The following is a 70,796-nucleotide window of genomic DNA, read 5'->3' as shown; positions in this document are numbered from 1 at the left end:
TCAAGGATGAAGTACTGGCCGATGCTCCCCTTCCAGTACTTTGTGATGTTGAAATGGCACATGACCTTGAGCGGGATCTCCACGATTGCCCTGTGCCATGACTCCTTCCGCACGTAGCGGCACATCATCTTCACCTTGTGCCAGTCGGAGAAGATGAACAAGGAAAGGAATTGGTACGACTCAAGAAATATGTACCACACGATGACCAAACGAGTGACCAGAAGATCAAGATTGAAGCCTTGGACGAATATGTTTGTACCCCCCATAGTCGGCCGGTACTTGAGGAGGTCCGGGCAGAAGAGAGTAAATATGCTGGTTGCAAGGATCATAGCATACACGACGGAATCGGGGGCTAGGGTGTCTTTGATCGACGGGTACCGAGCATAGAAGAAATCAAAGAGGAACCCAAGCTCTGCCTCAACTACCCGAAATGCTCTGTCGAGATCATCATCATCGGAGAGGAGCCCTTTGATAACGAAATCTCGACACTTTGTTTCCTTTTTTTTTCCAACTGGGCTTCTCACCCCTTTCCATTTCATCATAAAACGGAAATACATTGTTCGACACACACACACCACACATCAGGAAAGGGGGAATGAGGAAGAGAAGCGAGCTGGAGCACTAACAGGAAACCCACTGTGATATCCTTGCAAAGCAAAGATAACACCATGGGACAAAAACCTGTTACCACTTTAGCCTACATCCTAACCAAGTTTGATCAAAGAACCCTTACAACCATATGACAACTAGTTCCAGGAGGCAAAACCAACAACAAAAGCTGCCAGGAAGAACACAGAATAGCTTCCAGGGGTCCTTTTTGTGCATCATATCTGACATCAAATCACTTCATGAGGACCCAAAACATCCATCAGGTATCACAGCGCAGCATCCAGACTCACCCAGGTCACTGTCCATTACCCGCCGTCAGCCGAGCAGACCCAGTCTTGATCTTCTTGGTGAATTCTGCCGCCATCCTCATCAGTTTCTCCGAACCCTGGACCATCTGTTCCTTGATCTCTTCAGGTTGTAAACCTGCCCAATATATCAAAAACGAACAAACAATGAAAATAGCTTCCATAGGAGATTTCATCACATGCCCATCAAAAGTAACTCTGTTTCGAACATTCCAAATGGACCAGCACACCGCAGCAATGCCCACCATATATATTTGATCACCACCGGGGAGAAATGCATAGAACCAATTAATAGCTTGCCATAAGGAACTCGGGCATTGTCTCGCACCAATAATCTTACCCAAAGTTGCCCAGGTAACTCGGGCCACCGAGCATGTAAAGAAAAGGTGCTCAATTGTTTCCAACTGGTTACAAAAAGAGCAAACAGGATTCCCAGGCCACTTTCGTCTTCGCATATTGTCACGCGTAGGAATAGCATTTCGAAAAACTTGCCACATGAAAATCTGAATTTTCAAAGGAATTTTTGCATTCCAAATCAGCCTATTATCAGAGCCAAACAGATTTCTCTCAAGGTAATCATAAACCGATTTAGTTGAAAATCTCTTATTACTAGTAAATCCCCAAGTGATCACATCATCCGTCTCCTCTAGGTTAATGCAATTAACTTTTGCACTAATGATTCCCCATTGAGTAGCTAGGTCACCATGCAAACGCCTACGAAACCTCATATCACCATTTTTTTCAACAAATTCTTTAATAGTGCAACCTTTCATCTGACAAATGTCATAAAGATCAGGATATGTTTCACATAAAGGAAATTCACTATCCCAAGGATCCTCCCAAAGTCTTACCACACCTCCATTTTTTAAGGAAAGTTTCCTCCCAGCCATATATGTTTCTTTCACTTGCATTAAGGATTTCCAACAAGGAGAATCTGAAAACCTAGGAAGCACATTAGCAATAGTTTTATTTCTCAAATATCTCGCTTTAACAATTCTCTGCCACAAACCATCATGTGTATCCAATTTCCACCACCACTTAGTTAACAAGCTGATATTTTGTCTTCTTAAATTTTTAATGCCTAGGCCCCCTTTTTTCTTCGATCTACACACCTTGTCCCAACTAACCATGTAATAACTTTTTTTATCTTTCTTTTTTTGCCAAAAGAAACGTTTCCTATGTTTGTCAGCCTTTTCCAAAAAGGTCTTGTTCAACAAAAACATGGACATGGGATAGTACAGAGTGGAAGATAAGCAAGCATCAATAAGCACTTTCTTAGCGCCTGAGGAAGCATTATTACCAATCCAAGCATCAAGTTTCCTAACAAGCTTATCATCGACATAGTCCCAGTCTGAAGTTTTCAAGGCTACCGAAGATATGGGCACCCCCAGATATTTCATAGGAAGAGTACCCACTTGACATCCAAACATATCAGAATATAAGCCAGCAATCTCATTATCCCCTCCGATGATAAAGATTTCACTTTTCAAGAAGTTAATCTTAAGCCCCGACATTAACTCAAAGGAGTAAAGTAACAACTTCAGATTTATCGCTTTATCAGGGTCATGCTGAATACATAACACCGTATCATCGGCATATTGCAAAACCGCCACTCCCTTAGGAATCAAATCATCGGCTAAGCCAACAAGCATATCATTCTCTTGTGCACGCAGCACCATCTTAGTCAGGGCTTCAGCAACCAAGTTAAACAGAGTTGGGGACCAAGGATCACCTTGACGCACCCCTTTAGCACTTTGGAAATAAGAGCCTATTTCATTGTTTAACTTTACACTAACCGTCCCCTCAAACAGGCTTTTTTTAACCCAAGAACACCAGAGTTCATTGAACCCACGAATTCTATGACATTCCAATAAGAAGTTCCAATTAACCTTGTCGTACGCTTTTTCGAAATCCAACTTTAAAACAATCCCACATTGCTTCTTGACATGAGTGTAATTAAGAATCTCGTGTAAGGAAAGGACACCATCCATAATATTCCTCCCTTTAATAAAAGCGTTTTGTTGAATACTAAACAATTTCCGGGAATAGGGTTCCAAACGCAGAGTAAGGGTTTTGGTAATCAACTTGTAGATACATCTAAGTAAACAGATAGGACGATACTGAGTTATACGATCAGCCCCCACCATCTTCGGGAGTAAGGTAATTATCCCGTAATTAAGACGCTTAACATCTAGGGTGCCGTTACAAAAACACTCAAAGAGATACATAATTTCAGGTTTCACCAAATGCCAACAATGTTGGAAGAATTCAATAGGAATATTATCTGGGCCCGGTGCTTTATTAACGTCCATGGAAAAAAGGGCCGACTCAATTTCCTCTACAGTAAAGGGTCGAGTCAAATCAAGATTATCATTTTCATTAAGGTTTTCATCACTCGACCATAAGGACTCATCAAGATGTAACAAGTTACCAGGAGCCGGTCCAAACAATGACTTATAATAGTCAGTAGCATGTTTCAAAAGATTTTTAGTCCCCTCAATATTAACATTTCCATCTTTTAAAACATGAATCAAATTTTTTCTTCTCCGACCATTTGTGACTCTATGAAAATACGCGGTGTTTTGATCACCTTCAAGCAACCATCTCTCATGAGATCTCTGTAGCCAAAAAAGCTCTTCATCTGCATAAATCTTTTGCAACTCGATAAGCACCTCCGTTTTTCTAATAAAATCCTCAGAGGAGAGCGCATCATATTCTTCCTTACTTTCTAAAAAGGCTAGCTCTTCCTTAAGCTCCTTCTTCCTTTTTCTTATATGACCAAAAAGATTCGAGCCCCACCCTTTAAAATGCTTTTTAAACCTTTTCAACTTAATATTCATGATATCAATCGGATCCATAGTATTAACCGGCATCTTCCAAATTTTCTCAACCTGAGGAAGAAAATCCTTATTTTTAAGCCAGGATATATCAAAACGAAATTCTCGATTTCTTTTTAATGAGCCATGATCAGGTGCAAACCTTAGCCTAAGCATCCTGAAGAGAGCAAAGGAGAGACACAGGTCCCTCCGCCTGGAAGCGCCGCCCTGATTGCTACTAGTACATTGCAGCAACTTCCCTTTGCATTTCCATATCCTGCCGACATCCACCGTCTCGATTCCAGCTGGTTCGATTTCCACATCCACCGTTTCTATTCCGGCAACGTTCGCCGCCGTTTCTAGCACGGCTGGCTCGATTCCGGCAACGTCCACCGTCATTTCTGGCATGGCTGGCTTGATTCCAGCGACGTCCACCACCGTTTCAGGCACGGCAGGCTCGATTCCGGCGACGTCCACCGTCGTTTCTAGCACGGATGGCTCGATTCCTTCGACACCTACCGTCGTTTCTGCCACATGGTAGGCCACGTGTATGATCTCTTCCCCACTCTTCACCTTCTTCACTTCCTTGCCGTCCACAAGGTAGATGTACCCCTCCATGGTTGCCGGGTTGTAGATACCATTGATACCTAGGTGGATATTGGGACTGTGCAATGGCTCGTCCCTCATGTACTGGTACACCACCTGGTTTTCTGTGATCAACCCACGGGATCGGCACGTTGAACGGTATGCCTTGCCCCTTAGGCCTAGCCTGACAACACTTAAGACCCAGAGCAAAGACAAACTGATGAGGAAGTTGCTGCGGAGCTGACCTTTGTAGTAGAGTACGTATGAGGAACAGCAGGTAGATGGTGTGCAGGGCCTGGTGCATCATGGATCTCGTCTGCTGGCTGCTGTCATTGAAGCTGAACGCCGTCATGGTGTCGGCGCTGCCGAGGAGGAGGACGAGGAAACACGCCCACACCACGAAGAGCTCGTTCAGGATAGACGACGATTGCATCAGCCCGATGGTGTAGGAGATCACCGGGAAGTTGAACATGAAGGCGGCCCAGACGACGAGCCTGGCCAAGGAACGGCTGTCATGGCGCCGCCTCGAGTTGGCCACCACAAGGATGCCGACGAGGATGCAGCTGACGGCCACCAGGCCCTCGATCCTCGCCAGCCGCCCGGCGGAGCTTGAGGCGAATACCTTTGCTGCCTGGGTCGCATTTCTCACGGAAGCAATCTGTTCCATGGAGAAGCAAAACAATGCAGCAAAGGGATGGGGGCAGATCTGTGGAAAAATGAACAAGGAGAGAAGACCTTGACCTGAAACAAGACTTTATTTAGGTCGTTTTCTAAGGGCATCTCCAACGAGGCGTTTGCGTCGTCTGACGGACGTTTCTGTGCACCCGTCCGTATGCCGTCTGGGGATGCCTCAGCGGATCGACTATTTTTTTTCAACCATTTTTTTCTTTCTCTTTTCCATTTAAACATAGTTCCAAATATTACACAAACTAACACATAATTTGGCACATGATTTTACACAAACTAACACGTAGTTAGGCATATAGTTTTACACAAACTAGTACATAATTTGGAACATGGTTTAGACAAACTAATACATAGTTTGAACCATGGTTTACACAAATTAAAACATTAAAAAATAAAAAAGCCAGTAGTGTTGGTTCCGTATGTTTGTTGCCAAGAAAGAACACTCTCAGGCACACGCAATCACCCAAACTGAAAAATCCAGCTGGTGATGGTACCCCTATTGGTTCTTTCGAGGAAGAACAATCAGAAACCTCCACTAGCGGCTTCAATTGGCTCGTAGTCATACTCGCTGCAAAGAAACAACACTCTAACAGTTTTAACTGTCGGTGCCCGAGCCGGACTCGCCGGTGTGGTAGTGCCTCCGGCAGGCTGTGTCGTCGAACACATTGACGATCATCTCGCCATCCCCTCGTAGAGAAAGGTGAGCTGGCAGCCGGGCTCGAGCACGAGGTCGCGGGCAAACTTGTCCCACCCCGTGTGTAGATACATCTTGCCCTGCCCGTCGAACAAGACCTAGGCAGGCCACTGGCAGAAGTTTTAGCTGGCCTCCCGTAGCTGCAACTCGGCCGGCTCGACGCCATCGACGAACTCGGTGAACTTGTCCGGTAGCCGCTTGATGCCGAGTGGGTCGTCATCGATGCGGATGAGGAACTCGATGCAGCGCTCCCAAAAAATATTATTTTTTTCCCAAAACTTGTGTACGAATATAGAATATCTAGATGTACATGCGGAATTTTATTTTGGATTATTTTGGCATTTGCAAATGTGTTTTTATACAACGGGTTGATATGCACTTGTGAGCCGAATTGGTTTCCTTCTTGCCAAAATATACATTCTTGATTTTTCTTCCAAGTAACACCGTGTAAATTTTGACCAGGTTTACAAAAAAAAGTATAAAAGTTCAGAATAACAAATCGATTATCATGAAGTATATATTTTCATATGGTATAAATTTAATATTGCAGATATAGGTAATTTTCTCAATAGCTGAACCCGGGGTAACTCCCCATTTTTAAAATAAAAGACAATTTTCTCACTACGGCTCAAATTTAGTCAGTTTGGCTTCCGCGAAAACAAATGCACACTTTATTATGACAAATATTGAGGAATTTGATGATTTTCCCATTTTACTTTGCAATTTAATTATTTGTCATTTTCATGTAATACAAATATTATTTTTTCTTAAAAAATGTACTATAAAAAAATCATGTACACTACAGGAATGGGAGGCTATGCCGAGGGCCAGGCTATACGCCGACGGCCAAAAGTCGGGGCCGTCGGCGTATGGCCCGGCCAGGCCAGCCTGCCCTTTCAACACTCGGCGAAACGTGGCCGTCGGCGTAGAGACCTCTACGCCGAGGGCAGCCCTCGGCATATCTTTGGCCCTAGGCGTAGACAGGGCTACGCCGACGGCCACCCTCGGCGTAGGCTATTTTTCAAATTTGTCTAATTTTGTAAAAATCATAACTAATTCATATGATGTCAGAAAAATGCGTATGAGGTATCAAAATGTTCAGAAAAACATCCTCTATCCGTTTATGTCAAAATCATGCATATTTGAATCATGTAGAATAACATGTTAACATAGAAACAATTCAATCACTTTCTTATATGTTCTCAGGTTCCCGTTTTAGCCAGATGGCAATTTAAACGAAGTCAGAAAATCTCGCGGAGCCGCATGGCATCATTTTATGTGTCCTAGTAACCACTCCAAAAGATGGAATTGGGATACGACAATTATTTTGGAAAACCCTTCACGAACAGGGCTATCAAGTCCGGATTTCTATGGCTTTTAGGGCAATGAGTAGGAAACGGCCCGTGATACCGCATAGTTTGTCGGAACGAGACCATATTTGGCATGTGCGTGGTCCCTGGGATGGGAAGCAATGCCCCGGGAGCGCATTTCCAATCCGACCCATGGGCGATGGTTTTTTCATTTTCGGGGTGCCAAAACAGGTTTTTTTTGTGAAGGAACTACATGGGGCGCATTTTAGTATTGCGCGAGACCTCTGCGTAGTGGTAGGACACCGCCTTCGCACCCCATATCACATGCCATATGTGCGCGCTAGCTATCTAGGAATCCATGCGGCTTCCTGCGGTGTCCCGCGGAATCCGCTGGAAAGTGACCGGATTTGAACTAGGGCTACACTTTCCGTCGCTCAATAAATTCCGCAAAAATTGTTTTTAGGTCTATGACATATTAGTTTATGTGCTAATTTTTGTCCGTTTAGCGCGATGGTAAACGGGTGCACCAGCGCGCCCGGTACGGCCATACCGCATCTCCGTGGGGGTCCTTTTGGCCAAATGACAATTTAAACAAAGTCAGAAAATCCCGCGGAGCCGCATGGCGTCATTTTATGTGTCCTAGTAACCACTCCAAAAGTCGGAATTAGGATACGGCAATTATTTTGGAAAACCCTTCACAAACAGGGCTATCACGTCCGGAGTTCTATGGCTTTTAGGGCAAATGAGTAGGAAACGGCCCGTGACACCGCATAGTTTGTCGGAACGAGGCCATATTTGGCACGTGCGTGGTCCCTGGGATGGGAAGCAAGGCCCCGGGAGCGGATTTCCAATCCGACCCATGGGCGATGGTTTTTTCATTTTCGGGGTGCCAAAACGGGTTTTTTTTGTGAAGGAACTACATAAGGCGCATTTTAGTATTGCGCGAGACCTCTGCGTAGTGGTAGGACACCGCCTTCGCACCACATATCACATGCCATATATGCGCGCTAGCTATCTGAGAATCCATGCGGCTTCCTGCGGTGTTCCGCCGAATCCGCTGGAAAGTGACCGGATTTGAACTAGGGCTACACTTTCCGTCGCTCAATAAATTCCGCAAAAAATGTTTTTAGGTCTATGACATATCAATTTATGTGCCAATTTTTGTCTGTTTAGCGTGATGGTAAACGGGTGCACCAGCGCGCCCGGTACGGACATACCGCATCTCCGTGGGGGCCCGTTTTGGCCAAATGACAATTTAAACAAAGTCAGAAAATCCCACGGAGCCGCATGGCGTCATTTTATGTGTTCTAGTAACCACTCCAAAAGTCGTAATTAGGATACGGCAATTATTTTGGAAAACCCTTCACAAACAGGGCTATCACGTCCGGAGTTCTATGGCTTTTAGGGCAAATGAGTAGGAAACGGCCCGTGACACCGCATAGTTTGTCAGAACGAGGCCATATTTGGCATGTGCGTGGTCTCTGGGATGGGAAGCAAGGCCCCGGGAGCGGATTTCCAATCCGACCGATGGGCGATGGTTTTTTCATTTTCGGGGTGCCAAAACGGGTTTATTTTGTGAAGCAGCTACATGGGGCGCATTTTAGTATTGCGCGAGACCTCCGCGTAGTGGTAGGACACCGCCTTCGCACCACATATCACATGCCATATGTGCGCGCTAGCTATCTGGGAATCCATGCGGCTTCCTGCGGTGTCCCGCCGAATCCGCTGGAAACTGACCGGATTTGAACTAGGGGTACACTTTCCGTCGCTCAATAAATTCCGCAAAAAATGTTTTTATGTCTATAACACATCACTTTATGTGCTAATTTTTGTCCGTTTAGCGTGTTGGCGAACGGTGCACCAGCCCGCCCGATACGGCCATTTCGCATCTCGCGAGGGGGCTGTTTTGGCCACATGGCAAATTGGGCGTCATATTTGGATTCCTCTAATTTTTAGGTTCAAATGATGATATGTATGTCATATTTAGATTCCTCTCATTTTTCTGATCGATTTAGACATATTATTTGTGGAATTTTGATTTTCCGATTTAAAGATATTAATTATTCAATATTAAATAGAAAAAAGGCCAAAAAATAAAATCATTTTATTTTTATTTGAATTCAATATTATTATTACTTATATATATTCATTGTTGTCTACTTAAGTAATTGTTTGGGATTCAAAAATAAAGAAGTGTGCATCACGGTTCAAGGGTTAATAGGGTTGATATGCTATTATTATCAGCAAGAGGTGTCAATTCTATAATGGAAGCTCATCCGAATGGAACCAAGAAGTTAAGCATGCTGAGGCTGGAGTAGTGTGAGGATGACTGGGAAGTTTAACCATGATTGTAATTTGACATAAGATTAAGTGTAGTTAGAGTTAAAAGTGTATTGGGTGAAAGATAAACAAGTAAAAAAAAGAAAAAAAAGAAAAAAAAAAGGAAAAAATTGTGTAAAAGAAATTAAAATTTTAAAAATTTTAAAAGTCTATGCCTAGGGTTTTGCCGTCGGCATATAGAAAAAAATATTTTTTTTCGAATTTTTTTTTTTTGAATTTTTTTGGAAACGAGAAATTTGAATTTTTTAAAAGTCTATGCCGAGGGTTTTGCCATCGGCGTAGCGTGCTACGCCGAGGGCCGGGCTACGCCGACGGCGATAGTGCCTTTGCCGAGGGACTTACACGCCGAGGAGCTATGCCGAGGGCGGCCCTCGGCATAGCCTACGCCGAGGGCCAAAGCATGCTACGCCGACGGTTCCCGGCCCTCGGCATATAGCCCCATTCCTGTAGTGGTATTCTAAAGATAAAACAAAAACATTGGTGTACCGCGTCTGCCTTAATGCGCTGCCTGACCGAATGATGCAGGTGAAGTAAATGTTGTGCCAGTCAGCTAGGGTGTGAACGCAGGAGACTATGGAGCTACCATGTAGACGAGGGCCTACACCTAGGAAGGACAATGGCAAAAAAATTAAACGACATTGTTGTAGTGGCACCGTTGCAGCAGTAGTACAATGGTTAGCTCACCTTTATTTGCAAGCCGAATATGAATATCTCGGTATGTATTACTTTTATTGTGGTTCTCTTTCAGGTATGATGTCCACGAGAAGCTTGCGAATTTCATGGCCCATGGCCTTCAAATTGTTTGAGAACCTGTTTGGAGTAGGCAACTGGTTATGATCAGTCACACAAGGGGGGTTATGATCAAAGGCGCGCCAACTTGGAGGGTTATCATCAAATGCCCCATTGCTATGCCTGTGGAAGCAACAAGTTGTGAATTAAGTGCGCCACGAATATCAAGCACAGACGCATGTTCATTTGTTTTCACCTGAAGAAATCAATATAAATACATGTGCAATTTGACAAGCTTTAGAACTGACATTAATTAGAGGTAAGTACTAAGTAGGACTAGCAAAGGGTCATTCTACTGACAAGATATGGTAAGCAAACAACTGTAGAACTGCGCCATAGTGCTGATTAACAAGACCTGCTGACATGCAAGTGTAGAATCATAACAGTTCGAAGCTGAAAAGTTAAACAACAGGGAAACTAAAACTTTGCATAGCTCACTTCAAGTTTGCCACCCAATTGAGGTGCGCCAACACATGGTTTGCCTGTTCTTTCGTCGGGCTACCGGGCCTGGTGCTCCTGGGCCCTTGAGCCCTTCTGATTGGGGAGAGGCCCCGGATGGTTGCCAGGTACGGCGAGGATCACTCCTCTGGAAGAGAGTGGCGATTCTACCCCCCGGCCAGCCATACATAAGTGGCTCAGCATGCGCCCCAGAACCCTAGCACCTTATTTAGGGTTCCCAGCTGCAAACCGAGACCTAGCCAGCTTCAGAGGAAGACCCAAGGTGTTGTTGAACCAATCACCGGCCACAGATCCTTCCACCTCGTCGCCATGGACCGTGACTGGCGTGGAGGGAACATGGGAAATAGGAGCTTTGACGACTTCTCCTAGGCAGCGGGCCATCGCCGGGATCTTGATCTGCGGGATCGCCTTAACAGAGAGTAGGAGGAGCAGCGTCGTCAGCAACTGGAGAGGGCCAACGCCCGCCAGCGGCTCCGCGTGGACGACTGGTATGCTCGCAACCAACCGCTTCCCCCCTCCCCCTCCTCTGAATTCGTGGGGGCGTGAATCAGCTCGAGGGGCAGGGCAGCGCCGCAACAGACCCACCCGCAGTGATTCGCAAGGGGCGGATCCGGCCTCTTCGACGCTGGTTCCTGTCGCGCAAGGGACGGGCGAGTCCTCAGCGGCAGAGGCCGCCCGGATAATCTGCTACAAGTGCGGCAAGGCTGACCACATGCAAGCAGACTGCTTGGACAACCCCTTTTGTGTTAATTGCAAGGAGGGGCACCTCTCGGCGATGTGCTCCATCTTCTCTAAGATGCAGGAACCCTTTTGGGTGGGGTTTGGAGGGGACGGTAAAGGCTTCTACTGTTGTGAAGTTGGGGAAGAAGAGCTGCAGAAGCCGGCCTCCATTGCCGCGGTTGTCTGCATTGAATCAGGATCCTTGTCGGCGGAACAGCTCGAGGCGGAATTCAAAGATCTAGTTGATGATGAGTGGGACTGGCAGGTACAGAAGCTCTCTGAGACTGACTTTGCGTTGGTTTTCCCTTCGAAGGAGAGCATGCGCATGGCGATCCATGGCGGGGGCCTCAAGTTACACACCAGCAAGTGCCATGCCTTGGTGGTGCTCAACACAGGGGACCCAACAGCCACAGAGCATCTGGTGGAAGTCAAGGTGAAGCTATTTGGGGTGCTTGCGTCGTTCCGATACTCAGATAGGTTGCTGGTGGGCACTAGGGAGCTTGGGAGACCCCTTTCCGTAGAGGAAGATTCTCTCGCTGATCCTAACGGCCCGGTCCGCATGACTGTTGCCTGCAGAACTCCGATACAGCTTCCCGATTCGGTGATGTTCTTTGTCAACATAGAGGGCTTCGGTGTCAAGGTCGTCCGCGAGGGGGGAGCGGCTCCGTTGTTCGATGTTCCGCCACCTCCCAAGCCTGCTCTTGATGATGATGACGATGATGCTGCCGACTCGGACGCGGACCGTTGGGACGGCCGCCGAGGCCGACACAACAGTAAGGACCCTAAGAACCAAAGCCTGCAAAAACAAGGGAAGGCAAGCGGACCCAGCAGGAAGTCAGTGGGCATCTCTGAGAAGGAAGTGGCCACGAGCCTCCCTGTTTCTTCCAAGCTTCTCCCCGACACAGCTTTTTCGCAGTATGGCTCTAATCTGACGGAAGGGGGAACATTTTCCAAAAGCTGGCGAAGATTATCTCACCTTTGACCAAGGAACAACCGAGCGATGTTGACTCCATCCAAGAAAGTGATCAGCCACCTATTTCCTTGTCTGTCACAGAGTTTTGCTCGCCAGGGGCGTTAACGAATCCGCCCAGAGCTACATCACCACTGGAAAGGCCAAGAGTTTGAGCGATAAAGAGAAGGAGGAAGTGGGTTGGGAGAGTCCCGAACCATCAAAGGAAGATGCCAACATTTCAATGGACAGGGAGAGAAGGAGCAAGAACAACCAAGACAGACCGTCCAAAGTTCTCTGCGCATCCGTCTCGGCGGTCGCTGCCCACCTGGAATTTTTGGACGAATCTGGCTCGAAGAAGAAGGATCTGGTGGGCGCCGAGCTTTAGGAGGGTCTGGTGGTACCGGAGCTGTCGGCCTCACTGGCAAGGGCACCTCGAAGCAGGGCGTCACCGGTGGAAGCGGCGCGGAAGAGTGCTAGCGGTCATGGGCTCACGGAGGGACCAGTTCTGGAGAGGGCCATGCGGGCTGCTGCTGACAAGGACCCAGGTAACTCCAGCTCTAAATCCATCTCTGATTTTGCTATCTTACAAGTCCCTCTGGTCGATCATCTCCTTTCGGTTGCCAAGGATAGTTGCGTAGTGTTCCCATCTGCCTCTGGTTCCCCACCTGAGGCGATCTCTCTGATCCGTGCTAAGGAGCTTGCTCAAGCGGAGCTTGCGCTTGCCCGCCATAGGATCGAAGAAAACGCCGCCAGAGAGAAGGAAGAGGCAGACCTAAAGAAGACATCGTCCACCTCCTTGGCTTCCTCTATGCCGGATGGGTCTGGCACAGAGGGAGTCAATCCTGCCCCTGCGCCCAAACATCGAAGAGGTGCTAAGGTTGTGCGGCCTCAGGGAAAGAGGCCTCTAACCCGCCAAGCACGGGCTAACAGAATGGGTTCCTAATGCGGTGCCTCTTCTGGAATATCAGGGGGTTCGGACGTCGGGGGCGCCGCACTCTCCTCAAAGACTACCTCCGCTCTCACCACATCGATGTAGTGTGCCTACAAGAAACGGTTAAACAAGATTTCACTGATCAAGAGCTCAGGAGCATGGAAATAGGGTAGAAGTTCATTTGGTGCTCGCTCCCAGCTAATGGTAGGTCGGGTGGCATGCTCATCGGCCTGAGGGAGAGCCGCTTCGATGTTGGATCCATTGACGGCGCCATTGTCGAGGGTAATCATCGGCAATGCCCTCCGTATGGGGCTTAGGGTAGATGGAATCCTATAGGCTGACACGAGACATCGGTTATCAAACAAGCGGGGAGAGCGATTTACCCAGGTTCGGGACCCTCGATGAGGTAAAACTCTTACGTCCTGCATGTCTGATCTTGATTATGAAAATATCGAATTACAATGGGGTGCCGAAGGTTTTGGCTGTGATCTCATCGAGAGACTAAGTTCTGTAATGACCTAGCTCTAGACTTGTTGTGGCTATGATTACTATGGTCGCGTGTGTCCCTCGGCAGCCCCTCTCCTGGCCCTTATATCGGGAGCCAGGTCTTCGAGAGATCTGTCCGGGTACGACTAGGTTACAGAGATCCCTAGATCTAGACTTTCGTTGTATTCTTCATGTTCTTTCCTTGTACTTCAAGAATCCTTCTTCGGAACCAACGCTACGGCCCACCTGGTCATTGAGTATCTTCATGGGCCCCTAGCTGGGCCGTAGGAGGTAGTACAATAATAGTTATCCAAAGGGTAATGTCCACATCAACAGGGGTCAATATTTTCTTAGTATGACGGCCATCTACAGATCCTTGAACTTAAAGCTCGAAATCGTGGGGATTTACGGTCCGGCAGATCACTCCTTCTCTAGAGAATTCCTAGATGAAATCTCTGACAAGATTGCCCGTTCCGAATTCCCAATCACCATGGGAGGGGATTTTAATCTCATTCGTAGTCTCGATGACAAAAACAACGATCATGTGAATTGGGCTAGGATTAACTTATTCAATGAGGCCATTAGGGAGTGGGATGTCAGGGAAATACCGCGCACAGGGGCACGGTTTACTTGGACCAATAGACAACTTAACCCGGTCCGCAGTGTTCTGGATAGAGTGTTCATCTCATCGGCCTTAGAACCTCGGTTCCCACTTTGTTCGGTGTATGCAGAAACCAGTCTGGGGTCGGACCATACCCCTTTGATCATGGACACATGAGAAGATAATCCAATTAGACGCAACATATTTTTCTTTGAAACTGGTTGGTTTGAGGTGTAGGGGTTCCCTCAATTGATTACTTCCACCTGGGATAGGTTATCAAGTAAGGTGGGAGGAAGAGATGTTACCGATTGGTGGCAGTACATGTCAGGAGGTCTTAGACAATATCTCCGAGGCTGGAGCAAAAACTTGGGTACAGAACAAAAACTGCAAAAACTACACCTGCTAGACCAAATCAAACAGCTGGATGATGAGGCCGACGCGATAGGCCTGGAGGAGGATTGGACTTTCCGATACTATCTTGAATACCAGCTCCTAAATATTTACCGCATCGAGGAAGAGTACTGGCGTCAAAGGGGAGGCATTCGTTGGTCGCTACAAGGGGATGCGAACACGGCTTATTTCCATGCGGTGGCGAATGGTAGACGACGGAAATGTCTTATCTCCAACCTGGTTACGGAGGATGGTCCCATTTCAGACAAGCTTCTTATGCAACAGCACATATACGCCTTCTACAGAGAGCTCTTAGGATCAGTAGCGCCGCCGCTGTGTGGGTTAGCCCCGGATTCTTGGGACGGCTTGGCTAGGGTGAACCAAGCGGAAAACCTTAATTTGGCCCCGACCTTCTCGGAAATCGAGCTCTTCGAGATTGTCAAGGAGATGAAAACGTACACGGCGCCGGGATCGGATGGTTTCCAGGTCGCTTTCTTCCAAAAGTGTTGGCCGCTTGTGAAACACGGGGTTTTACGCATCTTGAACTATTTCATCCTTGGGAGGATCGACATCGCCCGACTTAACTATGGGGTGCTTTCTCTGATCCCAAAAACCACTGGAGCAGAAAAAATCTCCCAGTATATATAGGCCCATAGCACTCATCAATGTTATCTTTAAAATAGTGTCAAAGGCGTTTGCTCTCATATTGGATCTGATTGCCCACTGTGTCATCTGTCCGAACAAAACTGCCTTCATCAATGGTAGATTTATCCTCGACGGTGCCCTGGCCCTTCAAGAGATCATCCACAAACTTAAACGCAAGAAGCTTGGGGGCATCTTGCTAAAGATCAACTTCGAAAAAGCGTACGATAGAGTTAATTGGGAGTTCCTTGTGGAGGTTCTCCGTGCTAAAGGTTTTGATGTTGGTGCGGTACACAGGATTATGCAGCTGGTCACCGGGGGCCATACTGCCATCTCCATCAACGGAGAAGTGGGCCCCTCCTTCCGCAACAAAAGGGGTTTACGATAAGGGGACCCGCTCTCTCCTCTGCTTTTCAATTTCATGGCGGAAGCCCTGTCTGTGATGCTATCCAAGGTGTGCGACGCTGGCCATATTGCGGGCGTAGCACCTCACTTAATCCCGGGGGGATTTCCCACTTACAATATGCGGACGATACCCTGATCTTAGTTCAATATAACGAGCAACATATTAGTAACCTCAAATTCCTGCTGATGTGCTTTGAAGAAATGTCTAGCCTTCAGATCAATTACCATAAGAGCGAGGTGTTGGTCATGGGGCAAACCCATGAAATCATGCAAAGGGTTGCTGATATGATGAATTGTAAATTGGGAGAATTCCCTTTCGTTTATCTGGGGTTGCCTGTATCTGACTGCAAGCTCACCATGGATCAATGGATGTTCCTTGTTGAGAAGCTGGCTATCAGAATTGAATCTTGGCTTGGAAGATTTTCGTCCTCAGGGGTTAGGCTTATCCTCTCTAACTCTTACTTAGGCAGCCTACCAATGTTTGCTATGGGGTTGTTCCTTCTTCAAGATGGGGTGCACGCGAAATTCGACTCTCATCGAGCCCGGTTCTTTTGGGAAGGAGCCGGGACGAAACAAAAATATCACTTAGTCAATTGGCCAGACGTTTGCAGACCTAAGGAATGTGGCGGCCTGGGTATTATCAATTCCAAGAAGATGAACGTTGCCCTCATGATGAAATGGATCTGGAAGTTGTTACAAGGAGAAAACTCTATTTGGGCGCAAATCATCTCCGCTAAGTATGTAGAAGCAAGGGACATCTTCTCAGGCATGAGCCACAGGGGTTCGCCGTTCTGGAAGTCCTTGCACAAAATCAAACACTTATTTAAGTTAGGAGCTAGACACCAAATTCGGGGTTCAAACTCAGTTCTGGTTTGACATTTGGTCAGGGCCTAGACCTCTCAGGGATCGTTTCCCAAACCTCTTTAGCATCTGTGACAACCCACTTATCTCGGTGGCGATGGCTTGCAATTCGGAGTCGGGTATCCGCTTTCGCGGAACCTTCAACCAGCTTGCCTCGGAAGAGTGGAGGCAGCTGCGAGCGGTTATTGATGACACGATGTTGTGCCAGGGGTAGGACAACATCTCTTGGGGCCTTGACCCATCAGGGGAGTACACGGTGAACTCCATGTACAACAAGCTTTCTCAAGGTGCCTCGGTAGCACACTTTAAGGATCTTTGGGCCGCCAAACTACCTCTCAAAATTAAGATTTTCTCGTGGCAACTTGCCCTTGGCAGGCTTCCTTCGAGCGATCTTATCGCCTCGCACCATGGCCCGGCTTCAGGGCGATGTGCCCTGTGTAACCGGCTGGAGAATGTCAATCACATCTTCTTTTCATGCTCACATGCTCGGTTTATGTGGAGCGTTGTCAGACAGCTGCTAGGGTGTAGCTGGTCTCCAACCTCCTTTGCTCATTTCTACGCGATCCTAACAGGCTTTGCTGGGAGACCCGGACGCTTACTTTGGATGCTGTTTATGTCTCAAAGTTGGGCGCTTTGGCTAATACGCAATAAACTTACTTTAGAGTCTAAGTTAATTCGTCAACCGGCTGACATATTATTCAAAACTATCATCTTCTTGCAGCCATGGTCCCTATCGGCAAAACCTCAAGACAAGGCAAGCTTACAGGAGCTGATAAGACAACTAAGGCGTACATAGAGGCTTCCTAGTGCTGTTTTGGATTGTGTCCCTTTTTTTTTTGGCTAAGCTGTATGCTGCAGCATGTAATAACTTGGGTTAATTATTGGTTTGCCACTACAGCCCGCGCATGACTCAGTTTTGCCACTAGAGCAGAATGGTGCTCAGTTTTGCCACCGCTTCTGGCGCAGCTGCTCTGTCGAGGCCAAACGGCCAGGCTTCAAACGTTTCCGTCTCTTGCCGTTACTGAAAGTGGGGCCAGATCTTACAGGTAGGACCGCGCAATGACAAATAGGTGAAGACCGAACTACCCCCTGCTCCCGCATACAGCAACACACCGATCTGCTGCACCCACCACCATCCGCGCCCCTGCCGGCACCACCTGCGCCGCCACGACCTGCGACGCCACGACCTGCGACGCCACCACCTGCGCCGCCGCGCGGCCGTCCCGCGTGGACACCTTCTCCACCGCCTCTGCTCTGCCCCCACCCCCTAGCGACGTAGTCGCTCGTTCCGCCACTGCGCCCTCCACCTGCTCGACGCAATGGCTAGTGGCGGCGACGACCTTGGCGAGGCAGGCGTGGGGCCGGAGACCCGCCGCGTCCACGACTGGGTTCCCGAGGGGTAAGCCTTGTTCCTATTGAGCTTTCTTGTGTAATGTAATAGTCGATTTGACATGGAGTGCTCATTGCGTTTGATTTTGCTTTTGGTGTGCTCATTGCCTCTCTGTTTTTGGTTGATTAGGATGGAATTGCGGTTTGCTTTCTTGGTGAACATTAGAAGGGAGCGATTCATTGTGGATGCAAAGGATCAAAAGAAATTCCAAGGAGGGTTTGATTATCGGTTGCCAATGGATTGTAATTGGAGTTTTAGACAATTTGGCGAGGTAATTTGCGGCCCATATCCTTGGGGTATGCATGATGAAGTGGAATTCAAATACTACGATGGGGGAATTGATTGGGTGAAAGTTAGTAATGATGAAGAGCTCGCTACCATGTTTGCTAAGCATAAGGAGAAAGAGCAATTTCATGTGAGGCTACAAAATGATGTGGTTGTGCCGGCAGTTGGAACTTCTCGGACAGATTCATGTCGTCGTAATGGCAGCTCTAGCCAGAACAGTTCAGTTAGGGGAGCTTCAGTTAGTGCACGGCGACGTGGTGGCTCGTCAAACATGGGCACCGGCGATAGGGTCCCAAGAGAAGTGGAGCTCGAATACATCGATGATGAAGAGAGGCTATATTCTGATGTTGTGCAGAATTTACGGCGGCCATGTCGGGCTGAAAACCGAGATGAGTGTGACAATGAGGCTTTTGTGATTGATGATGAGGAGGTTGAGGACGAAGACCTTCCAGCTATTGAATGGGACCCTGCAAACTCTCAGATGGAAGAAGGTACCATCTTTGCATCCATGAGTGAGTGTAGAAATGCACTTGTGACATACTGCATCAGGGCAGAGCGTACATTTGAAGTTGACAAGAGCGACAGAGTACGTTACAGAGTGCACTGTCCGACTGAAGATTGTCCATGGAGGATGCACGCGTCTAAAATGCGAAATAGCACGAATGTTCAAGTCAAAGTGAACCCTTTTAGGCACACATGCCTGGAATCAACCCTGAGGAAGGAAACAATCAGTAGAGCCAAGTCAAGATGGGTGGCTGAAGAAGTAAAACGGTGGGTGACAGAAGACCATCAAGTGGGTACAAAGGAGTTGCAGAAGAAGCTCAAAGAAAAGTTCAAGATAGAGGTACCATACATGAGGGTTTTCAATGGAAAACAACATGCTATGGATTCTATTTATGGTAATTGGCAGGAAAGTTTTAAACTGTTGTATTCATTTAAGGGTGAAGTGGAGAAGACCAGCCCAGGTAGTATTGTAGATATTGATCACCACACCGTGGAGTACACGTTGAGGGGAATGACAATGACCAAAGAGTGCTTTAGAAGGGTTTTTGTCTGCTTTGAGGCTTGTCGCCGGGGTTTTTTGGAAGGCTGCAGGCCCTATTTGGCTATTGATGCTACTTTTCTCACAGGGAGGTTTAAAGGACAGTTAGTAGCAGCTTGTGCAGTTGATGGACACAATTTTGTATTTCCAGTTGCTTATGGCGTGATAGAGGCAGAGTCTGAGGAGAGCTGGACTTGGTTTTTGCAGAATCTGCGCCGGGCTATTGCACATCCCAATGGGTTGGTAATTCATACAGATGCTTGCAAGGGTTTAGAAGTAGCCGTGGACAATGTGTTCCCTGGAGTAGAGCATAGGGAATGCATGCGTCACCTTGCTGCAAATTTTGGGAAGAAATTCAAAGGAAAGGTGTATGCCGACAATTTATGGCCAGCATCTTTGACTTGCAGTGTGAAGAAGCACAACTATCACATGAGGCAGTTATACAAAAATGACAAAGTGAAGGAATATTTGGAAACACACCACTCCAAGTTATGGGCCAGAAGCCAATTCAGTGAAGTGAGCAAAGTTGACTATGTGCATAATAATCTTGCAGAGTCTTTCAACTCAACGATCCAAAAACTAAAGGGTCTTTATTTGGCGGATTTGCTTGACAAGATAAGGGTAGAATACGTGCAGAAATTTCTTGTTCGAGCAGGAATAGCCGAGGCAAAATTCATGGGACACATTATAATCCCTTCCGTGATGAATGAATTGAAGCAGAAAACAAGAGGCTTGGAAATGGACATGACTCGTTGCTCAGCTACGACGGCAGAGGTATCATTTTTGGATAAAGAGAAGAGGGAATGGAGATATCCAGTGGATTTAGAAGCTAGAACTTGCAGTTGTAGGCAATGGCAGATAACTGGGTTGCCATGCATTCATGCCTTGTTTTTCATCACTACTCTGTCAGGTCAAGCAGGTAACATACAACAGTATGTGCATGATTACTACTCTGTTGCAAAGTTCAAAGCCACATATGCACATGCCTTACCAGCTTTGGAGGGAAAACAACAATGGGATCCAGTGGACCCTGGTTTTAAGCTTTGCCCTCCAGTTCTGAAGAGAGCAGCAGGTAGACCGAGGAAAAGTAGAATAAGACCTCGCAGCGAAGGAGCTGGACTTGGACCGAGGAGACGTAAGTGCACAAGGTGTGGTGGGTCCGGTCATTTCGCTTAAATCGTGATAACGCAGTAGATCCAGCGTTCGGAGAGTGTTTTGATGTTTCAAATGATGAGCAAAATGATGATCAAAATGAGGATGCAGTGGAGGCTACAAGTGATGATCCAAGTGATGATCCAATTGATGAGCCACAAAATGATCAAATTGATGATCCAATTGATGAGCCACAAAATGATCAAATTGATGATCCAATTGATGATCCGATTGATGAGCCACAAAATTATCAAAATGATGATCCAATTGATAATGGAAATGATGATCCAATTGATAATGGAAATGATGATCCAATTGATGATCCGATTGATGAGCCACCAAATTATCAAAATGATGATCCAATTGATAATGGAAATGATGATCCAATTGATAATGGAAATGATGATCCAATTGATGATCCAATTGAGGAGAAAATTGAGGCTCCAAATGTTGGTGTCCAACCTTCTGTGGTTGTGAGTTCTACTTGGTATGTAAATCTTTCCAATACTAGTGTACATTTATCACTTGACACAATCTTACCACCCTTTGTTTTGTACAGCTCTGTTGTAGGTTCGAACAAAGTTGTGGCAGTGAGCTCTGAGGTAGTTAAGGTGCCGACAACCAAGAGGAGAAGAAAAGAAGCAATGAGCACAAGGATCACAAGGAGCAAAGTAGTGGCAAGAAGCGCAAGGACCAAGAAGAAGCCGCAACGCTTTGTAGATGAATGAGTGGGAACCAACTAAAGTTCATGAATAATGTTGTATTTGTGTTTGAATGCTGTTGGAATGATTAGAGTACATGTTTGAACTATGTTTGAATGATGTTGGAGTGATGAGATTACATGTTTTGAGGAACTCATGTCAAAATGTGCTAAAAAAGAGCTCCAAAGGTAGGGTAAATGGCCTCATTTCTAAGCAAGTTTTTTTTGATCTTGTCTAAATTGGCCAAATAAGTTCACTACACATCTATTCCATGTAAGAAGAGTATGTGAGAAGGTTTTCCATTTTTTTGATTTTTTTTGAATTTTTTATGCTCATTTCAAATTTAGTCAAACCTAACTTTGACCATCATTTTATCAAGTTTGAAACATGGAATTGTAAAACTAAGCATGGATCCTTGTTATTCACTCCAAAATGAAGCTTTGGTGAGGTTTTTGAAACTTTTCATGTTCCAAACCCTAAACCTCTTGTCTTCACCCTCGAACATGTACCCCAGTGTTCGAGATATCACATTAGACACATGTTTTTTTTGTTGAACAGCATGTAGACCATGTTTATCAACTAGAATGGGTAGTATATGACATAAGAAGTCTATGTGAGAAGGTTTTCCATTTTTTTGATTTTTTTTGAATTTTCTATGCTCATTTCAAATTTAGTCAAACCTAACTTTGGCCATCATTTTATCAAGTTTGAAACATGAAATTGTAAAACTAAGCATGGATCCTTGTGATTCACTCCAAAATGAAGCTTTGGTGAGGTTTTTGAAACTTTTCATGTTCCAAACCCTAAACCTCTTGTCTTCACCCTCGAACTTGTACCCCAGTGTTCGAGATATCACATTAGACACATGGTTTTTTTGTTGAACAGCATGTAGACCATGGTTATCAACTAGAATGGGTAGTATATGACATAAGAAGTCTATGTGAGAAGGTTTTCCATTTTTTTGATTTTTTTTTGAATTTTCTATGCTCATTTCAAATTTAGTCAAAGCCTAACTTTGACCATCATTTTATCAAGTTTGAAACATGGAATTGTAAAACTAAGCATGGATCCTTGTTATTCACTCCAAAATGAAGCTTTGGTGAGGTTTTTGAAACTTTTCATGTTCCAAACCCTAAACCTCTTGTCTTCACCCTCGAACTTGTACCCCAGTGTTCGAGATATCACATTAGACACATGGTTTTTTTGTTGAACAACATGTAGACCATGTTTATCAACTAGAATGGGTAGTATATGACATAAGAAGTCTATGTGAGAAGGTTTTACATTTTTTTGATTTTTTTTGAATTTTTTATGCTCATTTCAAATTTAGTCAAAGCCTAACTTTGACCAGCTAACCCTGTTCTTCTAGAAGGAAACCGGACCGATCCGTGGGTTGCTCTGTTTTGCATTGTGGACCGTTCACTGCGGTAACGCCAGCCGTTCGATCTAGCCTTCTAGAACGTTTCGGGGCCGATCCGTGGACACCCTCGTTCTTCAACATGATTGGTTCCTTTCTCTTTTCTGCGGTGGGCTATAAAAACACTGAAATCTCCGTTGGTCCATTGGGCCGTCCCGCGTGTCTAGGCCTGCGATGCATGCGCCATGCAGGCGCCACGCCAACAACCCTTTCCACGTACTCGCCGACGCCTTTTAATGCATCGACGCAACGTCTCAGCGTTGCCATCGTCTCAGCTCTCGCAGCGATGCAGCCACATCAGTTTTGCCATCGTCTCAGGCCGTCCCATCGTCGATCGCGTCAAAACCAATAATTATTTTTGGAAGACGGCTAGACACGCGTTAATTCATGGGTCTCTTTATGAGCCAACCTCTTTATAAGGGGCCTCTCTTCCTCTCCCACACACCAACCGAGCGAGCCTCTCTTCCTCTCCATCTCCAAAGCACCACGCACTCAAGCGAGCCTCTCTGCCTCTCCGAAGATGCAGTACACGGGACCGACCTTCCGCCGTCCGCGCACCAGGCCGGAGCTACTCTATCCGGCGGACGTCCTCGTCGACAACACGCTCCGTGTGTGGGCAAAGTCGAGGTGGAGGACCGAGATCGAGCTCACTCGAGAGTTCCTCGACGAGGGCTTCTCCCACCTCCCACCGGGCTCGCCCGTCATGTACTACGTCAATGAGTCTCGTGAAGGCGTCGCTCTCAAGCTTCTCACGGTCACCTTCGCCAACCGATTTGACGCGTACGCCCTCCTCGGTGAGGTCTTCTGGTGCGGCTGCGAGTCAATCTTCTTCACCATCTACAACGTCTTCACCGAATGCGATGCCATCTTCTTCTCCGGGAAACCTATGCACTGCCTCCCGTACTACAAGTGAAGACGCTGGTGAAGACGGTGGTGCGGCGCAGGTGCTGCGGCAGGTGGTGCGGCCAAGATGTGTTCTCGTCAAGCTCGTCATGTTTTTTTAGCTTTACGTTTTCATTTTCTATGTGGTTCCGTGTCGAGTCGTGTCAAGTCGTGTGTCACTGAACTTATCTATCTAGGGTACCCATCTATCTATCTATCTAGGGTACCCATCTATCTATCTAAGTTATTTCCGTGTAATGGTGGAACTAAGCATCTTATGTATCGAATTTATCTAAGTTATTTTGCGTGATGATCTGGCTACCAATATTTGCATCTCATATATCTTAGTTTTCTATGATTTCGATGTAATATATCAAGGGTGTATGAATTATGAAATCACAAACATGGATCCAAGTATGAACTTTGATGTAATATAAGTAGGGTACCCATATAAGTATGAAACAAAAAATCACAAACTCCGTGTAATGGTGGAACTAAGCATCTTATGTATCGAATTTATCTAAGTTATTTTGCGTGATGATCTGGCTACCAATATTTGCATCTCATATATCTTAGTTTTCTATGATTTCGATGTAATATATCAAGGGTGTATGAATTATGAAATCACAAACATGGATCCAAGTATGAACTTTGATGTAATATAAGTAGGGTACCCATATAAGTATGAAACAAAAAATCACAAACACGCAATGCTTGAAATCAGATAAATGCACCCTTTTTCCCTCGCAAAAACAGAAAGATGCACCTTTTTTTTGTTTGATTATTTTTCCAACCTAAACCACAAACACGTAATGCTTGAAATAACAAAGACGCACCCTTTTTTTTTGTTAAGCAGCGTGCATAAACACAAAGAACAAACATATGCGTCCTTACACCATAAACCAAGTCACGAACTAGAACTAACTATAGCTAGATTTCTTCCTTTTGCTTTTCAATATCTGTCCATCCACCCCACTGGTTACCAGAGCAATCCTTCACGCTACCAAACAAAGCGGTCTTGGGTTCGAGTCCTAGCCGCACCCTTTTTTGTTATTTCATTTTTCACCGTTTTTTTAAACACCCTTCTCATCTGCCCAAAGCCAAATCTTTGCCACTATCGAATTTTGATCAGATTTATTTATTTCAAGCTTGCAAATTCAAGCTTACAAGTTCATACAATTTGAAGCTTACAAATTCATCACAAATTCATGCCTTTCCATACAATGTCAACATTAAACCTAGTGCGATGACAATACCACCTACAAATGCACAAATGTAATTCCAAATTTTTGATTGATCTTCGAGCTCTCTAATCTTCTGGTTCATCCACCTTAGCACAAAAGCTACCTCTCTGTCAATGCGTGCTCCGCCCTGCGTCTCTTCTGCACTAGCTATCGCGGCGACCCGTGTCGTCTGTGGCAAGATGGGCAACCATTCTTCGTGCTCATCTAGCAGCTGATTCATCAGCGTCTGGAGCAAAACATCGACCCAAACGAAGAAGCATTTTATCTGCAAGCACACGAAAGAGATCAACCACATTGAGCACAAACTATGCACAAAATACTGAAATTTCCACTATTCTTACCCCTTTCTCGCTGCTGCACACGTAGAACGGACGGTTGGTGTTCTTCGGTGTGCGCGAAATCCTCCGATCAACGGGCGCCCGGCACCGCGGACAGAGGAGGATCGGCATCTCCATGCGCACCGGAAGCTCGAACCGAGAGGTGGCACGGGAGCTAGAAGAAGACATGGATAGAGGTGGCGCGGGATCTGAACCGTGAGGTGCTTCTGGCAGACGGCTGCGCCCTCCGCAGCTCCCGCCGTCGGCGGCGCTCCCCGTCAACAAGGCCCTCTCAGTCGCCCACGCCGCACCTCTGCGAGGGGCCGTCTCCAACCTCGTCGATTTCTTCTCACCGCTGCGAGCTCCGCCGCGCGATCAGGGATTTTAAATGGGGTTGAGCTCCAACTGTTGCCTTGTGGGTCCCACGTGAAACAGCCAGCAACGGTCCTCTTGTCAAATGCGTCCCCGCCTGGTCCCACCTGAAACGGCCAGCTGGTTCATTTGGTGCTCGCTCCCAGCTAATGGTAGGTCGGGTGGCATGCTCATCGGCCCGAGGGAGAGCCGCTTCGATGTTGGATCCATTGACGGCGCCATTGTCGAGGGTAATCATCGGTAATGCCCTCCGTATGGGGCTTAGGGTAGATGGAATCCTGTAGGCTGACACGAGACATCGGTTATCAAACAAGCGGGGAGAGCGATTTACCCAGGTTCGGGACCCTCGATGAGGTAAAACTCTTACGTCCTGCATGTCTGATCTTGATTATGAAAATATCGAATTACAATGGGGTGCCGAAGGTTTTGGCTGTGATCTCATCGAGAGACTAAGTTCTGTAATGACCTAGCTCTAGACTTGTTGTGGCTATGATTACTATGGTCGCGTGTGTCCCTCGGCAGCCCCTCTCCTGGCCCTTATATCGGGAGCCAGGTCTTCGAGAGATCTGTCCGGGTACGACTAGGTTACAGAGATCCCTAGATCTAGACTTTCGTTGTATTCTTCATGTTCTTTCCTTGTACTTCAAGAATCCTTCTTCGGAACCAACGCTACGGCCCACCTGGTCATTGAGTATCTTCATGGGCCCCTAGCTGGGCCGTAGGAGGTAGTACAATAATAGTTATCCAAAGGGTAATGTCCACATCAACAGGGGTCAATATTTCCTTAGTATGACGGCCATCTACAGATCCTTGAACTTAAAGCTCGAAATCGTGGGGATTTACGGTCCGGCAGATCACTCCTTCTCTAGAGAATTCCTAGATGAAATCTCCGACAAGATTGCCCGTTCCGAATTCCCAATCATCATGGGAGGGGATTTTAATCTCATTCGTAGTCTCGATGACAAAAACAACGATCATGTGAATTGGGCTAGGATTAACTTATTCAATGAGGCCATTAGGGAGTGGGATGTCAGGGAAATACCGCGCACAGGGGCACGGTTTACTTGGACCAATAGACAACTTAACCCGGTCCGCAGTGTTCTGGATAGAGTGTTCATCTCATCGGCCTTAGAACCTCGGTTCCCACTTTGTTCGGTGTATGCAGAAACCAGTCTGGGGTCGGACCATACCCCTTTGATCATGGACACATGAGAAGATAATCCAATTAGACGCAACATATTTTTCTTTGAAACTGGTTGGTTTGAGGTGTAGGGGTTCCCTCAATTGATTACTTCCACCTGGGATAGGTTATCAAGTAAGGTGGGAGGAAGAGATGTTACCGATTGGTGGCAGTACATGTCAGGAGGTCTTAGACAATATCTCCGAGGCTGGAGCAAAAACTTGGGTACAGAACAAAAACTGCAAAAACTACACCTGCTAGACCAAATCAAACAGCTGGATGATGAGGCCGACGCGATAGGCCTGGAGGAGGATTGGGCTTTCCGATACTATCTTGAATACCAGCTCCTAAATATTTACCGCATCGAGGAAGAGTACTGGCGTCAAAGGGGAGGCGTTCGTTGGTCGCTACAAGGGGATGCGAACACGGCTTATTTCCATGCGGTGGCGAATGGTAGACGACGGAAATGTCTTATCTCCAACCTGGTTACGGAGGATGGTCCCATTTCAGACAAGCTTCTTATGCAACAGCACATATACGCCTTCTACAGAGAGCTCTTAGGATCAGTAGCGCCGCCGCTGTGTGGGTTAGCCCCGGATTCTTGGGATGGCTTGGCTAGGGTGAACCAAGCGGAAAACCTCAATTTGGCCCCGACCTTCTCGGAAATCGAGCTCTTCGAGATTGTCAAGGAGATGAAAACATACACGGCGCCGGGATCGGATGGTTTCCAGGTCGCTTTCTTCCAAAAGTGTTGGCCGCTTGTGAAACACGGGGTTTTACGCATCTTGAACGATTTCATCCTTGGGAGGATCGACATCGCCCGACTTAACTATGGGGTGCTTTCTCTGATCCCAAAAACCACTGGAGCAGAAAAAATCTCCCAGTATATATAGGCCCATAGCACTCATCAATGTTATCTTTAAAATAGTGTCAAAGGCGTTTGCTCTCAAATTGGATCTGATTGCCCACTGTGTCATCTGTCCGAACAAAACTGCCTTCATCAATGGTAGATTTATCCTCGACGGTGCCCTGGCCCTTCAAGAGATCATCCACGAACTTAAACGCAAGAAGCTTGGGGGCATCTTGCTAAAGATCAACTTCGAAAAAGCGTACGATAGAGTTAATTGGGAGTTCCTTGTGGAGGTTCTCCGTGCTAAAGGTTTTGATGTTGGTGCGGTACACAGGATTATGCAGCTGGTCACCGGGGGCCATACTGCCATCTCCATCAACGGAGAAGTGGGCCCCTCCTTCCGCAACAAAAGGGGTTTACGATAAGGGGACCCGCTCTCTCCTCTGCTTTTCAATTTCATGGCGGAAGCCCTGTCTGTGATGCTATCCAAGGTGTGCGACGCTGGCCATATTGCGGGCGTAGCACCTCACTTAATCCCGGGGGGATTTCCCACTTACAATATGCGGACGATACCCTGATCTTAGTTCAATATAACGAGCAACAGATTAGTAACCTCAAATTCCTGCTGATGTGCTTTGAAGAAATGTCTAGCCTTCAGATCAATTACCATAAGAGCGAGGTGTTGGTCATGGGGCAAACCCATGAAATCATGCAAAGGGTTGCTGATATGATGAATTGTAAATTGGGAGAATTCCCTTTCGTTTATCTGGGGTTGCCTGTATCTGACTGCAAGCTCACCATGGATCAATGGATGTTCCTTGTTGAGAAGCTGGCTATCAGAATTGAATCTTGGCTTGGAAGATTTTCGTCCTCAGGGGTTAGGCTTATCCTCTCTAACTCTTACTTAGGCAGCCTGCCAATGTTTGCTATGGGGTTGTTCCTTCTTCAAGATGGGGTGCACGCGAAATTCGACTCTCATCGAGCCCGGTTCTTTTGGGAAGGAGCCGGGACGAAACGAAAATATCACTTAGTCAATTGGCTAGACGTTTGCAGACCTAAGGAATGTGGCGGCCTGGGTATTATCAATTCCAAGAAGATGAACGTTGCCCTCATGATGAAATGGATCTGGAAGTTGTTACAAGGAGAAAACTCTATTTGGGCGCAAATCATCTCCGCTAAGTATGTAGAAGCAAGGGATATCTTCTCAGGCATGAGCCACAGGGGTTCGCCGTTCTGGAAGTCCTTGCACAAAATCAAACACTTATTTAAGTTAGGAGCTAGACACCAGATTCGGGGTTCAAACTCAGTTCTGGTTTGACATTTGGTCAGGGCCTAGACCTCTCAGGGATCGTTTCCCGAACCTCTTTAGCATCTGTGACAACCCACTTATCTCGGTGGCGATGGCTTGCAATTCGGAGTCGGGTATCCGCTTTCGCGGAACCTTCAACCAGCTTGCCTCAGAAGAGTGGAGGCAGCTGCGAGCGGTTATTGATGACACGATGTTGTGCCAGGGGTAGGACAACATCTCTTGGTGCCTTGACCCATCAGGGGAGTACACGGTGAACTCCATGTACAACAAGCTTTCTCAAGGTGCCTCGGTAGCACACTTTAAGGATCTTTGGGCCGCCAAACTACCTCTCAAAATTAAGATTTTCTCGTGGCAACTTGCCCTTGGCAGGCTTCCTTCGAGCGATCTTATCGCCTCGCACCATGGCCCGGCTTCAGGGCGATGTGCCCTGTGTAACCGGCTGGAGAATGTCAATCACATCTTCTTTTCATGCTCACATGCTCGGTTTATGTGGAGCGTTGTCAGACATCTGCTAGGGTGTAGCTGGTCTCCAACCTCCTTTGCTCATTTCTACGCGATCCTAACAGGCTTTGCTGGGAGACCCGGACGCTTACTTTGGATGCTGTTTATGTCTCAAAGTTGGGCTCTTTGGCTAATACGCAATAAACTTACTTTAGAGTCTAAGTTAATTCGTCAACCGGCTGACATATTATTCAAAACTATCATCTTCTTGCAGCCATGGTCCCTATCGGCAAAACCTCAAGACAAGGCAAGCTTACAGGAGCTGATAAGACAACTAAGGCGTACATAGAGGCTTCCTAGTGCTGTTTTGGACTGTGTCCCTTTTTTTTGGCTAAGCTGTATGCTGCAGCATGTAATAACTTATTGTGTGTTCCAAACCTGAGGGCTTTATTAATTTAAAGTCGGGCAGATTGCTGCCTTTTATCTAAAAAAAGAAAGAGTGACAGTCTACTGAACAAGGATGACTACTGTATTTAACTCAAGAAAAACGTCATATATCGTCAGACCCAGATACAAATTTTGCATTACTTTCAGTTTTACATAGTACCATCAGACGATAACTGTCTTACACAGCAACAGAAAAGCACTTTCTTGGTAAAGCATTCAACAATTTTGATCCAGTGTCTCTAGGAGCATCGTTACTACAGTACATATTACAATTCAAAACTATATGAGAAAAGCAGGCTAGCTGAACCTTTCTTCTAATGTCAAAATTTTGAATCATCTCTCAAATCTGACAGCGGCTGCGCGCCAACTGGGGGGGGGGGGGGGGGGGGGGGGGGGACCAGCGCCGCCTCCTTTTACTATTCTCTTCGTATAGATCTAGCGATGCAGCAGCAGTGGGAAACATCACATGGCCCGCGCCAGTGGCATCAGCGGAGGGTGGCGACGGAGCGAGTGGCAGCAGCAGCGGAAGGCTATGTCTGACCTCCCTGAGCTGTAACCTCCCCGAGTTCCTCAGTCCTCACCAGCGTCTTCGCGGGAATGAAGGGGGACGAGCCACGGCCTGCGCCCTGCCTCCTCTCAAACTTCAACGTCCACCCATACCGTCAAAGTAACTAAGGTACTTGCGCAATCTCATGGCTTTGCTAATTGCATCACATCTCCATCTTGTTAGGACTGCAACCGGATGATGACGTATAGCTTGCTTGCATTACAGTTGAAATTGTTGTGTTCCAAATTCGTGATTAAGTACTTACTGAATTGGAATAGCTTTTGCATTACTGTCAGTGCTAGGTGGTTGTTGGCTTATTGCCATGTACCCAATATTATTTTGTTGAGATATAGGTGCAGACGGGAGGAGGATTTGCAAATTTGTGATGAATATGCTTGTTCCGTAGACCATAGATTTTGTTTTTTTCAACCAGAGGACAAGTAGCCTGAGAGGCCGCACGACCCCTCACCTGATGCACATGGCCCCTCTCCCTCCCCCTGCCGTCTGCATCCCGCCTTGATGTCGAGCAGCAGCCCCTGCCCCTGCTGCCATTCCTGGTGCTCCTCCCTTTCGCGCACCCCTCCTTCTTCTGGGCCGACACACTCTCTCCTGATCAGACTATATATGTGCAGGTGTGTGATGGTGGAGGGGAGAAAAGAAAGGAAATAAATTGTAACCCACTCAAACTTGTCCCACATGGCAGAAGAAATATATACGATGGATTTTAGGGACTTCAACTTTGCACACCAACATCAATATTGCTAACCCGTGAGCTAAAACACTGGTTTAATGACACTTTCCAAAACATACGCATCCACTTTATGAGACATTTTGCTGATTGCCTTTGCAGATGAACCTCAGTATCTCTATACAAAATTATAGTGAGTGCTAAATACATGCTGTGGTTTTAGGCTGTCTGCTAGAGTTGCTTAAGACAGCAGCGCGATAGTCGCGTTGTAGTGTGCTCCTTTCATTAAGAGCATCTCCAACAGGCGCGCTAAATCTTGGCGCTGTAAAAGCGCTTTGCAGCGCGCTCTATCCATGTTTTGCGCGCGAGGACATATTCACCTCCAGCAGAAGCTCTAAATCTTGGAGCTGCAAAATCCGTAGTTGTTTCTGCGCGCGACTTATACAGCGCGCTCTTTCCGGCGCGGTAGATATAGTCCACGACACAGCGCTTTTGCCCCAAACTGTATTTTACAGCGCCGGTCGCAGCACCTGTTGGAGCATTATTTTGCGCCCGCGCGCTAAACCGGTCACTTTTTTAGATACAACGCGGGATAGAGCGCCTGTTGGAGATGCTCTAAGCGTTAACTCTTCTTGCAAAGGCATAGCAATTCATCTCCCACTTTGTGATGCGCCAGAATTGCTGTGGGTGTAATAATCATGTTCAGTTTCGTTATTAACATTCATATGGCTATTATTTTTAGTAGATAGTTTGTCAAATCAACCTTTACATTCTGCTGGACGATGGCTTCTGGTGTAATATTTTTTGACATTAATTGTAATTCTTTTTTAGATCGTACTAGGGTAGGGCCAGGGGTATCTTATTTTATGATAGGATTACATAAGATCGCACAAAAAAAAAAAATCTTGCAAATGTGCTTTTCAGTCGAGGACTTACTTTTATTACACAGGAGTTCATTTTATTCCTTGATGCAGACAATTGTCAAACATTGTACTCTAACTTTTGGCTACATCATCTTGTAGGCAAGTTTGGTGGATATTCTCCAATATCCCACTGTTATCTAAAGTTTCGTTGGATTTAAGTAGATTGGCCCAGAAATCATTGAAGTCACTTTGTGGTTGTTCCACTCCAGGAGCTCATTTAAGATGAGCTAAAGGATGGATGATGAAGGCGAGAAAGAAAACGATGAGGAAGATGTGGATGAAAATAGGTGAGCTGACATGCAGAATAATATTTCATCCATAGTTTCATGTAGATTATCCTTATATAGAAGTAGAACTGAGAATCATTGTGATTTCTCTCATACATGTGTTGCATTTCATACATGCATTTCCAGTTTCCATGGAAGATTCAGCCTACCAGTTGGGTTCAGGGGCAGTACACAAAATTTTCAAATAGCTAGATTGTGATGTCGGCCGGTGATGAAGTTTCTGGCAGAGAAGGTCTTGCTAAGCCATTGTTCCAGAACACGGAAGGAGATGGCGACATGATGTTGCACTTCCAGCTCTGCCCACTCCTGTCTGGCTGCACGACATGCCAATCATGTGGCTGCACAACACCCTTTTCTCTGGTTATTACTAGTACAAGAGAGGAATAGAATCAGTACATGTTTGCATTGTCTAAAAAGGAGAATGGAATCATTATTTGAAAAGGAAAGAGAAAGGAATAAAAACTCTAGCTTGCAATGTCTGCTAGGTATCTCATACACCAAGAACTTACATATATGACAACTCAGGAAAAGCACATTATCTATAATAATCTGTAGATATGATCATATGATTGACACACGTATATCCCATTAATCAGGTTCACACATGCAAGCTGGGTGCTACATTTGAAATTACTGGAGTATTCAGTTAGCAGGTATGTCTTGATATTCCAATTCCATCAGTTTTAACATATTAGATTATATTTTGTTAGATTTTCGCTGAAGTAATGATGATTAATTAAAGACTCATGCTTGCATTGCAACTGCATGCATGATGATACTACGTTGAAGCTGTGGGGTTAGCTGACCCGACAGGTTTTTAGCAAATCCTTCATATTTGTGTTTTTTACATAAACAAATTCTAAAATTTAGGTAAAACTCACTACAGGAATGGCGACGTACGCCGAGGGCCGTGGCATACGCCGACGGCCAAATGTCGGGGCCGTCGGCGTATGGCCCGGCACGGCCAGCCAGCGAGTCTCATCTCTGGCGTATCGTTGCCGTCGGCGTAGCGAAGTCTACGCCAAGGGCAGCCCTCGGCATATGTTTGGCCCTAGGCGTAGACAGGGCTACGCCGACGGCCACCCTCGGCGTAGACTATTTGTCAAATTTGTCTAATTTTATAAAAATCATAACTAATTCATATGATGTCAGAAAAATGCGTATAAGCTATCAAAATGTTCAGAAAAACATCCTCTATCTGTTTATGTCAAAATCAAGCATATTTGAATCATGTATATCATGTTAATATAGTAACAATTCAAACACTTTCTTATATGTCATCGGTTCCCGTTTTGGCCAGATGGCGATTTAAACGAAGTTAGAAAATCCCGCGGAGCCGCATGGCGTCATTTTATGTATCCTAGTAACCACTTCAAAAGACGGAATTGGGATACGGCAGTTATTTTGGAACACCCTTCACAAACAGGGCTATCAAGTTCGGAGTTTTATGACTTTTAGGGGAAATGAGAAGGAAACGGTCCGTGACACCGCATAGTTTGTCGGAACGAGGACATATTTGGTACGTGTGTGGTCCCTGGGATGGGAAGAAATGCCCCAGAAGCGGATTTCCAATCCGACCCATGGCCGATGGTTTTTCATTTTCGGGGTACCAAAACGGGTTTTTTTTGTGAACCAGCTACATGAGGCGTATTTTTGTATTGCGCGAGACCTCCGCGTAGTAGTAGGACACCGCCTCCGCACCACATATCACATGTCATATGTGCGTGCTAGCTATCTGGGAATCCCTGCGGCTTCCTACCGTGTCCCGCTGAATCCGCTGGAAAGTGACCGGATTTGAACTAGGGGTACACTTTCCGTCGCTCAATAAATTCTGGGAAAAATGTTTTTAGGTCTACAACTCATCACTTTATGTGCTAAATTTTTTCCGTTTAGCACGATGGTGAATGGGTGCAACAGCGCGCCCGGTACGGCCGTACCGCATCTCCGTGGGGGCCCGTTTTGGCCGGATGGCAATTTAAACTAAGTTAGAAAATCCCTTGCTGCCGCATGGCGTCATTTTATGTGTCCTAGTAACCACTCCAAAAGACGGAATTAGGATACAACAATTATTTTGGAAAACCCTTCACAAACAGAGCTATCACGTCCGGAGTTCTATGGCTTTTAGGGCAAATGAGTAGGAAACGGTCCGTGACACCGCATAGTTTGTCGGAACGAGGCCATATTTGGCACGTGCGTGGTCTCTGGGATGGGAAGCAATGCCCCGGAAGCGGATTTCCAATCCGATCCATGGCTGATGGTTTTTTCATTTTCGGGGTGCCAAAACGGGTTTTTTTTGTGAACCAGCTACATGGGACGTATTTTTGTATTGCGCGAGACCTCCATGTACTAGTAGGACACCGCCTCCGCACCATATATCACATGTAATATGTGCGTGCTAGCTATCTGAAAATCCCTGCGGCTTCCTGCTGTGTCCCGCCGAATCCGCTGGAAAGTGACCGGATTTGAACTAGGGGTACACTTTCCGTCGCTCAATAAACTCCGGGAAAAATATTTTTAGGTCTACAACACATCAATTTATGTGTAAATTTTTTCCGTTTAGCGCGATGGTGAACGGGTGCACCAGCGCACCCGGTACGGCCATACCGCATCTCCGTGGGGGCCCATTTTGGCCGGATGACAATTTAAACTAAGTTAGAAAATCCCTTGGAGCCGCGTGGCGTCATTTTATGTGTCCTAGTAACCACTAAAAAAATTGGAATTAGGATACGGCAATTATTTTGGAAAATCCTTCACAAACATAGCTATCACGTCCGGAGTTCTATGGGTTTTAGGGCAAATGAGTAGACCTAAACGCCGACGCCATACGCCGAGGGCTGCCGTCGGCGTAGCCTATGCCGAGGGCCAGGCGTGGCTACGCCGAGAGCAGCTGGCCGTCGGCGTATGCGTCCATTCCTGTAGTGACTTGTGATAATCTTGCCTTTGACCCCACAGGTTTAACATCCTGGCTCCGCTGCTGAAGGTGCCGTTTGAATTAGGGGTACATGGGAAGGGTAGATGCTTACATGGAAACATGTGTGCACTATTATCTTGATCCAGTTACTAAATTTAATCCATCCTCCACCCGACGTCTGCATGTCCAAATAGCTCTTTATTAAAGACATTACAAGAATGTCTCACACTCGTTTTTTGAGATATCTCAAAGATAGACTAGATAAAATTTGACAAAAGTACTTTAACCATGAATTTTCTGCTAGAGGTAATTGCACAGTCTGCACATTGGTCACAAAATTTGAAATGCGTGATCAAATGGTCCGGGAACTTTGGGAAATGAGCACCGGAGGTCACAACACGACCACATCAGACCATAATTCTAGGTGTCTGGCTGATGTGGCTCATTTCGTTGCCAAATGCACCTTGCATTTTTTTGCTACGGGTTTTGCAAATGTGCTTCCTCTTTATTTTTGGTACACATTCTTTTGCATAAAACACCCAGCATCAGGTAGAGGCCGTCCATGAGGTTGATGATAAAGGTGAATGCCGGCGACATCGCGAGCTCCATAGCATGGCCTTTTGGTTTGGTCAACGAACTCTATAATTTGACGAAATTAGAATTTTCCGCTATCCAAGGTAAGTTATTTTCTTGGTTAATCAACCCTGCGTGCTAGATACTCATATACTAGCTAAATTTAATCCATTTTCAACGGCACATATGTATACCCAAACAACTAATTAAAGAGATTGCAATAATTTCTCAAAGATTTTTTTTGGAAATATATAATACTGTATATGGAAAGTATCATCTGCGTACATACGTTACTTACATTTATACATGGTTTTATTATATTATGTACATTTTTACTTAGCATAGAGTAGTTTTACTATTTTCTTAGTTAATTAGCCTCGCTAGTTAGACACACAGACCTTGCCTTCTTGCATCTAATTATCAGAAACCGCTGGTGTGCAGGCAGTTGCAAATCAAGATTGAGAGAGGGCTAACTAGAATTGATCCAAGAGTACCTACATCCATGGTTGCATTCACTTTAATTATTCAGCTATTCAGTGATTGGGAAATCCATGCATTGATTCTCTCGAGCTTTGCCCTGTATTCCTCTTCTTCTCCGGCGCCCTTCGGCGTCGCCACAACCATACGCTGCTTAGGATCATGATATGGCTGTCTTACCTATCAGCTGATTTCATTGCAGTATTTGCTTTAGGCTACCTTTCACGCAATTTGCCTACCACTTCCACCACAGACGAAAATCATTATAAACCAACCCATCAGCTCATGCTCTTGTGGGCACCTTTCCTTCTTATCCACCTGGGAGGACAGGACACTGTGACTGCTTTTTCACTGGAGGACAATGAGCTGTGGTTGAGGCACCTGCTGAACCTGCTATGCCAAGCATGCCTAGTTGTGTATGTGTTGTGGAAATTGGTGGCATTGGCACACTACCAACTTGTAATCATGGCTGTGTTTCTATTCGTTGCTGGCATCATCAAGTATGGGGAGAGGATTTGGGCACTAAAGTTGGGGAGCAAGAAAGGCCTCAGGAACAACACTAGTGCAGAGGTGATGAGGATGTCCCCAGAGGTAGAGGAGACTGAAACACATTGGACATACCAAGAATTTGTATGGTATGGTGCTCTTCACACAGAAGAAGGTGTGCGGGATATATTTGCTGGACGGAAAATCGCAGACATGCGTTTTCCAGTTCGTGTAATTTGCAAAAAGCAGGTGCCTATGATGTGGAGGGGGATGAGGGAGGACACACACAACTGGACTTCAAAAAGGTGGAGATTGAGCTTAGCATAATGTATGACAACCTCTTCACGAAATCCTGGGTGATTCGAACAAGGCCCGGCATCATCCTTCGGTGTGTCTCCATCGCCTCCACATTGGTGGCCTTTGTGCTCTACACCAAGATGATGATGAGTAGTAGTACTGACGTCGAGCAAACAGCAGCAGTATACAACAACAGGTACAGAAGAAGTAGAGTTGATGCCACGGTCACCTATATATTATTCTTTGGAGCCTTTTGCTTGGAAGCTTGCTCACTTTTCATCGTGATGATGTCCCCATGGGCGTGGCCGTTATTGGGAACTCGACCTGGACGATGTAGTCGTGTGCTGTTCACTCGAGTGGTCTGGCCTATGTTCGTGTGGATCCAACCAGATACCAAGCCATGGTGGTCAAACTCAATGGGACAGTACAATTTCTTGAGCACCTCCAGCAGCATGGCAGCTCACAACGACTTCATGCACATAAGACGGAGGAGCATCGTAATTGCAAGGATCAGCGCAAAGATGGCATGCATATTCGTAATTCAAGAGCTCTGGAAGAAGATACACAGCACAAAACATGCCGAAATGACAAGGGAGATCAAGGAGCTCATCCACAAGTTGCTACACCATGAGTGGGGGCATCCTAAGCGCATGCGTGTTCCAACTTCCTATAGATCTGTGCTCTGTCTCCCCTTTGAGGAGCTCTTATTATCGCTACACGTTTGGACAGACGTGGTTTTGCACAAGGCGGACAAGTCGATGAACAGCAGCAACCTGACGTCAGCTGACAAGGAGGGGCGGCAGCGTCATATGGATACCTGCCAGAAGCTATCTGACTACATGTTGTACCTGATGGTGGAGCACCCTGCCATGCTACCCGTCAGCACCAACGTGCAGGATGTATTGGTAAGAGCTGCTGCCTCAAGCTGGGCCAACGGTGCTTCCGACAAGGAGTATTATCTTGAGCACTGACTACAACTTACAATGGTCCTGGCCAATGGTTCTTGCGGGATCAGGGCATGAGCAATGGAGGCAGCTGTTCAACTAGGTTTGGATAATTCGGTACTAACAAATATGGTACTGTATATGTTATCATTCTTCCTATTACCAAAACGAATTCTGCATAAACTCGATTATTATCGATCCAGATTCTTTTGGCATGGGGACAGTGAGAAAAGAAAATATCGACTGGTTAAATGAAGTATAGTTTGTAGTCCCAAAGATCAAGGCGGCCTTGGAGTTCATGACTTAGAGGTCAAAAATTCGGCGCTGCTGGGTAAATGGCTTTTTAAGCTCCTTACCGAGGATGGGATTTGGAAAACTATTCTTCGGAGAAAATATATCGGCTCCAAGACGTTATCCCAAGTGGTTTGAAAACCCGGGGATTCACACTTCTGGGCTGGTCTAATGGCGACGAAAAATATCTTTTTCCGCCATGGAACTTTCTCTATTAAGAATGGAGGTCAGATACGTTTCTGGGAAGATGCTTGGTTAGACAATGCACCCCTATGTGAACAGTATCCTGCGTTGTATAGTATCGTTCATCGTAAAGGGGATACCATTGCTACAGTAATGGCTACCTTTCCTCCGAACGTGACGTTCAGACGAGTTTTGCTAGGACAGAGGCTATTAGCGTGGAACACCTTAATTCAAAGGCTGGAGGATATTAATTTATCATCTGAACCGGATGAATTTAGGTGGAATTTACACGTAGATGGCTCGTTCTCGGTCAAATCTTTGTACAATGCTATACTCCATTCTGATATACCGGTGGATAATAATAAGAAACTTTGGAAGATGAAGATACCATTAAAAATAAAAATATTCGGATGGTATCTTCGTCGAGGGGTTATACTCACCAAAGACAATCTTGTTAAGCGGAATTGGCGGGGAAGTAAGCGATGCGTTTTTTGTCAACATGATGAAACAATCAAGCATCTCTTCTTCCAATGCCAGTTTGCGAGGTCTATTTGGTCTGTCATCCAAGTAGCGTCTACCTTGTACCCTCCGACTAGTGTGGCCAATGTCTTTGGCAATTGGCTTCATGGTATAGAGCCAAGGTTTAAGTTGCTTCTTAGGGTGGGGGCGCTGGCAGTTATCTGGGCGCTTTGGCTAAGTAGAAATGACAAGATTTTTAATGATAAAAATGACTCTTTGTTGCAGGTCATCTACAGATGTACAGGTATTCTCCGTTCGTGGTTACCTCTTCAGCGCATGGAGAATCGAGACCTATTTACTTTGAGGTCTCAGACACGGTTGGAGACTACGGCGAGGGATACTTTTTCCCTACATGGGTGGCAGCATAGTCTACGGATTGAAGCCCCACCCACACCTTAGGCGTTATATGCTTTCATCGTTCCGATATGTATTTCGCCTAGTTTTTTTTTTTAAGTTAGACTTTTTATGGACCAAATAAGACTCATAAAACGGCTGTGTGCACCCTGGTTGTGCAGAGGCTGGATGTAATTGCTTTCTCAAAGTAATAGAGCATCCTTTATAAAAAAAAACTAGGTTTGGATAAAACTTTTGACATATGTATGTCATGTTATGGTTCCATTAATATGTCTTTCTCTCAAAAACTGATTTGGTGATTTGGTTTTTCTCTTTCTCTCTCATATTTGCACTCAGTTTTCACTTTATGGTTGAAGAAGCTGCCTCCTCATGAAGAGGCTGCCTCCTTATCCGTACCTAATTTGGACCACCCGAACCAAGATAAAGCTGCGAGGCAACATCCCTAGGGCTATGCATTGGCCATGCCCTCAGATCCCGTTGTTGGGTCAGCCACAAGGCATCGATGCCGAGCTGGAGACACTCGAGCAGCTGTGGGTGCGGTTTCTCCTCTATGCAGGCGGTAAGTCCCGCCCAGAAGAGCATGCCCGACGTCTCAGCACGGGCGGAGAGCTCATCACCTTCGTTTGGCTGCTCATGGCGCATCATGGTATGGGAAACGTGAATGACAGTATCTCTTATGAAAGAAGATGTCAGCACAGCGCATCTTTTGTATTGGTAAGACTACCCACAATGGGAGTATCATAGCTAGTACTACTATCATGCATCCCATGCATGCAAAAAGCTGATGTGTCACATTAATAAATGAAGAAAGAGATGGTAGTAGTATCATAGGTAGATACTGTATCATAGCACGTAGAACTAGAAAAATTAATGTCAAACCAATCTTGTACACACTTTTGCATTGAGATTCTACGAATCAGTAAATATAATTAACTATGATATACTACCATTGTGACTAGTCTAAATTACTAACACTAGAGCAGTAATAGTAAACAATTAGTAATCCGCAACTCAAGGTGTGGCGAACTCAGATCATCTCCTTGTGTATTCATTGATGAGATGTGCTCCTAATACTGCATGCAGATGAGATCTCTATTGCTGTTGTCGTCCTGTATTTCCTTGATTAAGAAGTATCCCTTGTACTTGTTGATGAATTTGGTGTTGTAACTCTATTATTAACCGAGTATAAATTTACTATGGCCCTTATATGGACTGTTGTTTTTCTCTAAAAAAAATCAGTGTAATAGTCCGAGTCCACTATTTTGCGAAAACCCAACAACTTGCATTTAATATACACCAGCTCTCATTAAATACATGCAGAGTAACCACCACCACATGTTTAAAGGGAGCAAGCGCCCGGGCTGATTTTAGAGTCTTCCTAGCTAGTGCCTATAGGATATGTTTCTATAAATCAAATGGCTTGTATAAAAAAATTTCTCATAGAATTTAAATTGTATATAATTCATATTAAATGAGCCCGTATAGTAGTACAAACAAGATTCACAGGTATTGCTTTTTCCTGTTTATTGTTCAATCATTGATCCTTCCGCACAATGAATATCAAGATATATAGATGCAGAAGGATCATATGCATCTTTGAGTTAGGGAAATGTTTTATTCCCTAAATATCGAGCGATCAGGTACAACACCGTCGCCGCCGCCCATGCCGTGGCCGCCCCACCTTGATCAGGATAACCTCGAGCTTGCATCCTTCAAGAATCAGTCCAGTGAGAGCATCTAAGGCATCCTTCTGATGTGCATGCACGGTTGACAAGTTTAAGAGGCCAATACCCTGCGAGCGCTTGGTCTTTTTGTAGTATAGTATCTTGGCATCGGACACTTTGCCGTGCTTGCTGAAGAAAAGTTGTAGCTGGAAGCTATTCACCGTGACAGGCAGATTTCGTACCATCAACCTTAAACAGGGCTCGTAATGTCTCGAGATGTGATTGATGTGCATTGGACCAGTAACTAGAGCGGTCTGGTGATGCTTAGTCTCTAGCGACCTCTTTCTGCTGATTTCCTGAGAGAGCAAAACGAATGTTAATGAATACTATTCAACTACAAAACACATACGAAATTAAGATGTTTTGCTAGTGTGCACCTGAAATGAAGCAATGTTGGGTTGGGGGACGAGCCATGTGCACTTGACGTCACCCCATCCTTGAGGTAGACGCTCGACAAGCTCGGCCTTGTCATCATCAATGTAGTACCTGAACTTGGCACTGTCATCAATGAGGTTGTACCTGAACACGCCGTGCTGTAAGTAAGGCAAGTTCTTCGTGTTGCCGTAGGTAAAGTAGATACAGCCAGCATCGGCGCCAAACACGGAGGCGTCCATGGCAAAGCTGTTGGGCGACCCCAGGAACAACACACGATCATTCAGGCTGAAGCCTTCCCTTCTCACCCATCGCGTCTTCTCCTCTAATGCGTACACCAGCACCTGGAGTTTCCGACGGCTTCCATACCTGTAGTGGTAGTACATGTGGACCCAAACCGACGCCCACAGAAGCTCGCCGCGGGACTCGAGGACGTAATTGTAGTGCTCCAGGTGCTCGCCGCCGCCCTCCTCACTAGTCCATATCGGCCACTTCTTCTGGATCAGCACGTCTTCAGCTACGTCGTCGACGTTGGGCGCGATGACGCGCCAGAGGCTAGCCCCCATGGTCACCAGGATCTTGCCGTCGTGGTAAGCGGCGCAGAACGAGCCGTACCAGGGGAGCTCGAGGGTCCTCTCGACGACCGTCCACTCGGCGTCACCTGGGCGGAGGAGCATCGCCCTGAACCTGCAAGTGACAGCGTTCCTGCTGTCGTGTTTGGTGTATAGGAGGAGGGCGCCGTCGCCGTAGAGGATGCCATGGGGATTCTCCTCCTCTTCATCCCACTGGCCGTCGAGGAACGGAGGCAGGTGGGTGACTTCTTCTCCGGTGAGAGGATCGTGGAGGCTTGGGCGGAGGTTTTGGACCGTTAGGTACCGGACGGCGGTACCATCGGCTCTACACACCCAGTTCCTCGGGTTCATGGACGGCGACGGCGCGTGGTAGCTGGACTTGGAGAAGATGCACCTGAACCTGAGGGGAGTGGAGTCTTTGTCTTGGGCGGCGAGGAGCCATGGACGGAGGGTCAGGGTGCTGGCCGTCGTCGCGTCGCGTGAGTCGCGCCATGGCCGGCAGACAGCATGGAAGCGGACGAGGTCGCCGGCGTCGTGCAGCCGGGCCGCGATGTGGCGGAGAGCGTCGGGCGCGAGGTCCGGCCACCGCGTTCGGTCCATGGACAGCCGGATGACCGGAAAACCGGCACAGCCGTCAAACTGGGTGTACCGTGTACGTGAATCTCTCTCTCTATATACGGGTGCTATACGAACACGACTGGGACTCGTATTGCCAACGAAAAACGCAGGTTATTAAGGGAACTAACCGCCGGTTTTAACACGTACACGGCTCGACAATTTCATTACTATACCTAGTATACTCCATTCCGAACAAGATGATCCTAGATTTTATCTTAATTCAGATGTATCTATATCCTAAGACCCTGCTTGAAAAATCTGGATCATTTCAGACCCGGTTATACATGGGCGTTTTCGTAGTGCACAACGAAACCGGCGAAAATTTATCCGGACCTTAAATTTCCCAGGAGTTGCAGAGCGAAAACAGGAACCTCAGGAAAGAAAAACTGCGAACCAAGTGTGTGTTCGTATCCTTGGCGGAATTTTTCTCCACTCCGTGTAATACAGGGGCTTTGGGCTAAAACTACAATCCAAGCAAGACTTAATGTAATAGATACGGGATATTCACTTTGGCTCATAGGAGCATTTGCTCCCATTGTGTGAATCTACATTTCGAAGTGTCAAAAAATTCTAAAATAAAAAATTTCATGTACATCTACACATTTTATGTTCGTACACAAGTTTTAAAAAAAAATTATAAAAATTTGTGGCTCCAGTAAAAAAGACAAATTTTGATGTTATAACACGACTACGTACAGGACATTTTTTTATCTTTTTTGTACACGCCACATAAAATGTTGTTTCTCCATGAAAACTTGTGCACTAACATAGAATGTCAAGATGTACAACAAAAAAATTATGTCAGAATTTTTTGATATTTTTAAAATTGTTTTTTAATTATTTTGTATAATAGGAGCATTTGCTCCTATGAGCCAAAACGCCACCTCCATACGGGTACATCTAAATTTAGATAAATATGCAATATTCTTTTTAAAACGGAGTAAGTACTAGTTTTCATCGTTGCTGTCTGCGCAAAGGGGAGTGACAGGTGTATGATATCTGCAACTAAACGTACACTACTGGTCCAACGGCATATACATTAACAGCTGTTTGTTTGTACTACCTCCCTACCGAAATCAGCTTCCTAAACTAAATGTGCACAACTGGTCCAACTGCCCATAAATTAGCACCTGTTTGTTTGTACTGCCTCCGTCCAAAATCAGCTTTCTAAAAAGGCTTACATTTCAATTACCTAAGCTTCCTCTTGCAACTCATGTACACGGGTCACCACGCCCACCGCGATGGTGCACCCTTGCGACCGCAGGAACACACGGCCAAGCGCCTTCAGGGCCGAGAACTCCTCCACGCAGACCACCCTCTCTAGCTTCACCTGACAAACAACACCACCATTATTAAGCATTTGTCTGATGAAACAACGAGCATTCAGTTTCATCTTCTGCACTGGATCGCGTACCTCGACGATGGCGGCCTGTCTCGCGGTCAGCAGCCGCGGTTTCTTCGCCAAGGCCTTCCCTGTCTTCTGGTCCAGCAGTGATACTATCCTGACCAGGCCCGCTGACACCTTCGCATGGTGCACGTGGAGCTCAAGCTGCAAATTTCAGGTACCACAGCAATGTGGCAATACGGTATGTGATGATACTAATCCTAGAAGTTCTGTTCCAAATGAAGGGTACTACTAAAGCTTGAGATGATATATCATTGTTCCCTCCGAATTACTAACCTGAAGGCCAGGCAGTATTGGTACAGTGATGTCCAGAACCAAGATCTTCAGCTCCAGGGAAGAGGACACAGACACGGGGTAATCTGGATGGCAAAGAACTCCACCGGACATAACATGGATAGGGTCGATCCCTTGCAAACCAATCGCAATGTTGTCCCCGGCTCTTGCCAAGCTGAGACGAGAGGAGTCCCGCTCGATGATTCTTACTGTAGCCAACTCTCCGGCAGGCATAACTAGAACCTGAAACAAAGGGTTATTTGAGATCAGATTGAGCAGACAACGCAAGGTGACTGAAATTACTGAGCACACTAGTTCTGTTTGACAACACTTATCGATATCATATAGCTAGGATGAAATCTGCTTGGAAATGAAAGCGATGGAGCTTGTAGTTAAAAGGCAGAAACAGGCATATAACCACAATGACATAATAAATCAGAGTGATACCTTGGAATCGCTTCGGATTGCTCCAGACACGACTTTACCACAGACAGCCACTTGCCCCAGCATGTGGGATGAAATAACATCACAGATTGGAAGGCGCAGCGGCTTTAAAACGTCCCGGTGAGGAGGTGACAACGAGTCAATGGCATTCAGAAGACAACTTCCATCAATCCTGGTAGCATATATCAATTACATTTGTAAGACCATTATATACCAAGCTGGCGGGGAAAATATATGCAAGGAGATCTACCATAGGTAATATCTTATTACCATGATGTTAGACGAGTATCTGAAGCTCGTGCCACCAAATTTTCATTTTCCATCGCACTCAAAGGAACCCAAGAAATCGCCGATTCTTTATAACCACATGACCGGAGAAAAATACCAAGTTGTGACTTCACATAACTGAACCGTTCTTTCGAATATTCCACTGAATCCATCTTATTAACAGCGACTATCAAGTGCTCAACACCAAAGCTTCTGATAAGCTGTGCATGCTCTTTTGTCTGTCCAACCCCATTAATACCCATACCCGACTCGAATGACCCTATAGAGGCATCAACAACTAGGACAGCTGCATCAGACTGTGTAACTCCAGAAATCATATTAGGAACGAAATCTTTGTGACCAGGGGAGTCAAGCAGATTAACTTGGTAGTTTTTGGTGTCAAAGTATGCTACGCCCACAGTCATTGTAATGCCACGTGCCCTTTCATCAGCACTCTCATCCATAGCCCAAGCATATGCAAACGATCCTTTCCCCTGGGAGAAGAAAGTTTGTAAATATAAACTGCTGTCAAGATGCGTAAAAGCACAGGCTGGAAACACTGATTATTAAACTGACCTTTTCTTTGGCTTCTTTCTCATTTTTATGCATTTGCTTTTTTGAAATCCTCCCAAGGGCATGCAGCAATCGACCACATAAAGTTGATTTCCCAGAGTCGACATGACCAACCTAGCATAAGATTCCAATTTGACATATTCATAAAGATATGCGGAGTGCAAAACCAAAGAAATAACTAGTAATAAAAATACTGGACCAGCAACTATATAACGCACAGGTGGTTACTTACGATAGCAAGATTTAGTTGTCTGGGCATTTCTTGATCTTCACCCTGGAGCATCCATCGTTCTGGTTTGTACTGTGAAACATGATTTGGCTTCTTAATCTTGGCTTTTTTGCTTTTTATCTTCCTCTCCAAACTCAAATTCTGTAGCTCATTGTCCAAAGCAAGAGTTTTATCTTGAAAATCAGCAGCAACACTGCTACTACTTCCACCAGCTTCATCTAAATTCATTACTGAACTTGGGTCTGTATTTGTGTCCTTCTCAGTTACAAGATCATCATCATCAGCCATAGCTTTCTTTACGGTGATATCAACAAAATCTGCAGATTGGGTCCCAGTAAATATTGGAAAACTAGGAAGTGCCAAATAACTCAAGAAGATGCAGTGTGGAAAGTAACTTCAGTTTGGAATATTCAAAGTGGACTAGAAACTGTAACTTTGGCAGACAGTTGTCCCTCTATCTGACCAACAGACTCACTCGAACTAAATGCATCCATTTAAGTAGTCCAACTAATAAGAGGAAATGCAGTGCAAAGGCTACCTCTTCTCAAATGTCTGGATGATTTTAAGCCCGTAGAGACCATGTCATCAGGAGATGGTATATCAAACTTGAAAGGCACTGTCAACATAAACAGAATGCAGTCATGTTCCAGGTATCTCCACTGTTAAATTTAATCAGGAAATAGAACAAATATCAAGCGAACTAGAAAATACTAAGTGTATCCTAACAACACACTATAGAACTATAACATATGGACCTCCAATGAAAGAACAGTTAGTCCGTCATATGAATGTCTACACCAATTTCAAGGGACATGATAGAACATCTGCATTGAGCTTAAAATTTCAGATTCTCGAGGATTAGGGTGAAGCATACTTCATAAGCTGCACATCAGATCAGAAATAAAGCTCATGTATGTACAATCTGCAATGTGTACCCTTTGGTGAAGTTTTAGTGAGAAGATCCACATAAAAAGCTGTTCTAGCCCACAATGCAAGACATGTCTGGTTATGCAAATGACGCAGATCAGAATGATAAAACAGATGGATTATAATCTGCACAAAGTAAATACTTGCTCGGTGTAGAGATGTCATTTACCTATGTTAATGCGGCGCTGTTTATGCGTCATGTATGTCTTATGCAGAGCATCCAACGAAGCTTGTGTATATCCTGTTGCATTTTTGTTGCCTTTGAAGCCATCCGAGAAAACAACAGGTTTCGATTTTGGACTGGATGGTGTGAAAAGCGATCTTGCCAGTACAGATACTCCAGAATGCTTGCTTCTGCGTTTATCTATATTCCAGAAGCGACAACAGTTATATCTTATCACAATTCACAAGAACAAAAAGAAAATAAGTCTGGGAATGCAACAAGAAAACATCACGTACCTCCACCTTCCGCTTCATCGGCGTTATTGAAATACAGCGACAAATCCCGAAGAACGCCGCATAGCTCACAGGATATAAGACCGGTGTCATTTTCCTGTGCGCAAATGGAGCATTGCCAAGGACCAGAACTTCCACGTGGATCCTCGGGATCAGATTGGTTATCTGTTTTAGGAACAAACTAAAGAGGAGTTAGCGAGTTGCTACAAAACAGAGAGACGCCGTGTAATTTTCTCGGCCTGGTCAGGCAACGTGGCAATGGTAGATTAGTAGCTTACCATCTCTTATTATTTCAAGAAGACTGGTTTTACTTCACTGTCCCTGCGATCGCCGCACGTATCATCAGAGCGCGGATTTATACAACAACAATGTGCAGCAGTCCTGATTAGGAAACAGCGCGCCGTGAAACGTAAGTCCAAACCACAGATTTTATCACGTGCAGGAATAAATGTGAGAAATGGTAAATTATGGCCAGTTCCGTCTCTAGATAAGATAATGTGCTGGAAGCTCGTTTCGAAAGATAGTGGACACGGTAAGAGCTAAAGGTTCAGTCTTTGGAAGGGATAATATGCAAGCAATGGCACCGCTCTCTTAACAGCCCAAAGAAGTTACCTATAGAGGGGTCAGAATTCAGAACTAGTGTATATACTAGTACTACAAAATCCCCTGGCACTCAAATGGAGCAGCACAACCCCCCTGGTAATGAACAAACAGCCTCCCAAAGCTGCTCCAAATTAAGCCCAAAACCTAGTCCGCAGCTGACCGCGCTGCCTCCTGCCCCGAGCTAAAACTCCAGTAACAAACAACTAGGAAGCGCGAATCCGCATCCCGAACCGCCGGAGCGCGAATCTCTGTCGCACGCGCCCACGCGCGCAGCCTCCGCGCGCGATTTGCGCAACGGAACTTAACGACGACGGCGCCGCTTACCGATTATTCCGGCCGAGCAGGATCCGGCGGCGGGGCAGCAAGCGGATCGCGCGCCAGGAATCGGACGTTGGTTGCGGGGAAGTGGTCGGGCGCTTGGGGACGAACGAGCACAGGAGAGAAGAGGGGAAGGGATCGTCTTTTTTTTTTCTTTGCTTCAGATCCTGACCCGAAGTCGAAATGATTTTCGTTGGCCCAGCCCATCACGGGAAGCGATGGGAACGAGGTATCCCATAAGTGTCGAATTTACTAATTCACATGGTCTTTTCTTTATTTTTAGATGATTCCACACATAATTGGAATTAGCTATGGACGATGGAGGTACTAAATCACGTGCTATCGTGGTTGACGGGCCAACGCATGTCCCGCTCCTCATTTACCGAGATAATTCCCTTCGATTCGCCACGAAAGACTCGGCACGATCAAAAGTATCTGGTAGCAAAATTAAGGATATTATTGTTACAAAAAATTCGCTTGGTAAGTTTATTTCTTGTATATATATGAGTAACTAACACGAAAATTCTACGGTTTTGCAATTTCCTCTTCTATTTCAAATAATTCCACACGTACTAAGCAGCGAAATACCAATAACGATGACTTCTTTCAGTTTTTCTGTGCATTAAGGGCACCGTGAAGTTGCTTCACGTGTGCATTTGGTTGGGTCAGGACTGCGTGAACTTTATACATTGCCAATGACATATTTTATTCTATTCCTATCTATAATGACCCAGAGCCATTCAGATCAGGATGTCATACTAATGGAAAAGAAGAATGAACGCAACATATTTATATCAAATACTTTTACTTTTTGTAGTTTATTATCACTAAATATATTTATCTTTATTTTACAATCTTATGTAGCTTTTCTATTACATCTCACAATATTATCAGATGTGACTATTAGTTGAAAAAATCATGATTTAATTATATACAACTGAAGCAACCATCAACTGACATGCACCGATGGCAAATTAATACTCAATTTGTCTTGGAAATTTAGTTTCTGAAATTGCCCTAAATTGAATTCTATATAAATCCAAAGTCAACATAAACTGGAGTAATATGTTCTACTCGGATTAATTGCATAGTGTTGTCTATGTGTCTGCGAGCGTATATCTTTTATAATAAGTTTGTGTAAATATAAATATTTAGAAATAGATATCCTGCCAATGGGTTCGATAATGTGCGAGACTAACAAACATCACAACACATATTCCCCGTATAAGATTTTCTAGCTTATTTTGAAGCACTAGAAATTTGTAAAATTTTAGAATGCATACATATACGGAATGCACATTGACTCTTGTCTTTTATTAATCACTCACTCTATATCTATTGAGGAAAAGATCTTAAGACTCGTTTGGGGGGAAAGATCTCATAGTTTCAGTGCATTGAAGACTAGGGCTAGCTTGGAATATGCGAGGCCATAGAAGACGGGAGCCCGAACGCACACAAACCCACATAATTAATCTACTACTCCCTCTGATCCATACTTACCACTAAAATGGATATATCTACAATTAAAATGTGTCTAGATACATCTATATTAGCGTCAAGTAACATGAATTAGAGTGTCAAGTACTAATTGATCTGACGTCGCTCCCCACTATCAATTTAGCTGGTTGCAGCCTCTGCACGTAGACGCCGCTAGTTAATCAACATCATTTCTCTATATGTGCGAGAAAAATGACCCTCCATCTCCGGTTAGATTTTCCATTGATTTCTCATGTTCTCTGCGCCTTAGCTGCAACCGCCTCCTTTTGGCTCTAGCTAGCGCCCGATCCCTGAAAATCGACACCAGAGCGCCCTACACTACACCATGCTAGGTACTTGCCACCGCAAAGTGCACGCCAGTGCCAGTCTACCCACCCGACGCACCCTTCGTCCAACACAAAATGACAAAGGAAAGATAGATTGTTTAATCTCCAAGATAACCACCCGGCAGTAGTGGTTCTCGCTCGCTAATTAATCACGGGTCCGTTAGGGCTAGCGGCCTAAGCGTCAACGGCTGACAGCAAAAACAATCCAGAGAGGGGGTAGGTTGTATGGAGCAAAAAACCCTAGAAAGTCTTCAGTTCAGGTTGGTGCCCGGTTGGGGACACCAACCAAGATTAAAGAGGCCTGCACCAGCCGAAGCCTGTCGTAGGTCCTTAGTCCCGGTTGGTGTCATGTTCGAACCGGGACTAATACCATACGATGTCTTAGCCGTTTGAACTGGGACTAAATGCTCGTATTAGTCTCGGTTATAAACGCCGTCGAAACTAATGTTCCATGGCCTCCAAATATTAGACCTTTTTCTACTAGTGATGGCGCACCATTTCGTCCAACACAAAACGGCAAAATAAAGATACTACTCCATAGAAGATTGTTTAATCTCCAAGATAACCACCCGGCAGTAGTGGTTCTCGCTCGCTAATCATGTACCCGGCGAGGCTGGGGGCCTGAGCATCAACGGCGGACAGCCGAGCAGGTGCGGGGCAATAGGAATAAACAACTAATCCAATCAATCCCCGGCCGCGCCAATCCACCCCAGAGGAAAGTGAGGGAGCGAGCGAGCTCTCTCAGCATAGCTTAGGCTCCGACTACTCCAGGAAGACCTCAGGAGCTGGTGGACTCCATGGCGTCCATCGTCGTGATCGCGCTGGTGCTCATCCTCGACCTCCTCGCCTTCGTCCTCGCCATCGGCGCCGAGCGGCGCCGAAGCACGGTTAATTCAAAACTCATGATTTATTGATGTACAGTTGAAGCAACCATAGTAGACATACACCAATGCTAAATTAATAATCGATTTTTCGTGGAAATTTAGTTTCTCAAATTTTGCTAAACAAAATTCTATCTAAATCCAGATTAAATAGAAAATGTGACAAAATTGAGCCTATATAAAGAGTAGCGTGTACTAGTTAGATTTATTGTATAGTGTTGCCTGTATACAGTGTAAATTGTTCTATCGTATACCATGAGTTTGTGTCTATCTAAGTATCCATATAAATATCTTGACAATGGGTTCTATAATGCCTAGGTAAAAAACATCACAACAAATATTCCTCAAATAGGATTTTCTAGCTTAATTTGAGGCCATTGGAAATTTTTTACAACTTGAAAATGTAAACTTACATGGAAAGTATAATGCACATTTTAGGTTTATAGGGAGACACCTCCACCGTTTCATTCCATGACAGGAAACCATAATATCTCGGCCAAATTCATGATCTTAAGAGTAAACGGTACATCATTGGTAGATAAAAACTACCACTACCAAAAGCTGAAAGTCTTGGATGCCCTGCGGGCACAACGTTGATCAAACTCTACAATTTCAACCACCACGCGCAAAAATTTGTCAAACTCCTTCAAAAGCCATCATCAACATAAACTAAAACCAGAACACCTAAATCCACATCTACTCCGGATGCTCCTCAATTTAAGCTAGGGAGCTCTTCCTCCATGAATCTTTTCTGCCGTAGGAGTCCAAGAGGATATCCAGTCAAAGCTTGTGCACTTCACATAGCCTCCAACATTAGAGGCCCCTTGAGTTTTGTGGCCAACATATCCATGATCAATGTGAGCTGCCTCCAACACATATCCTTGAAAGGAACCTTCCAATTTCTTAGGTATGCTAGTATTAAATTCTAACCCGTTTCATATCAGTTCATGTCGATTTTTTAAAGACTAAGCTATTTCTAGAATCGAAACCCCCTAACGAATAGCAAAGAAAACAAAAGTAAACTACAAGAAACGTTTGTTACACAACCATCTAGAAGCTACATCCTCAACATCTAACTTCTATCTTAAACACATCTGCAACATCTTTCCAGAGAATGTTACCCACAATGCACTCAAAAAACAAATGCTTGACTGACTCAAATTCTTTGCAAAAGTCACATTTCATTGGTTTTGGCATCCCGTTTTCTAAGGTTATCCCTTATCATAATTTTATTTTAAGAGAATAACTAGAGGAAAACCTATACCCCTAAGAGGAATTTTATTATCCCAAACAACATGGAGACAAATATGTTGTATACCTCTAAAATTAACTAAAACATAAATGGGTTTATAAGAATAAACACCATTGGTTTTATATGACAAGATAAGTTGGTCCTTTTCTCTAGTAAAAACAATGGCACTGGCTATAGCCAATATCTCAATTCATTTAGACATCATTTAATCAGCAAAAGTTCTCCTAAAATCACGTCTTAAATGAACACCATTCTACAACAAGATTAGTGCTACCAAACCAAATATCTTCCCAAAATTTAATTCTCCTGCTATTACCAACCTTCCATTTCTACCATACCTTAACATCTTGAGCATCTCACATCACTTCCTTCCAAAAAGTGGAAGGTTGTGTATCATGGCAGCAGAGGATGTTTGGATTCCTAGTATTATATTTACTATCAACTTTCTTCTTCCACAAAGTCTCTTCCGTATCTTTTGATCCAACATCAAATCAAGAAGAAATTAGGATGTTGGAGGCAAGGAATATCCATGCCACCAAATTCTTTTCTCATGCAGACAGATGACCAGTTAGCTAGATGAATCTTATAATTTTCTTCATCAACATTCCATAAACAATTGGCAAGTTACGTATTAATCAACTTTAGAACCTATTTAGGAAATTTGAAAAGGGAAAGCATGTAGATGGGTGTACTAGCTAAGACTTGTTAACAACTCACTCAATATATTCAAAGTATAATAATGCACATGGACTCCGCCTTTTATTAACTACTCACTCTAAAATGTATTCATGAAAATATCTTAAGACTTGTATTCAAGAATGAAGATAGCAGCATCATAGTTTCATTGCACCGAGGACGAAGGCTTGAAATTATGCGAGGCATAAAAGACAGGGCGGCGAGCACACGAACCCACACAACCTAGATGATCTGACGTCGCGCCCCGCTGTCAAATCAGCTTGCCGGTTGCAGCCTGTGCACGTAGACGCTGCTAGTTAATCAACATCATTTCTCTATCTCTGCGAGAAAACGGCCGCCAATCTCCGATTAGATCTTCCATTGATTTCTCCCGTTCTCCGCTCCTGGCCGCGGCCGCGGCCGCCTCCTTTTTGGCTCTAGCTAGCGCCCGATCCCTGAAAATGGACACGGCAACACCCGAGCGGCCTACACCATGCTACCTACTATACTCACCACCGCAAAGTGCACGCCAGTGTCAGTGTATCACCGAGCTAGTAGCAGCTTCAGATAAACCTTCGGCGCTCGGTCAGTGCCCACCCGACGCACCATTCGTCCAACACAAAACGGCAAAAGAAAGATAGTAGATTGTTTAATCTCCATGATAACCACCCGGTAGTAGTGGTTCCCGCTCGCTAATCACGGGTCCGGCTGGGCAAGGGGGCCTGAGCGTCAACGCCGGACAGCAGAACAGGTGCGGAGCAAAAGAAAGAAACAAAAGGGTCTAATCCCAGACCCAGAGGAAAGTGATCGAGCGATCCTAGCTTAGCAGGCAGTTAGGCTCCGACTGCTCCCAGGAATTACAGACTTGCGGAGCTGGTGAACTCACTCCATGGCGTCCATCGTCGTCATCGCGCTGGTGCTCGTCCTCGACCTCCTCGCCTTCGTCCTCGCCATCGGCGCCGAGCGGCGCCGGAGCACGGTCAGCCGATTTTCTCCTGTTACCTTTCACACGTCAATCCATGCTACCTCCTAGGCAGTACTCCCTTCGTTCGTTCACAATCATCCGGAGCTGAGCGGTTCTGTTTCTTGTCGCTGGCGGGGATTGAACGACCAAGCGCAGGCGGAGGTGAGCGAGGACGGCGCCGGGAGGTCCTACTGCGTGTACACCACGGACGCGTCCACGTGGTACGGCGTCGGCGCGCTCTCGCTGCTCCTCGCCGGCCAGGCCGTCGCCATGGGCGCCAGCCGGTGCTTCTGCTGCGGCCGCGCGCTCTCGCCCGGGCGGTGGCGCGGCTTCTCCGGCGTCTGCTTCATCATTTGCTGGTACGTAATTCGTTAATAAAATCAATTAACTACTCCAGCCGATCACACGTATCGATCTTTGATTGGCTTAGCTAGCAACTACTACTCCCACATGTTCTTTTTTATTCGGTTTATTTTATTGGCGCTCTAGCTTGTGCAGTTGTGGCCTTGTGGCCTGTTGGTGCGTCGTTTAATATGTTTCTTAGATGTAGTACATCGTTCCGGTCAATCCTTCTGAGTTTTTTTTTGAAGAAATAATCCTTCCTGAGTTAGTATCTTATTAGCAGCTAATAAAAAATCACGTGGTATCTGCCGACTAACTCTTACCATAATTTGATACAACTATTTCGGTACAATCTCCTTTTTTTACTCGTTACTTCTAGCCGTTTCATTTACATTTACTAATACTACTTCAAACTAACTCCATCCAAAGTCTTAAGGCTTAATTTTTGAAAAGTCAAACTAAATAAATTTTAACCAAAGTTTTTTAAAAAACTATCAATAATATAATATTTTGTAGATATTATATAAAAATATATTTCGTTAAATGTTTGATGATATTGACTTTGTATTTTGCATGTTAATGATTTTTGATATTGACTTTGTATTTTGCATGACTTTGTATATTGCTCTAATACTTAAACATGATATAATGTATTTTAAAAACTGTATTGGTTAGAAGTGTAAATAAGGAAAATTCTCCAGCGGCCCGACTTGTATGAACCGACTTTATCATGTCCAGGTTGATAGGGCGCACGGCCGAGCGGCGCAATTCAAATGAATCGAGCAACGTGGGTAGGGAATAGTGCGCGAACAACTTCAGCATCCGCGAGTGTCCCTCTTGTCCTCGCATGCCTTCTTGTCGATGACACACATACCAGTTCACACTTGGATCGACCACTTCCCTCTGCACCGCAACACCACTGCGCCGCTGCCACCTACATCGTTCGGCGCCTTTGTGGGTGTCGTCCGCTTCGACCACTTGTTGCTAGCGTTGTTGCCAGACATGATGTCGTCATTGTTTTACGCACTTGCCGCCGCCGCACCGGGTAGGGCCTTGCAGCCGATCCCGCCGCTGTACTTGTATCTTTGTCGAACTCACCACTGCCACCTAAGTCCACGCCGTCATCGGTGTTGGTTGCCTTCTGCGGCTGTCTTCCATTATCGGGCCAGGACATGACCATTTCATCGGTCGTCAGCTCGGAACTTCCCATTAACCGCGTCGCACATGACATGTTTGAACATTTGCGCGGCCAAATTTAAGGTTCAAACTTGGCCTATCTATTTTATCCGCCGACGTGTGCGCCGACATAGATATTGACATAGTGACCACCATATGAAAATTGTCTAATGTTGTACATAGATGGAGGGTAGGTCGACTAAGTTTTGTATAAGAATTTTGTCGATACATCATTTGGCGACGACTCTTATGGTGATATCAAAATGATGATGATGGTTTGGGCAACCCTCATCCATGAGCACAATGAGAAGCATATGTCATAGTTTAGGGGCTCGACGAGGCCACGGTGGGGCAAGCGTAATTGAGAAGCTGGCCATGATTATCTCTCCAAAGACTACTTCCACCGTACCGATCGACTATTTTCGGATCACATATTCTGGCACCGCTTTTAGATATCAAGAAAGCAGTTCTTGCATATTCTTCTTGATGGCGCGAGGGACCATGGTCCACGGTTCATACTTCGAATGCAAGACCGATGCAGATTGGCTTCACTTCTTACCAAAAATGTTCGCTAGCTATTCAAATGCTTGCATATGGAGTTGCTAGTGATTTTATTTGGTGAGTACACGTGCATGAGGGAAAATGCCTTGAATCGATGTCGATGTAAAAGTTCTGTAAAGTAGTGATTGTGTTGTTCAAAGAAGTTTACCTAAGAGAGCCAAATGCTGCCAACACCGCTCGTCAGTTGTCGATCAACAGGGAAAGGGATTTCTTGAAATGTTTGGAAGCATATATTGCATGCACTGAGAGAGATAAAGAAATGTCATTTTGCTTGGCATGATAAATATAGCGGGTGGGTGGATGGGTGCACTACCATTCTTGAGGTTGTTGCGACAAAAATCTTTGGAGTTGCCACTCTTTATTCAACATGGTAGGTTCTAACAATGATATTAGCATTCTCCAGCGTTGTCAAGTATTCTCTAGGCGTGCAGAAGAAAATGCTCCATTGCTTCACCCCGAGATAAATGACCATGCATACAACAGTGGGTATTATATAGCTGATGACATCTTCCTGACGGATCTACCATTGCAAAGATAATCCACAATCCTAAGGAAGAGAAATGGAAGTTGGCCAAAGAACAAGACACTTGTAGAAAGATGTGGAGCATGCATTTGGTAGACACCAATCTTGATGGGCTACTGTTCGGCACCCTGCTCTAAGACCATGTGAGGGGTGATGACTACTTGCATGATCATGCTTAACATGAACATTGTTGAGTGAAAATTTAGGATGAATTGGTTGAGCCGGGGCCTAGGCAGCAACTTTTGCACAATTCCTTCATGTGCATCATGAGATACGTGATCTTCGCATTTACTATTGACTTTAAACGGATTTGATTGAGCATGTGTGGGCTCACCTAGGAACCATTAGTCATCTCCTCTCATTTTATTTGTTATAATTCGCTTGTTAATTACATCATCTGGCTGTGAACTATGTTATTTATTTAGGTATAAACTATTTAAATCTATTTAGTTGTAAACTATATTATTATTCTCCATTCATATAGTATTTCAATTGAATGAAATAAAAAACCAGCGGGAACTAAATAGACCTGGTCACTGAATTTGCCATTGAACTCAGATAAGTATTGGAGCCTCTGGCTCGCAGGCTGGCCCAAACAGATGGATCGGGCCGCTGGACCCTCACTCTCATAAATCTACCGCATGAAGCTATATGGACCCATTCGAAAAGAAAAAAATAATATTTATGCGTCCAAGAGACAGGAGCGAATATTTGGGTGTGACCCTGCAGTTCTGTACACTACAGGCTAGTGTCAATGTCACCTGTCAATTAATTTCAGAGTAGAGTGCTCAACACGTCCAACCACTCCGTGCAACAACCAGGCAGCTAGGTTGGCTGCTTCGTACAATCAAATTTACCTTCAATGTACCCGCAATTTTTATTTTTTATTTTACCTTCAATGACTCTGACAGCTACTCAAACTGTTAGCATGAAAAATCTGAAGTCTGAAGCTCTGAAATGGTGCAGGCTGACGTTCATTATCGCCGAGCTGTGCCTGCTGGCGGGATCGGTCCGGAATGCGTACCACACCAAGTACAGCGGCTACTTCATCAACGGTCCGCCCCACTGCACCATGCTGCGCAAGGGCGTCTTCGCCGCCGGCGCCGCCTTCACTTTCCTCGCCGCGCTTTTTGCCGAGCTCCACTACATGTTCTACGCTGCCGCTGCCGCGGCCACCCCTCCCATCATCCACGGAGGCGGTATCGGCATGACCCGCATCTGAAGGATCCAAATTCACATCGACCCTCTCTACCTACTAGGTGTGTTGAAGTTGAACACTGTATATTTGTCGATGTATGTACAGATCCTGTATGTGAGACTGTTGAGAACTTAATAGAGCTTATTATACCCGTACATTACTAGAGGGCAGCTGATTTTTTTTTTATGTACGTGAACAGTAGAATAGAATGAATCGAGAGCCTCTTCTGTCCATATTCCCTTCTTCCCCTATCCTAGAATTAGGGCAGATCAGCGATCCGACCTGTCCGCCGAGACGCAAACATGGTTTAAATATGCGTCACGGCAGATGCGACGCACATCCATCTTGGTTGTATCTGAGCCCGTCGGCAGTGACAGAGATAAGCAAAAATTTGTCATTACTATTGATTGGACAAATGAACCATCTTTATACAAATGGTTAGTAGAGTTCATCCAGGACTACAACGACCGTAGCTACTCGTCGTCATGCGACCTACTATGGTCGGGTTACTCACAGTCGCTAGGCCTACTGCTGGCCATGGGCGTGACCTGAGGGGCCAGCGCCATCGTCGGAGCGCGTCCGAGCGACGAGTGCCTTGCATCGGCAGCGGTGTTCGATGTCCTCGGTCTGACCGGAGTCCCATTGAAGGTGCCACCACGCTTGGCTCGCTGACCGCCACCTCTGCCGCCTTCAAGCGCACCAGCTTCTTCTCCGCCGCCACGCGCGCCTGCTCCTCTGTTGCCTCCACGCGGGCTACCTCCTCCTCTGCCACCTGATACGTCCAATTTGCATCACTATTTTATATCATAATTTGCTGTTATTCATTGATATATTTCATATTTGGAAATGATACTTATGTTATTTCATCTATTTTGCATGTTTCATGATTATTTGGGGATCGCGCACCGGAGCCAGGTTTCTGCTGAAAAAAGCACCGTCAGAATGCAATATTTCGGAAGATCAACAGTTGACGGAAATTATACGAAAAATCCTATTTTTCCAGATGACGAAGGGAGCCAGAAGGGGGAGCCGAGGGGACCCGAGGTGGGCCCACCTCATAGGCCGGCGCGGCCCAAGGCCTGGCCGCGCCGCCCTGTGAGGAGGGGGCCCACAGCCCTCTCTCGCCTCCTTTTCTTCGCGTACGTCTTCGCCCCGAAAACCTAAGCTCCAGAGGGTACATCGCGAAGAGCCACAGCCGCCTCTGCGGGGCGGAGAACACCAGAGAGAAAAGAGCTCTCCGGCGGGCAGGAATCCGCCGGGGAAATTCCCTCCCGGAGGGGGAAATCGACGCCATCGTCGCCGTCATCGAGCTGGACATCATCTCCATCACCATCGTCATCATCTCCATCATCATCACTGCCATCTCCACCGCTGCACCTCGTCACCGCTGTAACAATTCGGGTTGGATCTTGATTGTTTGATAGGGGAAACTCTCCCGGTGTTGATTTCTACTTGTTATTGATGCTATTGAGTGAAACCATTGAACCAAGGTTTATGTTCAGATTGTTATTCTGTTGCGGTCAAAACCCACCGGCGGGCAGCGACGGGCAACACAGTAGAGCCGGGAACAACTTAGGGCTGCGGCTGGCCCTGGTCCCTCCGAGCGACGGCCCGCAAAGCCTCTGGTACACACGTCCGATGCTGATGCAAGGGCGTGCCACCTGACCTATACCTGGTCAGGAAGGTGATGGAGATGCCTCGCTTAGTTTCCTGCATGGCATACACGTAAACATAAATACGAGCCTCGATCGGCTCTCAGGTTATCCTGTGAATCGGCTCAAGGAGCCGATCCACCCATGATTCGTACGAGGTGCACGAATATATGGTGGTCCTGCTTGATCAAGATAAAGCTAAAGCGATCTACGACGATTTAGGGTTTTCACCGCATAATCGGATCATCCTACTCACGATTGGGCCTCGCGGCCACGCACGGTGATCGTAAGCCGATCCTAGACAAGGCCTAAAAACCAACACGAGGTTGATCCCCGGAACATCCTGTCTAGGACTAGCAAACGACACCCTACGTGCCGCTGGATCCTCCAACCCTTTGTAAGGCCTAACTATTGCAGATATTAAACTAATCCTTGAAGAACAAGGAGCAACCGTAACGGATCGGATCTACTAAATAATGATCAAGCGGGGTGCCGCCCCCACACCTAAGATAGGTGTGAGGGCGGCTAGATATGCAAGGGTTGCACTACGATAGCATGTGATACGAAGAACAATGCTAACCCTAACATATCTAAGATAACTATGTTGCTCGCCATCAAAAAGGCTTCGATTTAGCAACGCATGAACAACATAAAGCTTATGCTGCCTAGATCGCAAGATGCGATCTAGGCAGCATGATGCTTACCGGTAGAAACCCTCGAGACGAAGGAGTTGGCGATGCGCCGAGATTGATTTGTTGGTTGAACGTTGGTTGTTGTTTATTCCATAAACCCTAGATACATATTTATAGTCCAGGGGACTTTCTAACGTGGGAATAATCCCCACCGTGCACGAGACAAACTCTACCTAAACAACACGTATCCTACTATGTTACAGATACACGGGCCAACTAGCCCAAACTTTGCATGTAAGGCCGATTCACGTAATTCTTCTATGTATATTCTTCAAATCCATCTTGATCGCGGCCCACCTCTGACTCGGTCAAATTCTGGTGATAACACATGCCCCCCTGGTTTTGGAATTGGTAATTCCAAAATCACTCTGCCTTTTCTTCGTCGGGTCATGTCGTGGCAGAACCGCCGCAGTATCCTTCATCATGATGCCTTGCCTTCTCAACTTCTCCGCGTGACCTGGCAGTTTTTTTTTTAGGCACCACTTCCTCGGAAACTGCTGTGGCATTGAATTTCCACTATATCCCCTTTTATTTAACCGCTCCGAACAGTTTACTCCTGCATCCCCTTCGCATTAGCACTCCAAAAGCCCTCCTGCGCCACGATGTCTTCTTCCTCCTCTGCCCCATCGGATCTTTCCACCCAATCCTCCTCTTCCCGCGAGCCGACGCCGGAGCCGAACCCGGCGGAGGTCCACGCAACCAACACTCGCCGCGCCATCGAGGCCGGGGAGGAGTCCAGCCATGACTTCTCCGTCTGGTCTGAGGACGACAAGTCCTTGACCGACGGGGAAAGCGATCTCCGCTTCCTCGCCGACGGGGAAACGGAGGAGGAGAGCGACGACGATCGCTTCTCCTGCGACTTCACCTCTTCCGAGGAGGCGGAGGAGGAGAAGGAGGAGGAGGAGGCGGAGGAGGACGACACCTCCTCCGACGAGCCGCCGGCCAAACGTTTCTGCCCCTGGCCGGGGAACCTCAGCGACTTCGACAGTGACGACGACGACGCTGGCGAAGAGGACGAGGACAATGAGGGCCCGGTCGGCGGCCATTGGAGCAGCGACGATGAGCCCGCCGGGAGTAGCGCCGACAGCGGCGACGACGGCGACGACGAGGGCAGCGACGGCCCGTAGATAGGACCTTTAGTATAGGACCAGTAGTAGTAGATGGGGCAATGTATCCCCTAGTACTTCCTTTTGAGAGTAATCAGCTCTTTATGTAAGAAATCTTGTTTATCAATGAAGAACTTCTCCCAATTCGATTTTGCCGATTTCCTTTGAGCTTAATTTAGCCGATTTCCTCTCATACTGATCCTGCCGATTTGTCCCCTTAGCCAATGCGTAATGAGCCGATAACCATGCATCGGTCCTTAAAAATTCACCCTTCAATTCTTCAACTGATGATTTTTGAGATCTGGTAGACCATGTAGAGTCTTCAGGAAAGCCTTTGAACTCTTCCAACCAAACCTAATGGTCTTCTTAAAACACTCATCATTTTGTGAAGAAGGTTGCGACGAAAGATCAGCCGATGGTCCCCCAATCGGCTTCTGAACAGAGCATCTACCAAGCCTGCTGCCCCCCGAGCCTTATTCGAGGCGAGAATGTCAGTGAGGATGCACCAAAGCCGATCACCTTTCTTCCTTCGAAAGCCGATATACCTCTTCAGGAACCCGAATCGGCTCAAGGCAGCTGAAGAAGCTCTCACTATTTTTCTTCCTCGAAGAAGCAGAAGGTCCCACAGCTGAACTGGATTTGGCGGAGAAACTTGGTGAAGATCCGGTAGACCTTGCATAATTGCACTAGAGTCGATGGCTGCGCATCGGCTGTAAATTTTTTTTTTTTTTACTGGCCGATTTTTCCTATCGGCCCCACTATTTTACTGCACACATGTTCTCCTGTGCATGTTCACATGTCCATCGCGTTCAGGTGCCCCCCGAGCTGAATCTGTCAGAGAACAGCAGATATCGGCTCTGTAATTCGTACGTCGGCTCCAGTAGGATCAATGTCGAACACAAGCAGAACATGTGGTAAGGATAATTTTGGCCGATTGCTGGAATCGGCCTCCATATTGATTGAAACACTCAATGAAGGTTCTGTAATGTTCCTTCATAGATCATTGGGGCCGATCACAAGGATCAGCCTCGCCACGTTTGCTCATTGGTCTGCTCCAGTTACATGGTCAGGCCAGTGGATAAAACCAGCCTAACTCTGCCCTTTGTCACGTCGATGCGCTCGCAGTCGTCCAAATTGATACCTGAGAGTGGCTCTTGGCCTGCTGCTTCCCACGCGTTCATGCCAGCCGTTGAAATTTCGGCTGAGTCATCGGCCTGGACGACCTCTACCTCATCTCCATCCCACTGTATTTTGCATTGGTGCATCGTGGAAGGAATGCAGCAGTTGGCGTGGATCCAATCTCTTCCTAGCAGAACGGCATAGGTGCTCTTGCTATCGACGATGAAGAACGTCGTAGGGATAGTTTTCCTTCCTACGGTCAGATCCACGTTCAGGACACCTTGTGCGTCAGATGCTTGGCCATTGAAATCACTCAATGTTACGTTGGTCTTGATCAGATCCGAGCTAGAGCGTCCCAACCGACGTAGCATAGAGTATGGCATAATGTTGACTGCCGCTCCGGTGTCCACCAGCATCTTATTGACAGGCCTCCCATCGATGTAACCTCGCAAGTACAGGGCCTTCAGATGTCTGTAGCTTCTTTCTCGTGGCTTCTCAAAGATAACCGGCCGTGGGCCGCAGTCAAGTTGTGCCACAGGTGCCTCGTCTAATCCTGGAGCACTGAACTCCGAAGGGAGGATGAACACCATGTTTGTGCCAGCCGATGTTTCATCATCGGCTTTCCTTTGCTTGGGACGCCACTCCATTTTCCGTGGAGGACCCTCTTCATCCAGGGTTCGCTGAACTTTCGCAGCCAGATCAGGTCGCGCCTTCCTTAGCGTATGCAGGTATAACCTTTCGGCTTCCTCCAAGCCACGTAATCGCTGAACCCTGCGCTTTTGGGAACGGCTGAGTCCGTCAGGACACCACCTTGGCCGGTGGTACCTGTCTTCTTCTTCTTCTCCCTCGTCTTCTGAATCTTCGAGATCTTCCAACCGAGGGGACTCAGCGCGTTTGCTTTGTGTTGGGAGAGGCCCTAGACGTTTGAACACGGACACGTTGGCTGCCTCCTTCTTCTTCTGGTTGCATTCTGGGCAATTGCCGATTGTGGGCAATCGGCTCATTCCTGAATCCCAGCAGTGTCTGAAGAAGGGGCAGTCCCAGTGCCTATCGTTGTCGCCTTGCTCCCTTGATTTTCCTTTGGCACGGCACTCGTGCTCCTCCTCATCGCGATCATGCCGACGATGTCTTCTGGCTTCTCTAGCCAGACGATCTCTTTCGTCCTCATCACTGGATCGTCGGCGTTGGTCATACTGACTCACATACTTGTTGAGGAGGTGATCAGAGAGGGGTCGCTGATATCTTATGTTCTTCACTTCTCCCTCTGTGACGTAGCGCTTGCCATCATGACGGAGCCGATCGCGTGGAGCGGCCTCCTCTGTGTCCTTGCTACGAGAGCAGCTGCCCTCGTCTCCATCCTTGCCAGCGTGGTGTCCAAGTCCTACCATGTTGATGCTGAACGAGGATCCTGGCTGGCAACCTTCAGGGTAAGTGCATTCCACCATGTTAACGGCGGGGAAGGGGTGAGTATCGACCTTCATGGCGTACTGGTTGAAAATCAGACGTCCTTGTTCTATCGCCATTTGGATCTGCTGACGCCACACCCTGCAGTCGTTGGTGGCATGGGAGAGCGAGTTATGCCATTTGCAGTATGGCTTTCCGTTCAGCTCCTGTACCGTGGGGAATTTGAGACCTTCGGGTATCTTCAACTGCTTCTCCTTGAGCAGGAGGTCGAAGATTTGCTCAGTTTTGGTCACGTCAAAATCAAACCCCCTGGGCGGACCTGGTGGCTTAACCCATTTGCAGGACATGGGGGTTGCCCCCCGAGTCCATTCAGCCACTGCTACCTCTTGATCTCCCGCAGAAACTTCGTCTTCCTCTGCCTCGACCAGGACTACTGCATGCTTGAATTTGTCCAGGTACAAGTCCGGGTGGCGCTGTTCATATGCCGACAGTTTCTGAACCATGTGCGCCAGTGAGGGGTAGTCCGCTTGGGAGGCCATGTCCTTGAGCGGCGCTGCAAGGCCCGCTATCGCCAACTCGATCGCTTCCTTTTCAGTCACACGAACCGAATAACATCGGTTCCTAAGATTCCTGAAGCGCTGGATGTATTCTCGTCACGCTTCTCCACGCTTCGACGTATTTGTGCTAGATCGGCAAGGCCGCACTCGGAAGCCTTCCGAATGGTACTGCGTATGGAACTGTTCTTCCAATCGCTTCCAAGTCCGGATCGAGTCCGGTGGCAACGAGGTGTACCACCCGAAAGCCGATCCCGGGTGGGACTGTGAGAAGAGCCTCACGCGTAGTGGATCCGACACTGAGGCCGTTGCTAGCTGTGCCAAATATCGGCTCTCATGCTCGATTGAGCTGGAGCCATCTGATCCATCGAATTTGGAGAAATCGGGAGCCGATATTTAGGTGGTAGCGGGATCAACTCGTACTCGTCGAGTACGGCTTGGAATAGCCGATTGCCCTCCTTTTCGGCACCATGCCGAATCGGTCTCTCAAGATAGTATCGATCTGATACGCTGTGCTGGCTGCAGGAGTTGAACTCTGAAGATTCGCCGGGGTGGCGTACTTAGCCAGCCATGCTTGCTTTTCCAGCTCCGAGCCAACTGCAGGAGCTGAGCTCTGGAGGTTCGTCGGGGTGGCATATTTAGTTAGCCACGTCTGCTTCTCAAGATCTGTTGCTGACGTTCCTCCTGCTTTCCCAGAAGTCCCTGATGTCGCGGCCTGGTTTGTGAGCGCCGATTGCCATCGCAGCCGGCACGTACGTGCACATGTACCCGTGAGGGATCTCCTTAGGCGCCTCATGCAAGAACTGGCAGTCACTAGGGTCACCACCGATCTTGTAGACGATGAATGCCGGTGAATTCGGCACTTCCGGTGCTGCCAACGCAAATGGCAGCGGTGGACGGGACTGGAGTGGCAACTCTCCTTGATGCGTCCCGAGAGCTGGTCCTGACGGCGAGTACTGGTGCCTCATGATCTCCTGGATCACCCGAAGAGCGACACGCTCCAACGTGTTTACCAGGTTCTCAGAGTGGCGGTGTAGCGAGTGAGCCACCAAATAGTTGATCTCCTGCCGCAGGGACCTAGTGCGTTCTTCTGACGGGGCAGAGAGGTCTATCCCATCGAGCGCACCATCAGGCGAGAACCCCTTCCACCTGATGCCATGTGAACGGGTTCTGTGAAAAGAGCCGATGAGGTCGGCTTCGAGGATTGCTTTGACCTCGTCATACTTCTTCTTGAGCTCGTCGGTCAGATCCTCGTACGTGACTGGAGTGCCGTCCGCCATCTCAGAGGTAGATGGCGATGTGGTTGATGACGAAGTTTGTCCCACCGGGCGTGCCAGAATGTGTTGCGGTCAAAACCCACCGGCGGGCAGCGACGGGCAACACAGTAGAGCCGGGAACAACTTAGGGCTGCGGCTGGCCCTGGTCCCTCCGAGCGACGGCCCGCAAAGCCTCTGGTACACACGTCCGATGCTGATGCAAGGGCGTGCCACCTGACCTATACCTGGTCAGGAAGGTGATGGAGATGCCTCGCTTAGTTTCCTGCATGGCATACACGTAAACATTAAATACGAGCCTCGATCGGCTCTCAGGTTATCCTGTGAATTGGCTCAAGGAGCCGATCCACCCATGATTCGTACGAGGTGCACGAATATATGGTGGTCCTGCTTGATCAAGATAAAGCTAAAGCGATCTACGACGATTTAGGGTTTTCACCGCATAATCGGATCATCCTACTCACGATTGGGCCTCGCGGCCACGCACGGTGATCGTAAGCCGATCCTAGACAAGGCCTAAAAACCAACACGAGGTTGATCCCCGGAACATCCTGTCTAGGACTAGCAAACGACACCCTACGTGCCGCTGGATCCTCCAACCCTTTGTAAGGCCTAACTATTGCAGATATTAAACTAATCCTTGAAGAACAAGGAGCAACTGTAACGGATCGGATCTACTAAATAATGATCAAGCGGGGTGCTGCCCCCACACCTAAGATAGGTGTGAGGGCGGCTAGATATGCAAGGGTTGCACTACGATAGCATGTGATACGAAGAACAATGCTAACCCTAACATATCTAAGATAACTACGTTGCTCGCCATCAAAAAGGCTTCAGTACGAGCAACGCATGAACAACATAAAGCTTATGCTGCCTAGATCGCAAGATGCGATCTAGGCAGCATGATGCTTACCGGTAGAAACCCTCGAGACGAAGGAGTTGGCGATGCGCCGAGATTGATTTGTTGGTTGAACGTTGGTTGTTGTTTATTCCATAAATCCTAGATACATATTTATAGTCCAGGGGACTTTCTAACGTGGGAATAATCCCCACCGTGCACGAGACAAACTCTACCTAAACAACACGTATCCTACTATGTTACAGATACACGGGCCAACTAGCCCAAACTTTGCATGTAAGGCCGATTCACGTAATTCTTCTATGTATATTCTTCAAATCCATCTTGATCGCGGCCCATCTCTGACTCGGTCAAATTCTGGTGATAACATATTCATCATCATATCACCTCTGATCATATTCCATATGATGTCTCGTGAGTAGTTCGTTTAGTTCTTGAGGACATGGGTGAAGTCTAAATGTTAGTAGTGAATTATGGTTGAGTAATATTCAATGTTATGATATTTAAGTTGTGGTGTTATTCTTCTAGTGGTGTCGTATGAACGTCGACTACACGACACTTCACCTTTATGGGCCTAGGGGAATGCATCTTGTACTCGTTTGCCAATTGCGGGGTTGCCGGAGTGACAGAAACCTGAGCCCCCGTTGGTATATCGATGCAGGAGGGATAACAGGATCTCAGAGTTTAAGGCTGTGGTTAGATTTATCTTAATTACTTTCTTGTAGTTGCGGATGCTTGCAAGGGGTATAATCACAAGTATGTATTAGTCCTAGGAAGGGCGGTACATTAGCATAGGTTCACCCACACAACACTTATCAAAACAATGAAGATTAATTAGCCGTATGTAGCGAAAGCACTAGACTAAAATCCCGTGTGTCCTCGAGAACGTTTGGTCATTATAAGTAAACAAACCGGCTTGTCCTTTGTGCTAAAAAGGATTGGGCCACTCGCTGCAATTATTTCTCTCGCACTTTATTTACTTGTACTTTATTCATCTGTTACATCAAAACCCCCTGAATACTTGTCTGTGAGCATTTACAGTGAATCCTTCATCGAAACTGCTTGTCAACACCTTCTGCTCCTCGTTGGGATCGACATTCTTACTTATCGAAGATACTACGATACACCCCCTATACTTGTGGGTCATCAAGACTATTTTCTGGCGCCGTTGCCGGGGAGTGAAGCGCTATTGGTAAGTGGAATTGGTAAGGGAAATTTCTACTGTTTGTGCTGATTTTATTTCTCTCTTGCTATAATTCATTATGGAGAGATCTTCTCTTGAGTGTTTATTTGGGAAATCTACTACTACTGCAAAGGTAGTGGATGAGGCGCCAGGTAAGGAAGAAATACCATACAAAATACCTATGAAAATTATTGAACGTGTAGTGGGTAACCGTTATACAGGGGATGGAACTGTCCACTCTGGAGATCATTTACTGTTCTTACGTGAATTATGCAGTTTATTCAAGTGTGCAGGTATTGCTATGGATGAAGTGAGGAAGAAACTATTCTCTATATCGCTGTCTGGTAAAGCGGCGCATTGGTATAAATTACTGGATAATGGGGATTCTCTTGAATGGAATGATATTGTGCCCCAGTTTTATTCTAAGTTCTATCCTCCAAGTGAGATTCACAAATATCGGAATCGCATATATAATTTTTGGCCTCATGAAGGAGAGAGTATTGCCCAAGCATGGGGGAGATTAAAGTCTTTAATGCTCAAATGCTCCATTCATGAGCTTCCTGGTAATATTATTATTGATAATTTCTATGCAAGACTTTCTTTTCAAGACAAGACCTTGCTGGATACTTCTTGTTCTGGATCATTTACACGCAACAAGGAAGAGTTTAAAAGGGACCTTCTTAATCGGATCTAAGAAAATACTGAAGGATGGGAGAACGACAAGGATAGAGAATCAGGTATAAATTATGATTATAAATGCATTGAAGCTTTTATGGATACTGATAAATTTCGTAATATGAGTGCTACTTATGGTCTTGATTCTCAAGTTGCTGCAAATCTTTATAAAGCTTTTGCCTCTCATTATGAATTGCCAAAGAAGAACTTTGATAAGTATCATGAACCGTATAAAGATAAAATTGATTCATCTATAAATAAATGTGTTGTAGTTGAAACTGTTGATCATGTTATTCCTGAAGCTTATATTGAAAAAACTCCTTTCCCTGCTAAAATGAAGGAGTACTCTGTTATAAATAGTGCGGTTCATAAAAGTGAAAAGAAACCTATAGAACCTGAAGAACAAATAAAAGTTGAACCTGCTGTTGCAATAATTAAAGATCTTGTGACTGAAAATGTGGAGGATGGTCATATTATTTTCTGTGAAGATGCCTCTAATATTGTTTCGCATCCTAATAAGTCTAGGAAAGCTAGTGTTCCTATGCTATCTGTTAGAATTGGTGATCATTGTTATTATGGTTTATGTGATATTGGTGCAAGTATTAGTGCTATTCCTTATGAGCTTTACACGGAGATTATGCACGAAATTGGTTCTTGTGAACTTGAAGATATTGATGTGGTTATTCGGCTGGCTAATAGAGAAACTATCTCTCCAATTGGTATTGTTCGAGATGTGGAAGTTCTATGTGGTAAGATTAAATATCCTGCTGACTTTTTGGTACTTGGTTCTGCTGCTAGTAAATATTGTCCTATCATTTTTGGTAGACCTTTTTTAAATACTTGTGGAGCTATTATAGATTGCAAAAAAGAGAAAATTTTGACTAAATTTGCTGGTGAATCTTATGAGTTTAACTTCTCTAAATTTACCAAAACTCCTTATAAAGCTGATTTGCCTAATAATGATTTTAAAGTTGAACAGTGTGCATCTATTGCTCTTGCTCCTAGTAATCCTTTGCAGCAACATTTGGAGAATAGTGAGAGTGAAGCTTTTAGGGAAGAAAGAGATGAGCTTGATGAAATTTTCCTTCGTCAACCTATTCTTAAGCATGATTTACCGGTGGAAGATCTGGGTAGAAGACCACCACCAAAGGAAGATCCTGTCTTTGATTTAAAACCATTGCCTGATAATCTTAAATATGCTCATATTGATGATAAGAAAATATATCCTGTTATTATTAGTTCTAAGCTTTCAGAGTTTGAAGAAGAAAGGTTATTGGAAATACTGAAGAAACACCGAGATGCTATTGGCTACACTCTTGATGACTTGAAGGGGATTTCTCCCTCTATTTGCCAACACGCCATTAATATGGAAGATGATGCGAAGCCTGTTGTTGAACCTCAGCGTCGTCTAATTCCTAAGATGAAGGATGTGGTAAGAAATGAGGTATTAAGACTCCTTGAAGCTGGTATTATATATCCTATTGCTGATAGTAGATGGGTTAGTCCTGTGCATTGTGTTCCTAAGAAAGGAGGAATGATCAAGTTGTGCCTAATGATAATGATGAGCTCATACCTCAAAGAGTAGTTGTAGGGTATAGAATGTGCATTGATTATCGAAAAGTTAATAAGGTTACTAAGAAAGATCATTACCCTTTGCCTTTTATTGATCAAATGTTAGAAAGGTTATCTAAAAATACTCATTTTTGCTTTCTTGATGGTTATTCTGGGTTTTCACAAATTGCTGTTAAAACTAAAGATCAAGAGAAAACCACTTTCACTTGTCCCTATGGAACTTATGCTTATAGGCGTATGCCTTTTGGTTTATGTAATGCTCCTGCTACTTTTCAAAGATGCATGTCTGCTATTTTTCATGGCTTTTGTGAGAGTATTGTAGAGGTATTCATGGATGATTTTTCCGTCTATGGAAATTCTTTTGATAATTGCTTGCGGAACCTTGATAAAGTTTTGCAGAGGTGTGAAGAAACTAACCTTGTTCTTAATTGGGAGAAATGCCACTTTATGGTTAATGAAGGAATTGTATTGGGACATAAAATTTCCGAGAGAGGTATTGAAGTTGATAGAGCTAAAGTTGAAGCTATTGAGAAGATGCCCTATCCTAGGGATGTTAAAGGTATTCGTAGTGTTCTTGGTCATGCTGGGTTTTATAGGAGGTTTATTAAAGACTTCTCTAAGATTTCGAAGCCTCTTACTAATCTTCTTCAAAAAGATGTGCCTTTTGTTTTTGATGATGATTGTAAGGAAGCTTTTGAAACTCTAAAGAAAGCCTTAACAACTGCCCCTATAGTTGAACCTCCTGATTGGAACTTACCATTTGAAATTATGTGTGATGCTAGTGATTTTGCTGTAGGCGCTGTTCTTGGACAGCGAGTAGATAAAAAACTGAATGTTATTCATTATGCTAGTAAAACTCTTGATGCTGCTCAAAGAAATTATGCTACTACTGAAAAGGAATTGTTAGCTGTAGTCTTTGCTTGTGATAAGTTTAGATCTTATATCGTTGATTCAAAAGTTACTATTCATACTGATCATGCTGCAATTAGATACCTTATGACAAAGAAAGATGCTAGGCCAAGGCTTATTAGATGGGTACTTCTTTTGCAAGAATTTGATCTGCATATTGTAGATAGGAAAGGTGCTGATAATCCTGTTGCTGATAATTTGTCTAGATTGGAAAATATTGCTTATGATCCTGTTCCTGTTAATGATAGTTTTCCAAATGAACAATTGGCTGTAATAAAGGTGAGTTCGCGAGACAGTCCTTGGTATGCTGATTATGCTAACTTTATTGTTTCCAAGTACTTGCCTCCAACCTTTTCAGCTCAGCAAAGGAGGAAATTCTTTTATGACTTGAGGCATTATTTTTGGGATGACCCACACTTATATAAAGGAGTGGATGGTATTCTGCGAAGATGTGTTCCCGAATATGAGCAACAAGAGATATTGAGTAAATGTCATGGGAGTGCTTATGGAGGACATCACGCCGGAGATAG

The 70,796-nt window shown here is 45.8% G+C and overlaps 5 protein-coding genes and 1 long non-coding RNA gene across 7 annotated transcripts in view; 3 read left to right on the top strand and 3 right to left on the bottom strand.

Moving 5' to 3' along the window:
- LOC127337134 (uncharacterized) overlaps positions 1 to 5,128 on the bottom strand; it is a 6,990-nt gene extending 1,862 nt beyond the window's left edge. The window contains exons 1-2 of the mRNA XM_051364019.2: positions 4,561 to 5,128; positions 1 to 1,032 (exon numbers count right to left, since the gene is read on the bottom strand). The exon at positions 1 to 1,032 is cut by the window's left edge and continues 1,025 nt beyond it. Of these exons, the coding sequence (XP_051219979.2) occupies positions 1 to 557 (557 nt within the window). The 5' untranslated portion in view covers positions 558 to 1,032; positions 4,561 to 5,128. The remainder of the gene's footprint in view (positions 1,033 to 4,560) is intronic.
- A 13,499-nt stretch (positions 5,129 to 18,627) lies between these two features.
- Positions 18,628 to 21,179, top strand: LOC139835906 (uncharacterized). The gene is made up of 4 exons (XM_071825804.1): positions 18,628 to 20,371; positions 20,491 to 20,561; positions 20,643 to 20,938; positions 21,011 to 21,179. The coding sequence occupies exons 1-4, from the start codon at positions 18,739 to 18,741 to the stop codon at positions 21,177 to 21,179; spliced, it is 2,169 nt and encodes a 722-aa protein (XP_071681905.1). The 5' UTR covers positions 18,628 to 18,738.
- An 8,907-nt stretch (positions 21,180 to 30,086) lies between these two features.
- On the top strand, positions 30,087 to 37,872 carry LOC127337132 (uncharacterized). Of its 2 annotated transcripts, XR_007873655.2 has the most exons (4): positions 30,087 to 30,287; positions 31,869 to 32,056; positions 32,183 to 32,709; positions 35,982 to 37,872. It is a non-coding gene; the product is annotated as an uncharacterized lncRNA (long non-coding RNA). The 2 variants fall into 2 exon arrangements; XR_007873654.1 differs by lacking the exon at positions 35,982 to 37,872 and having other exon boundaries at positions 32,183 to 32,928.
- Positions 37,873 to 40,571: 2,699 nt separating this feature from the next.
- On the bottom strand, positions 40,572 to 43,258 carry LOC127337131 (uncharacterized). Its single transcript, XM_051364017.2, has 2 exons — positions 41,193 to 43,258; positions 40,572 to 41,111 (listed from the first exon to the last, which is right to left on the bottom strand). Exons 1-2 carry the CDS (start codon positions 42,357 to 42,359, stop codon positions 40,728 to 40,730), a joined length of 1,551 nt encoding a protein of 516 aa, XP_051219977.1. The 5' UTR covers positions 42,360 to 43,258; the 3' UTR covers positions 40,572 to 40,727.
- A 112-nt stretch (positions 43,259 to 43,370) lies between these two features.
- On the bottom strand, positions 43,371 to 48,032 carry LOC127337130 (uncharacterized). The gene is made up of 12 exons (XM_051364016.2): positions 47,879 to 48,032; positions 47,230 to 47,332; positions 46,955 to 47,132; positions 46,665 to 46,859; positions 46,107 to 46,184; positions 45,572 to 45,885; positions 45,343 to 45,453; positions 44,770 to 45,260; positions 44,503 to 44,671; positions 44,059 to 44,298; positions 43,792 to 43,926; positions 43,371 to 43,707 (listed from the first exon to the last, which is right to left on the bottom strand). The coding sequence occupies exons 2-12, from the start codon at positions 47,230 to 47,232 to the stop codon at positions 43,570 to 43,572; spliced, it is 2,052 nt and encodes a 683-aa protein (XP_051219976.1). The 5' UTR covers positions 47,233 to 47,332; positions 47,879 to 48,032; the 3' UTR covers positions 43,371 to 43,569.
- A 5,144-nt stretch (positions 48,033 to 53,176) lies between these two features.
- Positions 53,177 to 57,422, top strand: LOC127337129 (uncharacterized). The gene is made up of 3 exons (XM_051364014.2): positions 53,177 to 53,482; positions 53,624 to 53,826; positions 57,036 to 57,422. Exons 1-3 carry the CDS (start codon positions 53,393 to 53,395, stop codon positions 57,289 to 57,291), a joined length of 549 nt encoding a protein of 182 aa, XP_051219974.1. The 5' UTR covers positions 53,177 to 53,392; the 3' UTR covers positions 57,292 to 57,422.
- The last annotated feature ends 13,374 nt before the right edge of the window (positions 57,423 to 70,796 follow it).

This window comes from Lolium perenne, chromosome 2 (genome assembly GCF_019359855.2).
Source record: "Lolium perenne isolate Kyuss_39 chromosome 2, Kyuss_2.0, whole genome shotgun sequence".
Classification (NCBI taxonomy): Eukaryota; Viridiplantae; Streptophyta; class Magnoliopsida; order Poales; family Poaceae; genus Lolium; species Lolium perenne.
The sequence above is the reverse complement of the archived record's forward strand: the minus strand, read 5'-3'. Positions and strand labels throughout refer to the sequence as shown.

Bases quoted from the DNA above. Each gene is read 5' to 3' on its own strand.
- LOC139835906 (XM_071825804.1), top strand. From the start codon at position 18,739: ATGGAAGAAGGTACCATCTTTGCATCCATGAGTGAGTGTAGAAATGCA. The intron at 20,372-20,490 runs GTAGACCGAGGA...GTGATAACGCAG, and splicing joins AGTTCTGAAGAGAGCAGCAG to TAGATCCAGCGTTCGGAGAG. The intron at 20,939-21,010 runs GTATGTAAATCT...TGTTTTGTACAG, and splicing joins GTGGTTGTGAGTTCTACTTG to CTCTGTTGTAGGTTCGAACA.
- LOC127337130 (XM_051364016.2), bottom strand. The intron at 45,886-46,106 runs GTAGCCTTTGCA...CCCAATCTGCAG, and splicing joins ATCCAGACATTTGAGAAGAG to ATTTTGTTGATATCACCGTA. The intron at 45,454-45,571 runs GTAAGTAACCAC...ATCTTATGCTAG, and splicing joins GACAACTAAATCTTGCTATC to GTTGGTCATGTCGACTCTGG.
- LOC127337131 (XM_051364017.2), bottom strand. From the start codon at position 42,359: ATGGACCGAACGCGGTGGCCGGACCTCGCGCCCGACGCTCTCCGCCAC. The intron at 41,112-41,192 runs GTGCACACTAGC...TTGCTCTCTCAG, and splicing joins CCAACATTGCTTCATTTCAG to GAAATCAGCAGAAAGAGGTC.
- LOC127337129 (XM_051364014.2), top strand. From the start codon at position 53,393: ATGGCGTCCATCGTCGTCATCGCGCTGGTGCTCGTCCTCGACCTCCTC. The intron at 53,483-53,623 runs GTCAGCCGATTT...GACCAAGCGCAG, and splicing joins CCGAGCGGCGCCGGAGCACG to GCGGAGGTGAGCGAGGACGG. The intron at 53,827-57,035 runs GTACGTAATTCG...GAAATGGTGCAG, and splicing joins GTCTGCTTCATCATTTGCTG to GCTGACGTTCATTATCGCCG.